Source organism: Medicago sativa, chromosome 5, assembly GCF_051527215.1.
Source record: "Medicago sativa cultivar Bolivia chromosome 5, Bolivia_mono, whole genome shotgun sequence".
Classification (NCBI taxonomy): domain Eukaryota; kingdom Viridiplantae; phylum Streptophyta; class Magnoliopsida; order Fabales; family Fabaceae; genus Medicago; species Medicago sativa.
The window spans coordinates 29297075-29369163 of record NC_140753.1 but is presented as its reverse complement, the minus strand read 5'-3'; the positions used below and the strand labels follow the sequence as shown (position 1 = coordinate 29369163).

Sequence of the window (72089 nt, the reverse complement as noted above, 5' to 3'; positions counted from 1 at the left end):
CTAGGATCTCATGAGAAAAGAGGATGCAAGTTGCCTTTGCTAATTCCCTAACTAATATCCTCTCCAAAGGTAAGGAGTTTTCTTGGAACAATGGTAGGTTGGGAAATAGATTGACTGCTCAAAATTTAGGAATAAGCACAAAACAAAATTCTGTTATAGAAGCATTTCTTACTCCATGCATTGTGAAACTTTTAATCTCACAGGTTTCAGTCAAGTAAACTTGCCTTTTGTCTATCAATGGTGGATTGTACCTCCTAGTTTCATACATTATTGGTATACTAGGGAGTTTTGTTGTATCCCTAACTTTAAGTTTATTTCTTAATTGGGTTTGGCATAGTCCCCCAATTTATATGATTTTCGTTTACTTTAATAAAATTGTTTCTTTCATCTAAAAAACTCACTATTTTTTATCTGTTTTATACGAGATTTGAACTCTAGAAACCCTTAAAATTATCAGATTAAGTTATTCTCAATGAGCTACACTTCATAGAAACTTGTAACAAACAATTCTATCAATGACCTAATAATAGTAGTTAATTTATATTAAAAGCATGCAAAGCACGTAATATTTGTGGATAGCTTTAGGCCTAACCTCTGTTATTTCACAATTCCTTGTAATAGTGTTGAAAGCTCCCTTTGAAGAAGACCCACCTTCAACAATAAATAAAACAAAGTCTAGGTATTAGTAGAATAATAAATCATAACAAGTTGAGAAATAAAAAAAATTCAACACATAATGCATTATAACTAGACTTTTCAACAATATAAGCAGTAGCACTTTGTCAAAAAATAATAATTAAAATTGATTATCACAAAAAAAAAAAAATTAATTGATAAGTGTTTCTTTTCATGAATTTATGTTTTTCACAAGGTATATGTTTGTGGGTACAACAAACACAGTGTTGGAAGATAGGGGTGTACAAAACCCGGTTCTGTCTTACGACCCGTTCCGACCCGATGTAATGGGTCGGGTATGACTCAGGCAAAAGAAAACACAAACAAAAAATATGGGACATGACATGGACAAAACAAAAACAGGGACTAGGTTCGGGTTATCTATTCGTCTCAATTTAATTTGAGGAAAAAAGTTTTTTTTAAAATTAGTTTAAATACTCTCTGAGTCGGTGGTCTCTCACAAACTACTCTTTCACTTCCACAAAACTCACTTTCTATTTCGAACCTCAACCTAGAGTTCACTTCAGACGCCATTCCTCCTCACCTTCTCTGATTCACTCTCATGTTGTCACTTCTTCAACTTAGCCTTACATCGTCACAAACCTTTGTTTTTGAGTGACGATTGTACTCTTTAATTTATGCCCCGTTTACTTCAAACGCAATCCCTCCTCACCCTCTCTGATTCACTCTCATGTTGTCACTTCTCCAATTCAGCCTCACATCATCACAAACCCTTGTTTTTGTGTGACGACTGTACTCTTTAATTTATGCCCTGTTTATTTTGGTCATATAAAATAAAAATTGTATTATGAATCTCTATCAATATTTGTCCAAGGCCTAAGAAATGAGGTTGAACAAATCATTGCTTATATATTATTGTGGGTTTGCTAAGTTTGCATTTCATAAAATCTTATTCAAAGGGTCAGCTTAAGCATAAGATCAAACAAACCATTCATTTATACACAATCTGTATTTTCCTCAAATTTATATTGTGGGTCTTAGTCATGTTTTTTACACTCTGATAGATACATCATCTTACTTTGAGATGGCTATGCTTATCCATAAATCAATGTACATTTTAGTTTGCATCTTAAAAAAAATAAAAATTTGTTCATTATAAAATATAAGTATTTTTAATTATTTCAAAAAAAAAAATTTTTTTAATGGTCTCAAAGGAATATTTCCCAAGATTCTAATTTGATTAATTAAGCAAGAAAATTGTCTCCAAAACACTAACTGAATTTTCTTTATTGTGATTACTAATTTATTTGTCTCACTTTTGATCTAGGTCTCTATCACACACGCTATTCCTTTTTTTAAAAAATTATCATATAATTTTTTTTCTTTCGATAAAAACTTCAATAATATGATGTTCTCGTACAATAAATCAATATCAAAGGAAAGAAATTAATTTTTTTTCTTGCACAAATATTCACAGTTTAGTCGAACACAAGAATCAAATCAATATATATGAAACTTGTAAACAAAATAATAAATCAAGAGAATGTAATTCATAAAATATATCAAAATTGAATAAAATTGTACAAATCGAGAATAAATATCATCTATTAAGGGATAAAAAATTATTACCTCCAAAATCATAACATTGTGAATAATCATTGTCGCCCATTGCGAATTAGAGCTCTTCTAACCCTAAACAAATTCCACCCAAGAACCACAAAAATCAAATTTGATTACCTTGATTGTTAGAATATCCAAAACATAGACAAATAGAAAATTTATAAAAATGAATCACGAGAAACATGCATAAATATTATAAAATTGGATTTCTTTTGCTTGTTTCACAAAACATCTTGAAGTAATTAAAAAATCAATTTTTTTTGTGGTGGCCGGGATTTGAACACCGAACCTTGCATATATTATGCATTGTCCCTACCAACTGAGTTAAGATCACGAGGACAATTAAAAAATCAATTAATAAAAAGCTATCAACCCACTACCCAATGAATTTAAGTATACTTCGTTTATGCGAATTCGATTTGATTAGGCATCAGAATGTGTTCGATTAATCATGGCAGTGGACAAGCGTCACAAATAACACGATTAATGCCATAACATAGTTCAAGTAATACTAGCTATGACCCATGACATGTATCAATTTTTATTTGAACTAAATTAAACAAGCAATAAATCAATTCAAATCATCTCAATGGCAAAACCTGAAATAAATTGAATAAGCATCAATAGAATCGATTTTATGCACACAAATAAAGATACACAAACTTGATAAAGAAAGAAATAGATATGTAATCGAAGTATTGTTAAAATCCAAACCTCAAGAATCGATAAACAACCTACACTTACACCTATGGATCGATCTAGTGTATTAAGCTTCCATTACAATAGGTTTGCACAAAATATGTATTATGAAAACGGCGGAATGAAAGATGGATTTTGGATCCAACAATTATCCTTATTTATACGGATAAACAGGAAACCTAATATCGTTTAGGTCTAGATAGATTGAGCATGAGTTGGGCTTTAGATATCAGCCCACAATACTATTGGCCAAAATTTGTAATCAACTTTAGGTCTTTAGAGGTGTGCATTTTTTTACAAGTATGACTTCCAAAATGGGCTTTGGGTCAAACATGAAACTTGTAGCTCTATTCCTTTCATTTCCAATGCTTATTTGAACCCCTCAATCAGATAAATGCATCAAAATTTATGGTTTACATGGTGAATAGGGGTCAGAACATATTAAATATGCTAAAAATATTATATTAAGCATAAAAAACTTGAAAAAGGAAAGAATGCAAGGCTATAAAAATGAGCAATAATGCACAGATCAAATTCTATTAAGGACGATGTCTATGGTTTGGCTTTGAAAATCACTAAGTAGTTTCATATGGTTGTATTGGCCAATAGGTATGTGCCACAACATCAAACATAGGCTAAGTTAATTTAACTACACACTAAAAGAATGGGTTCATTGACATCACACTTAAGGGTTAAGTGTTGGTGTTTCCAAAAACATTGAGTATTTATGGGTGGAATAACTGAGTGCAAGTAAACACATTCTAAGTTATAGTATAGAAAGATATCAATTCCACAGGGACTACGGCGCTATAGCTTCCTCTAGCTTTCTGAAAAATAACTTACTTGCAAGAAAATAAAATAAATCATATTTGTCAAAACAATAAAAAAAAGATAACATGTTGGGAAAACAGTTAAAAAGACTTAGAAGTTCTCAAATATGGAAATGTGGTTTAAACAATGAATTAGTTATGACGGAGCTTCACTACGATCTATGGAGCTATAAATTTCTATGGATTCATACCTACCTGGTGGCCTTTGAGGTATGTTGACTTAGCCATCATGTTAAGCATGGGAATACACACCTCCACCGGGGTACAATAACAGTACTTAACATGCAACATTAGTAGGTTAGGTCACCAGTAGCTCTCCAACAATCGAAGAGGTTGAGCCTGGCATGTGACAAGAGTCATAGTTAGATCTCAACGCTTCTCATGGCTCCTCCAAGATCTAATTGACATTCAAGAAGTCTCTCTTGTTCCCGCCACCTTAACTGATATTAAACGAAAGAGATGTTGAATATCTCTATATTACGAGACATATTTTGGATAAAATAAGTGTTGTGAAAATGTTACATGTCTTTTTCATTGGATTATACTACACATATATTAGTGCAATCGAAGTACGTATTATTGTAAACCAAAAGTTTGCGAAATTAAGTTTTTTGTTGGCGATTGGTTGGATCATCTTGAATATATTATGATGCGAAGAAAAAAATAGTTAATGTTATTTTTATGGATATGTTTTGAATAGGCGGAAGTTTCTTCAAATCTAATAACTTTTTTGAATTACTAATTTCCAAATAAAGTTGATAATTTGAGGAAATGAGTCTCTAATTTCATGATACTCGTGAATCAATACAAGCATAATGATAATGTGAACCAAGTAGATATTTTATAACTTCAATTGATGCATCAATTATGGTCACATGTATGTTTATTGTTAAATCACAACCAGAAATTTGTGAGATTATTTGACTAACATCTCATTTTCTTCATTTGATAAGTATTTAGCGTATACAAAAATTGATATTGAAATCGGGTTAGATATGTTCATCTTTAAAAATGGGCTTGAAGATTCATTCATTAGACGTCTAATGATAACTGTACGATTAATACTTATAATATAAGATTTTTCAATTTTGTACTTGGGAATATAAAATTTGCATTGTGAGACATTGATTCGCATACATGCATGCCATCCCTTAATTTACAATTTGATTTTTGGTTTATAGGCTAAAATTTCTCATATATGCATTTTTTGGATGTGTTGTGTATGATTCAATTGCTCCAATAATTCAATTGCTCCAATACAATGCAATTAGAGTAGTTGTAAAAGAATATTGGGAAAATATATTTGATATGAATCTCCTTTTTTTTTTGTTACTTACGAATCTCCATCTATTATAAAGTATATTTAGTCAATAATTGGAAGCTTGTTTACAGCCAAGTAGGATGATTGTCAATTGATGAATTAATTTTCATTATTATGGGGAGAAAATAAGCAGTTGAATATTTGAACTAGAAGTTCAAATGAATCAATGAAAATAAATTATTATCATCTCATCTTGATCCTTGTATAAATTAATGTGAACTAGAAGTTCAAAATATCATTTCATCTACAAAAAGACGCATTTGATGTGAAATTAAACTAGCTTTGCAAAGCGAATGGTTTTTGGACCAGTAGCCCATGCATATGAAGATGCAAAGAAATAAAATGATAATCATAGAATATTTATATAAAGTTTGACTTATTGTTCAAGAGAATTGGTGAAAATTTACTATTAATTTTGAAGAGACGTATTCACCTTAAGTGAATTAGAGTACATTATCATACTTAATTAACGCTATCACCGCATTAAAGATCCAATATTTCTTTGAAGGAAGCCTTTCATGACTAACTTGTTCTTTTTATATAAAATGCACCGAAGGTTTTAACTTTATCAAAGCATACAATTCAGATTTTTGAATATATTATTTAATCAAATAAAATTTTAGAAACATGATGTATAATATTCTTAAAGAATATTTTCAAAAATAGAGATTTACAAATGATATCATTTTTCCACTTGAAAATAAATCTGAGAATTCCTGAAGAGATTTTTGATAGCTAATTTTTTAAAGATAAGAAATTGATATGAAGCTGTAGGGAGGATAAATATTTATTTGAGATTATAAGTTGAGTATTTGAAGAATATCACTATTGTTTATCATAAAGTTTATATGTCAAGTTGCTAAAATCATATTTGTCGTACGCTCCAACGGTTGTAAGGCGACTAGATGTAAACAAAGACGGTTAAGAACTAATTGCTCCTGAAGTACCGAGTTTTAATTCAATTAAAGAAGAATAATGCACCTTGATAATTATTTATGTTATCATATATCATCTGTTATTTTAAATATGCATGTTATTTGTTTGATTTTCAACATTAATGTGTTTGATTGAGGGATATGATTTAACACAGAAGAAACTTGTGGTTTGTCTTTCGGAAGAGTGATGCAACAATCATTTGCATTTCTCACTAGAAAGGATATGATCTTCAGAAGAATGATGATGCAAGCAATCAATAAATTTGTTCGCGTGATAATCTTGCAAAAAATTTCACAAAGCCACTCCCAAGCATAATTTTTAAACAACTGATTCAAAAGATTGGTCTTCATCGTCTGAGATATGATTGTTTGATTGACGGGGAGATATAAATATATCTTGCACTCTTTTTCCCTTCACCATGGTTTTGTCTCACTGGGTTTTTCTGGTAAGGTTTTTAACGAGCCAGATATATCAGATATTGTACACTTTTTCTTTCACTAGGATTTTTTTCCTTGTTGGGTTTTTTTATCTTAGTAAGGTTTTAATGAGGCATATCCTTCATCCAAGGGGGAGTGTTATGAATAATGTTGATATGATGTGGATGTCCAGGGTTCATAAGCTTTCTATACTCCTTAATTAACTCCTATGAGTAAATGTCTTTACACATTATCATTGACATTTAGTCCTATTACTCTTCATACACTTGTAACTGATAACATTTGTGTTCTATAAATAGGACATATATGCAATGTAAAGAAAACACTTGTGAAATAATACAATATACTATCATGTTCTCTCTTTCTCTCTATTCTTTTATACTTTACAATATCTTGTATACTTTTGATCAATTTCATAACAAATAGTTTAATATATTTGTTTTTTTTTTTTTGCTAAGCAAAGAAGTAGGGAAGAAATCAAGAGGCAACAGAAACATCCCAACTAGGTTGGCACCCAATTGAAACCTCCATTGTCTACCACCTACTCTATATATATTATTAAAAAAAAGGAGAAAATAATATGTACAAGAGGGGGGACTAGGCAGGGAACCTTAGAAAAAAAATGCATGCAACCATGAAACTAAGGAAACCGATAGCTCGGCAAACCTATATGGTCACAAAAAAAAACAGCAGACAAAGAAGAAGGTGTTAAATCTAACCAAAGAATACCCACAACCGCATGCCCATATTCAGCTAATTTATTCGCACAACAGTTTCCCTCCCGATAAATATGGGAGAAAATTGCTTGGAGACCCAGATGAAAACAGTTATGCCAACGGTCTCAAAGATGGAAAGGAACAATATCAACATTCTTAAAAGCCTGTACCGCAGAAGTCGAATCGTTTTCTATCCCAATATGGTGCCAAGAATGAGAAGCCTCATATTCCAAAGCAAGAATAATACATGTCGGCTCCACCTCAAAAGCAGTCAAATCACCAAGATTACTTGCAAAACCGCCAAGGTAAGTCCCTCGATGATCCTTGAAAATACTTCAACAAGAAGCCAAACTACTTGTTAGGGAACCGTCTGTATTAACTTTAATCCAACCAACAGTGGGGGGTTTCCAAGTGACCACTATAATTTCCTTGAACCGCCTATAACCTGTGGAAACATTAAAATTATCCAAGAGTTTTATCTTCCTTACCATGCAAGCAATAACAACGAGACATGTTGCCACTAAGCGCCACCATAGAAAGAATAGTGGTTTGTGCCACATGCAAAGTCACCCTGTTCGTGCTGAAGCGAAGGATGTTTCTAGCATTTCAAATAGTGTGGACTGTATGGATTATAGCCGCAACAAAAACAACCCGCACTTGCGAACTACACGTAGCCGGGATGCAATCCAAAACCGCGAATGTGCTATTCAAGTCTATAGAACAATGCAACCGAGTCTCTAACCAACGCCACAGATGCTTGGCAAAATCACAAGTCAATAATAAGTGGGAGGACGTCTCATATGTAGTGTAACGAAGAACATAAATATACACCAAAGTACAACCCCGATGTTGCAAATTCTCATTAGTCGGAAGATTACGGTGCATAAGGCGCCAAAATAAGCTAGTCCAAAAGGGGCGTCACCGGAAGTATAATGTTGTGAACACTAGCTGCCACCCACGGGTCCATCATAAAACTATCCGGCAAGTGCAACTTTCCATCAATAATATAATCATACAAGGTGTTAGTCAAGTGTTGGGATGGCGAAATATTAAAAATTGAAGCTATAGGGGTGCCAAGCCAGTTATCGAACCAGGAAAAAAATGCATGTACCATTTCCGATCAGCCAAAAAGAAATTATCAAGGACAGGGTTCTTATGTTCCTTGACCCCGTGCCAAACCGAAGATTGAAAGTGAGGACGCTTTGGCCCTGTAACGACCCGATTTTAGGATTTTATTTATTTAAATGTTTTATTAATTATTTAATTGTTTGGTGTGTTATATTTGTTGGTTAATTGGATTTTAGAGATATTTATGGTATTTTAGGGATATCCATCAAAGGATGGTAAGTTTGTATGACTAGTTATGTTTGTCATGTATATTACTATTTTACAAACTTGTACGTAAATCTTAGATACCATGTTTTCTTGTCTTGTGTTTTATCTATGTTTTTAGATTCGGATGAAGAGGAGTTCATGGCTGAAGATGGACTGTTTATTTCAACTCTTTGTGCAGCAGGCGATGTAGACGCCTTTATTGTATCACGAGTATGGTCTTGTTTTTATAGCTAGTGCGTCTTTTGCGGTCTTATCTTTTGAGTCTTTTGATTTATGATGTATTATTGGTTTCACGAGTGCCACACGTTATCTGGTTGATCTGTGAACACCTTTGTATTTACGAGAAAAATAGATAAATAATAAAAGATTGGTTATGTTTATGCGTACTTGATATGTATGTATTTAAGTTTAAACTCCTCTGTAATTTTCAACAGAGAGAGATTATTTATATAAACGAGTTAGGATGGTTATTAAGGTTTCACCAAGACATCGGGGCGTCTCATTCCATGCAACTACATTTTGTAGAACTTGCAATTTTTCTTTATTGTTGATTGGTCTTGTCATACACACACTTAGACAAAGTTCTTGGTACCATGAGCCTTTTTGAAGCCTACCTTGATTTTGTTCTTGAATTTAATCCCTTTGAAAAGTCAATTTGACTCGGTATGTGTAGATCCTTTTGTTCGGTGACAAACTATATACTAAGCCTAGAGACCTTAAGTTTTTAACTCGAATATTTGTTTGGAGTTAGGTTGTAGGATGTTGCTAAAAATAAGTTTGGTTGCTTTTGAAATTTGCAACCAACTAAGTTTGGGGTAAGGGTACTATTGAACTATAGTACTATAAGTTTGAAATTCATGAATATGCGCAAAAAGGTGTAAGAAAAAAAATGAAAGAAAAAAAGAAGAGACAAGACAATTGAAAAATATCATTGTCTCAAAAGTTACAAGAGTTATCTAGTACTTGTTTGTTGTTAACCCATTGGTGAATGGGGGGAATGTTCTCATTATCCAGAAATTGTAGGAACGCTTAACTCCAAAAAAATTGTAACCTATTTTTCCAAATATTATCTCACCTACACCTAAGCCCCATTATAACGCTAAAGACCTTTACAGTGAGTGATGACATGGAATTTGATTGATGTCTAGCAACTTTTGAAGTGTATGGTAATATGTAGATTTGCATGTCGACGTTGTGAAACCCTTATCAAATTGTTGTGTGGGATTGTGAATTGTGGATGCAAAGTCATGCTGGCCCATCAAATGGCTAGCAAGGAGATGAACTTTTGGGTTCTATCGCTTGGTTAGATAATTGTTATCATACTGTCATTTATTAAATTTGCAAGTAAATTCCTTGAGGACAAGGAATGATTCAAGTTTGGAGATGTGATGACATCATGTCATTACATAACTTTTAGAGTACTTTTCATCATTTATATTGAGCCTATAGCAATTTGAGACAGTCTGGAGGTTCAAAAAGCAGAAAAACTGAAGATTTTTGAGAAGTATTGCATCGTGACACGATTTGGGCATCGTGTCACGATTTCATGACTAGAAGTTAAGAGTGTATTTGCCTATTAAATCGTGTCACGATGGCATAATCGTAACACGATTATGAAACTGAATTTTAAGAATCCTAGGCTTTTAATGTGGAGTCATGTCACGATTACTGAGAATCGTGTCACGATTTTAGGTGCATTTGTTGCCTATTTTCACTGAATTGTTTTCATAAACAAGGGTTTTGAATTTTGGAGATATGAAGCGCAATTTTGAGAGCAGAAGACTGAAAAGGTGGCCATCCCATCCAACTCATAGAGATTAGGTCTTAGATGAATCTGATGCAATCCTATTGACACTATATAATTTGAATTGGTAAGATCAAATGACTACCAATCCTAGCTTACAACTTAGACCTACTTGAATTGTTCAAATAAACAGGGTTAGTCTAGGAATAAATAATCGTTTATTTGTGATATTGGGTTAACGCTCTTAAAACCTTCGAAGAATATTAGACCACTTAAGGAATTAGGGGTTGTAGGCCAATAAGAGGGATCTAACTCAAGGGATTGATTATAACTAATTTAGTTAACCATCGTAAAACTAGATAAGTATGCATAGGAAATAGGTGTAGTTTATCAAACGAAATTAATCAGAGGATTTGAAAGACCTGATCTTATCTCTCCTTATATTTTCAAAACAACTTTTATCCGCTTATTTACTTTTTATGCAATCAAATTGACTGCCTAGGGAAACCCCTAATTTTACATATCCGAGATAATAACAATATTGCTAAACTGAGATTAACACAGTCCTCGTAAATACGAACTTAGATTTATTACTTCGATAAAATTAGTACACTTGTTAAATAGCTATCACCTTTTATCGCAAGTTCCCGGTTTCTACAACATTTTAGATGCAAATATCTTATGACGTGTTCAAAAAACTCTTAGAAGTATGATAAACACGTATTTAATTAGTGTATTATCTAACTGTTTATCCAAGTGCACCCTTGATGTCATTTTGCTTTCTAGTGGTTTGCTCTTGATACCAAATTTTTCATCTTTGCAGTTCAATGCATTCTTAAATACCATATTCTTATCACAAGTAACAGTTGGTTTGATAGTAGCAGTGTTGCTTGACCACACTCTTTAGGTAGAAAGGTCAAGGAATGATAGAGGAATGCCATGTCTTCCCACATAGATGACTAACACATGCTTCTCTTATTCACCACTAACCAAATTCCATATTGATATGTAAAGTTTGGTCCACCTAGATTAATAGATACAAATTACAATAACTGCTACTTACTAATGAGTTTTGTTTTTGGCTGTATATGCCAGTGAAATCATTTGAAAATAGTTGCAAACTTTCCAAATTAGCAATATTATTCATTGTTTTTGCAATGCTACCATTAAATTTGTCTGTGTAAACTAATAGAAAGGTTTGTTTGGTCAAATTTCCAAAGGTTGAAGGAATAGGTCCAGAAAGATGATTTTGTGAAAGACTAAGCCTTTCTAAATTGATCAAGGATGTTGGTTTATTATTGCATGAAATTTCACTTCAAGTTAAAGGCATTGTTTATGAATGACTTCCTCTCTTACAAAATCAAGTAGCAGAAACATAGGAATTAAAAGACTATACTATAAATTTTCATTAAGAATATGGTAGGTAACTCATGCATTAAACTGTTAATGATGAAGGGTGCCCAGTATACAATTTAATTGCAGTGGAGGAATTTCATTTTATTGATAGCTTGATAAATCTGTAACAATCATATATCTTTCTCATTTTATTGTGTTTTTGCAACAATGATGAAATATATATTTATTATGTGTATGGATTGATTCTGTTAAAACGAATCTGTAATTCAAGATCTTGATTAACGTGGTTGTGACATGTTGGATTGCAAGGGTAAGGACAATCTATCTGATGGAAAGGCCTTCTGTCATAAAACCAGTCTGCTACAGCTTTTGCAACGGTCTGCAAGATGTTATGCAATGCAAACAAGTCAGTTATTCGGCTATATTAGATTCATTATTGCGACCACAGAGTTGTTGGATCGGGATACAATAGTATGCCAACCTGAATCCAACGACTCTGAAGCATTCAAAAAGGACATTGATTGAAAACTCGTGATATGCTATATTTTATGGATGAAAGGGAAGGGGGGTTAAAATAGTCAGGCTCTTACTGTTTTGGCCAACAATGGAGAGCCATTAAACAACCATAATTCCTGTAATTCAGTTTGGCAGTGGAGATAGCAAGAGTCTATGAACGTTCCTACGGATGAAGAGTTTCCTATAGGAGACAAAGCCCTTAGGAATTCTTTCCTAAATCCTGAAAATCATGGATTGGTTAGCTTACAAGAAAGAATTAATGCTAGGTAAAAAAAATATGAAGAACAATAAGCTCTTTTTCTCATGGTAATATTTTAATGTTAAGGGTAAGTAACAAACTTAACAATATTTCCTTTGATCATGAGACAAAAATTAACAATTCTAGTCAAAATAAAATATTAAGAAACAAAATATTCACCTTGCACTTGATTTAGTTGAGCAGGAGTGCATTTAGTTATATCTAGCTTGCAATTTTTCCAATCAGCGGCATCTGGCGCCAAAATGTTCTTAATCTGAATCAAAGAAATATCTTGAGGATCAAGGAAAAGCTTTGTTGAATATCTCATGCTATTAAGAGCTAATATCAAAAACATCAAATGTCATGTTCATTTTGGAATGAGTTAGCAACAAACATTTACCACTTATACAATTATTTTGGTGTGAGCAAAATAAGTTTCATAGTGAATCAAGAAATACCATTTGATTGTTTACATATTTTTTTTATCAAAGTCACATTTCCAATTCTTCTAAACTCAATGTCTGTTACTTATTAGTTCACCAATACTGGAATGAGTGATACGGCGATCCAAACTTGCCTGCATGACTGTCCAAATAAAGGATTCGTATTTGGTGCAGTCACACAAATCTTGGTCGTCAGATCAACTTCAGACGGTTAGGATTTTAAGTTTGGTATTTTATGTAGTTCAATTTCCTCTATCTTAGCATAGGTTTTGATTGATTTCTTTGTTAGGAGAGTTTTAAACTTATATTGCGTCCCTCTACTCAATGATGCATTATCACCATGCATATTTTACATGATTGCTTAAAATCTTTGTTAAATACAAGTTTTTTAACCTACTGAGTTGAAAATCATAGTGAAAATCATAGGGTCATAGTGTGTTTTTAAACTATTCTAAAACCATTTTTTCACTTGTGAATCGATTCAAATGTCATATTAAAGGACAATTTCAATCGATTCAGTGTAAACATAAAGCTGGTTTGGGAAACATTTGAAACGATTCAAATCATGTACAAGACACTTTGAATCGATTCAAACTTCATCAGGATGTTTTTAAATCGATTCAGATTTCATCCTAAATCAAATCATTCTTCAAACGAACCCATAATGCATTTTTAGTCATCTGAATCAATTCACACATTCTGATCTCAATCGATTCACACAATCTTTTTTTCACTAGAATCAGCTTTCAATTGTTCTAAAACCCTCCACCTATAAATGTAAATTTCTCTCGTTATTTCCAACAAAAAAATCATTCATTACAAGTTTCACTACTCTCTCTTTCCCTCAAAATTTTTGGGTAAACACTTTCATCAATGTTTTGTAAGATTGTGTCATAGTTTAGGGGAATACTCTTAGGTTGTGTAATGGTTTGATTTTCTCAAGGAATTTAAGGTGGTCAATCAAGATTCCAAAGTATAGAAGAAGGGTTTATTTTCCCCTCTAACATCTTGGGGTATTTTTCTTGCAATACAACACTGAAAGAATTCCATGAAGCTCATGCAAATTTGTTGAAGATAGTTCAAGGATTGTATAAGGTTGAAGAATTTAGGGCTTGAAGCTTTGGATTCAAGGTATTCAAATCGGTTTATGTTTAAGGTAATCTTGTTAGAGAAGATATAGGTCTTTGCATCTTTGGTTGCGAAGGTTGGGAATAATTGGAAGAATAATTACTTGGAAGAAAAACCTTCTGGTACTTTGTGCATTCAACAATCATAGTGGAAAACCGTGAATTTATTCGCCAATAGTAGACATACCTTATATATAGCGAGAACGATTGGGGGAACTACTGTAACTCGTGTTTTCTTTTCCTATTCTTGCAAAATTAATTAGACCTCTGTTGATTATGAACATGTTTAAATGCAATAATCTTGATGTGATTGAATTTATTAAAACCTGATTTTTCATCAATTAAACATTGTTTACAAGTAGTAATCAATCACATAATAATATTGCAATTAACTTGTTTGTGAATTAATCATAGATCAAATTCTTCTCTATTCTTGTTTGCGATTTAGCCATTTAGTTTGCTACATTTGATTGTATTGTATGAAATTAATTCAATAATAGTGTAATTTAGATTTTTTAAGTTAAATTCATGCTCAAACTGTACCTAATCCAAATCCCCAAATAAACTTATTTATGTTGAGCAACAAAATAATCTAACCTGATATGAGTCGATTGGCGAATTAACAACGAAGATTGGTGTAGTGATTTGTGATACAAAATTTTGAGGGAAAAAGCACTGCAAGATAGTAACAATTTAGAAGTATTAGTAAAAACACCAAAGAAGCAATTACAAAGGTAAGAAAATAGAACTATATTTCACAAACTAACCAGCTCTGGTTTGAGTCTTGAAGTGCATGATCTAGGCAAATTCTTTACAGAACCCTAATAGGAGGGGAAAAAAAATCAGATTAAAAATAAAGCTTCAGAAAGTATCATTCAAATGAAAATTTAGAATGAAATATGCTAGTTTTATTTAATGTGACAAATGATCAAAGTTAAGAAGGGTACATGTAAGGTAACAATTTGATTGAAGTATTCTTCAAAGCTCGGTTCACCAGATATATCTTTTCTGTTAAGAGTAACATAATGTAACATAATGAAACATATGAAATGATTTAAGGAACTTCAAAACTTAAGATAAATGTTAACTAAGAAGAATATTTTAGGTATTGCTTTAACACGTTACCACCAGGGTCTAACGCAGGTGGTTAGTGTGGACTGTGTGCATGTTGTAAACCTCTCAGAAAATTTGATTCGTATTCATAGAAAAGAGGTGATGCTTACGCATTGATAAAGTAACCAGCATCTGAAATGCATTTCACTTTAGCTCCTTTCGGTAAAAGGGCTCGAAAGCGATCACAATGCAGTAATGAGGTCAATCCTCCAGCTGAACATCCTGAGAGAATAGCCTGTAGTTGCAAGTTCTTACGAGTGAATACGAAAAAAATAAAGAGGATGAAAAAGATTGGCAAGTCATCAATTGTGTCATACATTTTGAGCATTTTTCATTCCTTTTGCTAGTAATTCCTCCATGACAGCTTCAAAAATTCTTGCTCCTCTAAAATGCAACTTAGTTACCTGATTCACACATCATATTATTAAAATTTAAAACTTTATACTAAATGTTAATATTTTCTTAGAAATTTAGATTTTGAAAAATTTTAGGGTTTAGGGTTTAGATTTCTTAAAACTTACTGGATTGACTGCTTCCACATCACCAGTAAAAGATGAACCATCACAATATCTAATCTTGATTCTGTTCCAATTGTAAAAATCTACAATTCACAACATTCTTAGAACAAATTTGGGATTTCATGAGTAAAAACAAGATCCATTGTCTAGTACAAAATACCTGGATTAAACTGTTTCTTGTCATTTAAAATTCCTGAAAATGCAAGTGTTTTATCCATTTGCTTAGATGAACCTAAACGAGTTGTCATACGAGCAAGGCAATTAGTCACATTGTGGCACCATCCCCCTCCCTAACATAAACAAAAATTGAAATTTATGTTCATCATCAGTAAAATAAAATCTTCCATGTTTTGACAAAAGAAAAGATAGTAAAACACTATTATTGATTGCAATTTTTGTAGAAAAGAACAAACCTCCATATGAACTAACCAACTGTTAATTCCTGTTCCATATCCCTTATCAAAATTGTAAGCTGGTGGACTACCATCCAAACAAACTGCAAATATTTAAAATTTCAATTTATTAACAGTTGTCGTAAACGTCAATAAAAATATATATATATATATATATATTACAAATGATATATTTTTTTAACGCTTACTAGACATGATATGAATAGCACAATTACTAAGAGTATGTTTGCCATGAGATAACTGATTTCTTTTAATTTCAAAATTGTTATGTTTGATTGAGGTAAAAAAAATCTTTTAAACTTAGTTTGAATATTTTTTCGAAATTTCAAAAGTTGAGGAAACAATTGCGAAGTATGAAAAAATATATACCTATTTGTAACTTCTAAGTCATTGGGATCAATTTAGTTTTTTTTTTTTTTAAGATTTGAAGAGTTGATTTACAAATTTTGAAAAAAATTATAGGGACCTTTATTTTATATTTTAAAATATAGGATCTGGTTTGCGAAATTGGAAAATATAGAGACCAAATTGCGAAATTTGAACAAATTATAAAGACCAATTTAAGATTTAAATGATATAAAAATAAAAAATAAATTTCAAATTATTAGTTTTTAGATAGTATTTGAAATTTTCTAAATTCAAATTTCACAAAACACTTCATTATGAAATTTATCCATTTTAAAAATTCTTCAAATTTATCATCTAAACAATATTTTACAATAAAAAATTTAAATTACCCTCTAATATCATATTCTCTCATTCAAACCAACTATATATAAAAGGACAGGTAGAAGAAGGAAAAAAAACTCCTAACCGGCTCCTTTTGCTACAGCATTTTTGACAATAGTGGTTGGTACAAAATCAGCTTCTGCATTCAGCAATACCAATGCTAATACAATCACCAGAAGGTTTAACTTTAACCATTGGCCTAATTTTGTGCTCTCCATTCTACACAAATCTAACAAATATGAAACAATAAGACTATGATATCCATATGTTATCTGGCTTTCAAAAATCTTTTCTAACTCAAGAAATAAGTCAAGTGGATACCCTTAATAGAGAGGAAAAGAAGTATCCAATTTGAAATCATGCATTAGTTAATGAAACCAATCTTTTTTTTGTTCAAATGTGATTAGGAATATTTCAACTTTATAGCATGATCTTAGGATCCATAAAAAAAATAAATGCATGTTATCTGGCTTTCAAAAATCTTTTGTAACTCAAAGAATAAGTCAACCCATGCATTAATGAAAACTCTTTAATTTTTTTCCAATGCCCTTATTAATACAAGGAAGAATTGTTTCTTTTATCTTCAAATGTGATCTGGAGTATTTCAACTTTATAGCATGATCTTATAAGCAGTAATTGCTTCATACACGAATTACCGTTGGCTCAAAAAAAAAAAAAAAACTTCAATGGTTTAGGCCAATCAAATTCAAACTAACCCAAATGCCTCATCGGTTTTGACATTCCACCATGAAAAATCTAATAAAAAAACTTGTATTTTCTCAAATACGAATATCTGCTATCATAATCATAATGCAATACAAAAAGACCCAATAAAAGTAAGAAAATCCCCTTAAAAAAAAATGAGTAAGAAAGACAACCTTCACGGCAGGAGCAGGAGCCACAGACTTTGATTCTAGTAGAGGGGCTAACTCTAAAGATTAGAGTTCATCCGATAAATATTGATGCATCAAATTTTATATACTAATTAAATTTTCTAAAACATTAATTACATTAGAATCGATAGTCAAAATTTGATCATATTTCCTAAAATGTACTTATTCTAGTTTTATTTTATTTTGTAAGAAGCAATGCATTTTTCTTTTGTAAAAAGGACAATATAATTATATCTTTCTAAAACTTTAAGAGCAATGTTATATCTCTAGAAAAAAAACATCAAGAATTCTTCAAGAATAAAAAGCAACCAATCACAATGCACTATTTGCCACAATTCAAGGAGGTGTAACTGAAAAATAGGAAGTGGGCAAATAAATCATGCAATTAAAACTTGCCACATGTTTCTTGAAAAATTCTTGATGCTATTTTTCTAGATAAATAGCATTTTCCAAACTTTAATTACACTAGTCAAAAATTCATATTTCCAGTCAACGAAAAAAGCACAACTTTATTCATGCATATATGGTACTTTTTTTTTTAAGAATTTATTCATGCATATCATTTTTTTTAGGAAGTTATTTCGGTATATGATGTAAGGTCTTGTTTTGACTTTATGAATGAATTTTTGTAATAGAAAATATAAGAAGAAATACATTCAAATAATTAAAAAAGCACAACTTTATTAATTCGTCTCGACACTAAAAAACTTTGGACCGGCAACACACACAGTTCGCAGTTCTCTTCAATCATTTTTAATTGACGTTTTTTTTTTAGGAAGTTATTTCGGTATATGATGTAAGGTCTTGTTTTGACTTTATGAATGAATTTTTGTAATAGAAAATATAAGAAGAAATACATTCAAATAATTAAAAAAGCACAACTTTATTAATTCGTCTCGACACTAAAAAACTTTGGACCGGCAACACACACAGTTCGCAGTTCTCTTCAATCATTTTTAATTGACGTTTTTTTTTTAGGAAGTTATTTCGGTATATGATGTAAGGTCTTGTTTTGACTTTATGAATGAATTTTTGTAATAGAAAATATAAGAAGAAATACATTCAAATAATTAAAAAAGCACAACTTTATTAATTCGTCTCGACACTAAAAAACTTTGGACCGGCAACACACACAGTTCGCAGTTCTCTTCAATCATTTTTAATTGACGTTGCTATTAGATTAATTTGCGCTGTTGTTTTTTTCTTCCAATTTTCTCAAAAATTATTCCAATGATCTTTCAATTCATGTGTTAATGTAGATGTGGATTGTGTTTACCTCTTTGGTTCTCATGCTTACTTCGTCGTTGTCCTTGAATATCTCGCCAATAAGCCTATTTTTTGCTCATCTCTCTTATTCATATACAGCTCCTTTGCCTTCCCTATCAAATTTCCAATTCACTGTCAGGTGAAACATTCTTCTCTTTCGAATGTTCACTTTTTTTTTTTTTTTTTGCATTGAAGCTATATTGCAAAATTTGAACGAATTCTTTCATATTTTCTTTTGGCTTTTATCAATAGGCTATTATCACTACCAAATTAAAGGAAAATATTTAAGGAAAAAACTCAAATAATATAATCCCGATTATCACATAACATATCGATTTAAGTTATATGCCAACAAAATATGTAGGGCACAATTTAGCAACGTTTAAACCGTGCAAAATGTGTAGAAGGGGGCAGGTTTCGGATTTTATCATTCTAACTCTATTTGGATCATAAAATCCAAAGGACAATTTTGAAAGAAAAAAAAATAGCGTGCACAAGAACTTCATAAGATGGGAAAAGTAATAGTCGTAGTTTAGTTGTGTCAAACTTTTGGACCCTGCGTTGTAGCCCAATTTGCACATGATATGACCCTATTAAACACTCGAAAAAATATTACTTAACCGGATCAGTTTACGGTGATTAGTTTACAATGAAGTGAGCTGCACCTCTATTTATAGAGGTTCACTATTTTAGGTTCATTAGGCGAAGGAAGGATTGCCTACCGAATCAAGTATTTTTCCTTTGAGGGAAAAGCCAACTGTCTTCAGATATTTTTTTCGAACCGTCTTATTTCGGTAGGCAAGCCAAAACTCGCCTAGCAAACCACCTTTAGAATTTTCTTTTGGAACTTTTTATTTGGGCTCGCTTTCACTTCGCTCAGCTCCCCTAGAGAATCGGGAATGTCACTGGATGTCTTTGTGGAGCTCTAGAGCTTGCTTTTGGCGCGTGTGTTTGTCTTGCTTTGTTCCGTATTGGTGTAGTCATTTCCAAAACCTACAAAAAAAAAGTGCGGGAAATAGACGTATTAGCTTCTTAGCATAATTTTGTGATATAAACGATATTTATATATAATTGGGTGATTTTTGTGTTGAATTTCTTGTAAAACAAGTCGATAAGTGTTATGGAAAATAACAGTAATTTGACACTTATTAAATCTCCCCAACTTAAAATTTTGTTTGTCCTCAAACAAAAGTCCTCAAAAAGATATTTTCACCTTTCACAATTCGATTGAATGCGAGAATGAATTCACAAGGTTTCTAGTGAATCAATCATTTTTTAAAAGAGATGATTGCTAATAATGCATGACTCAATAGTGAATGGCACGGTCAAGTCTTATGTTTACCACTAATCTAGAATCAGACCATGAATGTGAACTATATCCAAAGCACATACTTCATTTCATATCCAAATCAATAACATAGTTAATATTGAATCACACATAACACACTTATTTATAAGTAAATAATGAAATTTAAGAACATATGTGAAATTGAACTCACATCTGAAAATTATGATAACATCCTGATCAAGTTAGGCATTCATTTAAGCATGTTAGTTTGAAAGCATTAAAAGATATATCATTAAGGTCTTTTGAGAGTTATAATGGGGCATGGTTACAAAAGAATTGTCATTTGTATGGGTCATTTATACAAAGTGGCCAATGTATATAGGAGCATTCACACATTTGATATTTACAAGAAACATGTTATTTACAATCAATCTCCTCTTTTACAAACCCTTGGTGATATAAACATTTGTTATAAACTATTCTTGACAACTTATTTTCTTTTTTATTTTCTTTTTCATTTCATTCTTCTATTTGTTTTCAAGTTAATATTTTAAAATTCACCACATTATTTCTTCTTTTTTTAAAATCACCACATTACTTGACCTTCAAGTAAGCCTCATTTTTCTCCCCAACTTGAATAATATCATATAATTTGTATGAGTGATTGATGTACGGATTAAGCAAGTGTACCAAATCGTTTATCAAGTAATAAAGTGATAAGTAGAGTATCGTATCCACAGGGATTGTCGTTTCGTCCAAACAACTCGAGTTACTTATTTTTAAGTTGACGATATAATAAAAGATAACAGTTAGAGAGTTGCAATTTTTATCTGTTTGCAACAGAGCAAGTTTACCTATTTTTGGTTGCAGAAAAGTAAGCAACGGTTAGGATTCTTCGAATCCCCCTATTTATATTGTTGAATATTAAATAACAGTCATGTCGCGTTTATTTAACTTAGGTATGCTATACAAGTGTCCTCGTGAGGTTAGCTCAGTTGGTAGGGACAATGCATAATATATGCAAGGTTCGGGGTTCAAACCCCGGCCACCACCAAAAAAAAGGTATACTATACAAGTGATGAGGCTGTTGGGATGTTACTAACCTAATAGGTTGGAAGTTCCACATGTTGATCACACAGTGATCCTTACGTGTGGGGTCTATACATCTCAGTTAACTAGGTCTATCCCTCCAATGTTTGGTTGCACCTGCTAGTCACACGGTGATCCTTACGTGTGGGGTCTTACCACCTCAAAGGTAATTGAAAAAATAGAATTTATGTTGGCTTTCCACCATTTCCCAAGGTAATGAAGGCCAAGGTTTCTTATGTCCATCCATTTATGCATCTTAGGACACTTATAGCACACACACTCTCTCTCTCTCTCACACAGTAGTTCTACAAACGGGCATCCCTATCAGCGTCTACCCTACCAAGGGTTTAAGAGAATAGTTCTATTAGGTTGCGGCTTATTTCCTTCAAGAAGACACTTGTTTCCTTAATTACTAACTAGTCACCTCCTAGGTTCAAGAGATTTTACTCAATATTAGTAATGTCACCTCCGAAGTACTTACTACTAAGGTCAACTCGCTCTCGGTATCTTTCGCTTGTTATAACTAATTACTTACTAAACAGATAGATATTAGTAGTAAGATATAAATATCAAGATATAAGCATCATGATAGTAATATAAATATTAGGCCATGTCACAACCTAAGTATCTAATCTAGGGTTGTGCCTACTACAGAAATAAACTAATCTAAAAAGAATTAGTTACACATGGTAACTAAAAACAAATTACAATAGATAAAATCATACGCTATAAAATCAAGGAGAAGATGGAAACTCTCCTGAAGCTCCAAATATGTCTTCCTCTTGAACTGCCATAGTTCTGAACGAGCAATTCTGAATGAGGAAGGCTAGTATTTATAGTGAGAGTTTCTACCTGGGTTTGGGCTAAAAGTGTGGGATTTGCCCACAAAAAAGCAGGAAAAGACGCTTGTGCCCCGCACTTTTCAGATGCACCGGGTGCGTGGCTAGCATGCTTAGCGCATCTGAGTGTGCCAAAATCCATGCCCTGGGCGCATGGCTAGTGAAAACCATGCCCTAGGCGCATTTTTCATGTGCTAGGAGCATGACACCTCTTCCTGGGCCCAAATTCTCCGATTTTTCGTCGTTTTAGGTCTCCGTCTTCAAATAACTTGCCTCTAAACTTGGGAACATAATTCCTCCCTTTTGTAAGTCTCTTGAGGCCTCTTGAATCTTCATTCTTGGTCTTTTTAAGTTTTCACAAATCTTCGAATGTTCTTGATTTGCATGTTTTCTTCGTGAATTACTTCAAAAACCCCCTAAAATTGTTTTGTTTCGGGAAAACTAGAATTACAAACTCAAATATAGAAAACATTACAAAGTCCCGAAATCATAGGCAATTGTTCTAATACACCTCATTTTTGCTGCTAAAACTTAATGAAAATAACTTAAAAACATGCGAAGAATAACGTAAGATGACCTGTCATCAGCGATCCTCTATCCAAAGACAAAGCACATAATTGAAATAAACAATGAAGGTTTAGGGTTCTATGTTCAAGAAGAAAAAATCAGAATTTGCTTAGAGACCAGTTCTGAATTGGATTTAGAAAACAAGGCATGTTTGCTAGGCGAGTTAGGCTTGCCCAGCGAATATGGCAGTCACATAACCATAAGACTAAGACATATATATCACACAACAAACAACTACTTAATTATACAGAGTTAACAAGTTGCTCAAAGTTATTACATCACCACTTGAAGTTGAACACATTACCACACACATAAGTTATAACTTGTGGCGGAGCCCTTCATGGGCTGGGGTGGGCCACGGCCCATCCAGAAAAATTAAAAAATCAACGATTATAGGTCTATTTTGTGAGATTTTATATAATTTTGTGTCGGTTTTAGGTTTCGGTTGATCCAAATTCCCGCAAAGTGGTGTAGTGGTCCACCCGAAAAATTTAAATAATTCAATTATAGGTCTATTTTGTGAGATTTTATACAATTATCGGTTTTAGGTTTCGGTTGATCCAAATTCCTGCAAAGTGGTTTAGTAGCCCACCCGAAAAAATTTAAATAATTCAATTATAGGTCTATTTTGCGAGATTTAAACAATTTTTCAACGGTTAATTTTAGTGGCCCACCCAAACTTTTTTTTCTGGCTCCGCCACCGGTTATAAGGACACAGATTAAAAACACATATAAGTTAAACACAGCACCACAAGTTATTTAAAGCATATAGTTATTAAAGACTAAATTTGAAGGAGAATAAGTGACTCAAGGCATATTTAAATTTGTCAAATGTCATACACTAAGTATGACGATTTTTATTTTTTTTCAAGTTAAATATGACGATGTTTTTTTTTTAAGGAAAGTATGACAATGTTAGAGAGTGCTCTTACACATATATAGTTCTACAACACGTAAGTTCTAAACCAGAAAAGACTCTAACTTCTTTGAGCTTAATATCGTAACAAGCACAATAACTCAGGTAAATAAGCTTGATATCTTAAAATTATAAGTAACAATTGGATATACATGATCATTTGTTTAGTCGATAAACAATATTTTCTTCTAGTGATTGGAAGCTTTTGTAGGCTAATGTGTCTATCACGAAATCGTATAAAAGTGTAAATATAATAAATAAATAAAAAGGGTAAATTGAGTCCAAATTAAAAATATATTCAAAATAAATATGTCACAATTTAAATTGCAAAATAAAAAAATCAAATGTAATAGAATCGATCGTATAAAAGTGTAAATATAATAAATAAATAAAAAGGGTAAATTGAGTCCAAATTAAAAATATATTCAAAATAAATATGTCACAATTTAAATTGCAAAATAAAAAAATCAAATGTAATAGAATCGAAATACTGAATGTTGATGTAAACATAGCTGATTTTGTAAAATTTCAAATTACACGGCAAACACATTGACGAACTAAACAAAAACGATAAAGACTATCTAGTCTGATTGTGTCATGTCGATCACTCCCTATTTTCAACCTCGATCTCTTCCTCACTTGTCATCTCATCAACTACCTGACCAATAATATGCAAGGAGACATAAGAGAAACGCAATGAATGTGAGTCATTACACTCAAAAATATTAAATGAGTGGACTACAATACCTCAAATGCACATAACAATATCATCATCAACTTAATAATCATAACACAAACAATTAATAATGCATGGAACCATGTCTATACAGGTAAAAAAAATTATCTATTATCCCACAAACATAAATTAAAAAAAATTATCTATTATCACACAAACATAAATTTATAGTCAAGTGATAATCGATTATCTATTTCACATAATCAATTATATTTTGGCCTAATTGATTATTCTACAATCTATAGTAGAATTTACTTTTGATATTTCTTAATTTTATGCACACTAATTGATTAGCCTATTTTCCCTAATCCTAATCGATTAACATCCGGGGTCAGACTTTCGGGTGTACAAGGAGCTCAATGGAACCGGGCATCCCCAAGGTATGGGCCTCAAAAAAAAATTATAGCCCAGTAGTACTACTAAGTACTACCCCATTAAAAAAAAATCATTGTTCTCTTTTTTTCTGATACCACGCGTTCCATCACCATCACTCCATCGGACTTTCCTTTTCTTCTTCCCTGATTTGATTTTCTTTTCCTCTTCTATTGTCTTGTTTTAGGCCTATTAGAATTGAGTCATCTTGCTTTTGGTGTTAGGTGGGTGTTTTTCTGGGAGGGTGGTTTGAGGTTCCTCATGTATACAGTAGTGATTTTCACATTTTGGTGTATCGCATATATACGATACCTTGTATTTATCTTTTAAATTTCTTAAATAGAACATTGTTCTTTTAAATAAAAAAAAAGTTTTTGTTTTATTACGGACCTCATTTCACTTACAGAACCGAGCCTCTGGATTCGTATGAGCGGCCCTGTTAACATCCTAACAAGAGCAACATGAATTCACCATAAATACAACAGTCAACACTTATCATCGACAATATCCACAAAATGAGAAATTCTTAGGTGAACTCTCTCACCTAACACGTCATTCTTACACCCAACCAATTAAAACTCAACACCTAATTAAAATAATTAAAAAAATAATTTAAAATTAATTAGGGGTGGTGGTGCTGATCAGTTAAAGAAAGTGGAGAGAGGGGAGAGGGAAAACGTCACAAATAATAAGGAAAAAAATATGATTTTAAATTATCTTTTTAAATATTTTAATAAGGTGTTGGGTTTTAATTGGTTGATTGTAAGAATGATATGTTAGGTGAGAGTTCATCTAAGAATTTCTCCCACAAAATATCGTCACTGCATGTTTTGATGCCTAAGCATTCAAACATCTATCAAATAGCACATATAACTCAATAAATAATGAAAACAAGAGGTGTTACACCAAACCAACTAGGATTTTTTATTACTTACCTCCAGATTTAGTTCTTCCGCTAAATCATCCTTTCTTTTTTTCTTGTCAATTGTATTTGTTGAACTGGTTCTACAATTGTACAAATCAACACCGCCAAATCAGCACAAGTGGGTTCAAAAAAAAAAAAACTTACACTAAAACAGAAAATACTATAATTAAAAGAACTAAAATCATATTTAAACATACTCATTTGTCAACAAAAATATATATTTACACATAATTTTTTTGAAAGGAGTCTACATATATTTACACATACTTATAAAAGGCCGGATGATATCCAAAATCAACCTAAAAATTATTAATTTACGCTCTACTACTAATTCGATTTTTTTAGGGTTAGATAAATTTTTGCCTCATATAAATATCTCAAATTTTGTTTTTGTCCTTCTAAACATTTTTAGCAAGGCTGGTCACCCAAATATTTTCTATCGCGTCTTTTAGACCTTGTTTTTAAATTAACTCATGTATGTCCTACGCATTTTTTAATAAGTTTTTACATAGCTACTTAGAATATTATAGCAATCTCTCATATAGAACTTTGGAATTTTTTTAGCAAAACATAAATTATTAAGCGCTAATACTTAAAAATTTTATATAATGTACTAAATATGACTACAAATTATTCAAAATTTTGAAGAACACACATGAGTTTACTTTAAAATAGAGACAAAAATTGACGACGAAAAATATTTGAGGGACTAAAACTTGATGAAAATTTTTAGAAAGACAAAAAGCAAAATTTGAAAATTTAATAGTGACCAAAAATTTCTAACACATTTTTTTAATAATGTGTATTTTATTTTACCTTGCACTAGATGCTTGTTCAACTTCATGTATGTCTTCTAGTTTTGCCATCATATACAAAGCCTCAATTCTTTCAATATATTCTGACCTGTTATCAGCTCGATATAAAACCTGCATACAAATAATTGTCAATGAATAATTTAGATAAACCTATGTATGTAGTATAGTCAATATTTCAATTGGTTTTTTTTCGAGCTTTTCAATTGGTTTTATAAGCTATAGTCATTGAAATTCTTCAACAAAATTTATGTAATCTACTAATTACAACATTCTAGTTCTAGACTAAAGTTCATATTACAGCTAATTTGAAGGGAATGTCTAACCATTTATACTAACCGCTATTGGTAACTAATATCATTATGACAAAAAGTTGATTAATATCACCACACCAAAAAAAAATTAACTAATATCATAAAAATGTATGAAGTGATCGTTTTGAATAACTTGTTGGTATAATAAACAATTATAATTTACATGCGTTAGCGCAATCAAAATAGCATAAAGACGGACACGTGAGTATTTATAAAAGAACAAACATTCTTTGCAGGACTATAGGCAAGAACCGTTCCCAAACATTTATAATGAGATAGAGTGAGTTAGTTGCATAAATTAAAGAAAACATACTTGGAGCTTATTCTTTTCAGGACAATAGGAAATAATTGTTCCCAAACATTTAACTCCATCATATTCACTGCATATAATGAGACCCATGAATTCTTGAGGATCAATATCTTCTGGAGTGTCATTGCCTTCTTTGTCCCTGTGCTTTGGATTAGCATTTCTCAAAATGCTCAAAACTTCATCTGGCTTCAAAAGCTTTTGTGTATTATCTTCGTATTCAATCTAAATATTCAAATAAATATAATTATTAATGCAGAACAATGAGAATGTTGCAAAGTCATCATCTTACAAAAGTTTTACGAAAAACCCAATAATTTAGTTTTTAACTATCATTCTCTTTTTTTTCTCAAAAAAAACTATCATTCTCTTTTCAATTTAGTTTATAAACATTGTAAATATAATAAGTAGTTTCTAAAGTATATAAAATTGGTCAATTTAGTTCCTAAAGCATTTGAAAACCTATCAATTTAGTCTCAAATATCTAAATAACTATAATTAAATTGGCGTATTTTACTTTTCTTTTTTAAAATAATAATAATAACTGTTTTAACTATGTAAAATATTCCTTGCACCAAATTGAAAAAGATGTATTAATAAGACAAAAGTGCAATCATATATTCTTATCTGAGTAACATTATACACTTTAGAAAAACTTATAATAAAAACATAGAAGTATTCTTTCAAAAAAAAAAAACATAGAAGTATTATAAATAAATATATAAGTGATATTAACCAAATTTGAATAATATAATTTCAAACAAGAAAAATGTACATAAAGCAGTGCATACATGACAACTAATCAATCACAAAAGACGGTGAACTCATACTTTTAACAGATTCATTCTTGAAAGAAAGTGTGTAACAATTCCATGAATTCTATCTCCATCATGTTCCTTATAAATACTTTGGCCTATTAATTTTTTAGCGGCCACTATTTGTTGTTGAGTTAAATTTGCTCCTCTTGTTTTCTGTGAAAAGAAATATCCAAAATTTAAGATCAGATTCTTTATATATTCATTGTAATTTGAATACATTAAACAAACGCTAAAGTAAAATTGAGATCATAGCATTTAGTTGATATAAATGAGAACATAGCACATACATGTTTGCATCTTTTAGGCTTATCTCTGGCAGAAGAAGCACCACCTTCATCAACATGGAAACCAAGTTCAAAAATTAGTAGAATGTTAAATACTACAACCTCCATCTCTAAATATAAGATCCTTTTAAAGAAAAACATGTGAATTAAGAAAGTTGAATACCCTGCAAAATATAGAGCAGAAGGATTTGTACTAGAGGAACACACCCAAAATAGTGAAAACCAAAACAAGAATAAAAACACCAGAACAAACACAAAAACCAAACACACAACATCCACGAAAACCACAACAAAAACAACACCGCAACACAAAAGCAACCACAAACACTCATCAAGCCCTCAAACCACCTCCCCGATGAGAGACAACCCTACCTTGGATTATCAGAGCGAGGAACAACACCAAAAAGGTGGCCGGATACCAGAATTCAAACCTCACAACCCACCAATGACATAACATCGACACCATAAGACTCTAAAGATTCCAACACATGACGGGAAGAGCCTCCCAAACTTAGAAGGAGCAGGGGTTACTAGGGTTTTTACCAAGGAACCACTACCCATGAGGAAAGTATCTCCCTAACCACTAAAATCTCGGCAGAAATAGATCCCCCCAAACAAAGATAAGATCATTGTGGGAACTCCAGATAGTCCACAAAAAAATACATCAAACATGGGTCAAACCTATCATGACCCTCTTACTAACACCTAGCCCTGAGAAATATAAGAAAAATGATAAACCTTCTGATGAGGAACACACAAAAAACCTAACAACCAAAAAATATTACAAGTCACATATTCGGAGATCTCATACAACAGAAACAAGTGGGATGTTGATTCCATATGATCATCACAAAACAACAACAAGTACCCACATACGTTACCACCTTACACCTAATAAGATTATCCCTATTAAGATCCCAGTTCTGAAGAAGTTGCCAAGAGAAAACAACTACCATCGGCGGAGCCCAAGACTTTCAAACCTTAGCCAACACCCTTATGAAGTCCACACGCTTAGCTTAAAACCGCATAAGAATACTTAGCTGAGAACTTCCTTTTTGGATCAAACTTCAACCACCAAGCATTCGCCCTCTCCGGAGGCCCGATTTGGGTCAACGCATAAAGGAGTTATTACTGAATATCCAACTCCCAAACAAAAATTTGTCTCCTCAAGGAAAAATTCCACCTCCATAAATTACCCTCCCATTGACCTATCTCGCTAACCACCTGCAGTTGTTGCTTAAACACCTAAAACAACCCCCCTAAAACCTAGTCTTTAACATTGTACCATCCACCCACAGATCATACCAAAAGAATGTCTACAAAACATTACAACCACTTTTTTCCTTCCATGTAGGGAACCACTCTATAGCTGCACCTCTTAAACCACCCATCACAAACACCTCTTTCCACTAATGCGAAACCCCCCAGAGTCCCCCTGGATGACCCCCATGATGAGAACATGAGGATAAAAATCTATATCTCACCTTGAGGATATCTCTCCAAATAGTGGGCTCGTCATTCAACAACATCCACCTTCATTTGCCAATGAGATCAAGTTTCACCAGCCGAAGATCTCGCACCCTCAGGCCTCCATCATAATAGGCTTACACAATTTTTCCTACTACTATGTTGTTATTATTTTGTAATTTTGTCTTTAGTTACCATGAGGAACTAAATCAAAATTGGATATGATTCTAAGATGAACCTCTATTTGTTTGTTAAATCTTTTAAATTCAAGTCTTTTATTTAGTAATTTTATGCGATCTATATAATTTTCATATGCAAAACTCTTAATTCCTGTGTGATCCCTAGGGAATGTGACATAGCTAGGAAATACACCCGAACTTAGGAACAAGAGGCTTCAAAAGATATTGCTGGTCATATTTTCTCGAACGTTGCATATTGAATTTTATTCTCAACTAGGGTAAGAGGGATGCATGTATGTAGAACTACCAGGGTAAGAAGGAATATGTGATGAAATTATAAGATTCATAGATGAAGTTAGAGCCTTTAGATGAAAATTTAGATATCCCGATTCTTTTGTGTTTCAATTACCTCTAAGAGAGTAAGGCCCCAATCTAATACTTGCATGTTGGCCTATTGGACCATGTAGTATTGACAACTATGCAACCTTTAGAGTTATGTATAACCTTAGAGTGATCAACATGTGAAACTCAACAGCTGGTGGGAGATACTTCCCCAGAAACTCATCATTGAAATAGAACCCTTGTATCATAACTGAATGTTGACTTGCCTTTAATCCAACAAGGAAATATAGGGGATTCGAAGAATCCAGAACTCCACTAAAGTTCTGCAATCAAACCATGTAACTAACTCACTACTGCTTAGCGCAATCAAATCAAACTTTCACCCCCCCCCCCCCCCCCCAATTTACTGTATTTATTTATTTTATTTGTTTTTTATTTTATGTTTTAATAAGTAATGGGAGTTGTCGAGCTGAAATGACAATCCATGTGGAGACGATCTTACTTACTACTTTATTATATGTGAACGATTTGGTACACTTGTCAAAAGTTTCCATTAATTCACAAAAATTGACGCCCTGCTTAAAAAGGTAAGTTTTTTCAAGTGAACACCATGGGTGTAACGCATGAGGCTGACGAGGGTGGGGAGTGATCGATGGTGCACGACATGACAATGAGCATCTTCTGGTAGATTCAAGGCAAACAAAATCCACATCAAAATGAGAAAGATCTTAAAGATGTGCAGGTTTGTGACTACATGGTTGAAGGAATGATTATGAGAATTGTTTGGTTAAACATATATCAACAAGATGCATCTTCTTTTCGGTAGTTCATTCCATAAGAACTCCACATTTAAGCGTACTTGACTTAGAGCAACTTTGGGATGGGTGACCTTCTGGAAAGTTTATCAAAAAACATGCAAGAGAGGATAAAACACCCTAAAAAGACTCGTGTTGATTTGTAGGGTCAGTTGGCAACACTTAAAGTCATATGAGATGTTACAATGGGTACAGATAGGGTATTGAGAAATTTTCCAAAGACAAAAATTTCGTGTTGTGGAAATTAAAGATGCATGTAATTTTGAATCAACAAAAATGTGTAGAAGCTTTGAAAGGTGAAACGTTGATGTTGGAAAACCTTAACACAATCATAGAAGACCAAGATGATTGATAATTCAAGGAGTTACTATATAATGTGCATGGAGATAAGATGTTGAGGGAAGTCACTAAGGAAAAGATTGTGGTCTAAATGTAAACAAAATTGGAGTCGTTGTATATGACCAAGTTGTGGGTCAAAGAGTTTTGGGTGTCCACCAATTTTTTTCTAATTGAATATTATTTTTTATATATACTTTTGTCTTGCATATATGTCTTTTTCACCTATTTAGATGTTTCCTTACTACAAAACTATCATTCTTCCCACATTATATAAGTCCTACTCCTAAGTCACGTGTTTCCTTTAATGCTTCACTCGTGAACATAGCCTATCTTTATTATTTGTATTTTCATATCTTTTAGTGTGTGATTTGCTTAGGCGATTTTAAGCAGAAAGAAATATGAGAGGGACAGAGAGGGAGATAGAAGATGTTGGCTGATTTGATTTCCCAATGAAATCATGAATAGAGATTGAAAAATATGGAATTCATGTAAAAAAAAAATTATACATGATAACGAAGAAAGTAGTAAGAAGAAGAGAGATAAAAAAAAAGTAAGAAGAAGCGATGATATATTTCTTTTTTCTTCAATAATATCTCTTTCATCTCTTTTTGTATTGAACCAAACTAAGAGGGAGAAAAACACATTTCCCCTCTTATATTTCTTTTATCTTTCCTTTGTACCAACTCATGAATTAATATGTTTTATTTTTTTCATCTTTCTCTCTTTTCACCTTTTTTTCCAACGATCAAACAAACCCTGCCACTTTAATTGATATCTTTCTCACACACACATTTTTGTTCTTGTTCATTTTTCTTAGAATTATTTGGTTTGTTACTGTTTGGGTTTTATGGAAAGCGAGGAACAACTGTATTTTCCAAAATGCGGTCTTTTCTACAGATGGTTTGCTCGAGAAAGTGAAACTCAATTCTTTTTTATGGCTGAAAGCAAATCAAGCAACATTTAATTATAGTTATCATGATTGGTGGAGGCATCCAATCCCTTGTATAGGTGCTCATTTGTAGTTATTTTTTCTGTTTCGACAGGTGCCTATGTTTTGTTAGCACCTAATTTGTATATATACTTTTGGTGGGTTTCCCTTTGCACACCTTGTGCGGGGTGATCCACTGTTGTTTATAATATATCATTTTAGTTTGTTAAAGAAAAAATTCAAAATGAAATTTTATTTTTATATTAACTAAATATTTTAAAAATGCGATGAACACACACAAGAGTCAATTTTCTATTTGGGTTCTAAATCAATTTTCCTTCTTGGCCTTATTATCCTTTCGAAAGGAAATTTAGAGAAACTATTAAAAAAATAATTTTAACATATTTAATAATCGGTCGCACACAAGAATCATATAAACAAATAAAAATTGTAAAAATAAAATACCCACAAGTTACATCCAAGGAGATTAAATAAATCGAAAATTTTGTATATCAAAAACTCAAGATTGATATACCTCCAATATTGTTAAGGGATTGAGTGTCATAATCATCACCCATTTTCATATGATGCTCTTCAAATCATCACCTAAACATAATCCATCAAAGAATTACAAAACAAAATACTTAGCTAATTGATCAAAAAGTCAATACAATAGGAAATTTTAAACATGAATGAGAAGACATTATATTAAAAATTAATCTAGAAGCAACTGATCACCGCACCCTTGAGAATTGAGAAATCATACTTACTGTGAGAAGCAAAATATGTCAAGAAAAATGTTATAACTTTATAAGTAGTATTGTGTATGAGGTATCATTTATTTTAATATGATATGTTTCTCTCAAGAATGTTCTCTATAAAGTATTTTATATTTATGCATCACTATGACTAATAATGAATTGCTAAATGTACAATCAGATTATTTGCTTGATAATAAAGCCAATAGATCCATGTATTTTTCTGATTGTTTAGCATCCCTACCACCCTCTTTTTAAATTCCAAACCCTAATCTTTTTCCCCTTAAAAAGTACCTCTAGACTTGGCTATTGAAAACACAAGTTTCCCCACAAAACAAAACAAAAACAAAAACAAAAACAAAAAAAAATATATATATTTGGACGACAACTTATTTTATTCTATTAAAAATTCACTTTCAATGGAGGATAGTATTGAGCAAGATGGTGCGAGCAACAACTAAGCAGCAATTGTTTGAACTTTAATGGAATGGTTTTTGTACAACATATGTGTTAAAACCCTAAAATTTTGTTATTTTCTTTTTAGCCCTTTGAGTTAGTTGTAAAAAAAAAAATTATTATGTTTAGAAATCCATATAGGATAGTTATAAATATGTTAGAATTTGTTTTTACAGATAGAAATTGATATTATTTTTTAATCAATAAATCGATTTATGTGAATAATCAACTAATATCATAAAATTGATTAATGTCATGTTGTATTAGAATATCTTGTTTTGATTACAAAAATCAATTATGCTTGTACAAAATCAATTTTTGCGGTATCTAATTCAAAAAGATAAAACAGCTCTACTTTTTAAGAGATCATATCTGAATCCAACAAAAACACTATCTTGTGAAGACTAAAACTCTAAGCTATTTAAACAATACTTCAAAAAAAATTCATCTAAACCTTTAGCATCTCTTAATTGTTTAACATCACCAAAGTCTAGTAAATACTAAAAAAATCCCTGGAAAATCCAATCCAACATGTTTTTGATTTCGTTTAATGTCGTGGATCAAGCAAATTTAGGAGTACAATGCAAGCATTGTTTCTAATCAATTATAATCATTATTTGTTTGGTTCTTTCAAAAAAAAAAATCATTATTTGTTTGGTAATTTCGTTAAATCTGTTTATGTTTTAATAAAAAAAAAAACTAAAACATCAACTTTGTTTGTATTTATTAATTTCCACTATCTCTCCTTAAACTTAGACAACAAATGAAATTAGACTCATATCTCCTAATCTTTCATGTTTATGCCTTAACACCAGGTTCATTCACCTCTTAACCCTCAAGAGAAGTATGATGATTCTTGAATTTATGAGGAGGATGAATGAATAGCGTGCGTTTATCAATACTTTCAAAATCTCTATCGTTCATCCGACTCCATTAGGCCTCTCTACATGACCATAAATAGCAACTCAAACATCCTTCATCGTGATAGAATTTTCGATGAGTATGATAACCTATAATGAAGTTCGGGGAGATTTTTTTTTAGCATGGAAAACTTCAAATCTTCAGGGTCGGACATGCTTCATCATATATTCTTAAGAGAAGCTAAGATACTTTGGGTTATGTGATTATAAGTTAATCCAAGTATTTCACTAATCCTAAAAAAATCAATGGCAATGAACACCTTCTGCTTGAACTGTCAAATTGTTACTACCCTGTATAAGAATCCAAACCCCTCCTGAGTGGCCTTGAGCTTTTTCAATACTAATTTTGCCATAGCCTCGTTTATTTCCAAATTTCTTGATTCATGCAAAAGGAATAAGAATCTGGATAATGAGAAGAAAAGTATGATGCGGGTTCTTCAACAATTCTATTAAGTTTCTTCTGCTCCAAGATAGAACATTGATATCCTTAAAAATTGTCATAAAAAACTACTATATGTACAAAACTACTATATGTACAAGTAGCCAATTAAAGATACTAGTTAAAGGAACATAATCTCATTTGTGTCATGCATATTCTGATTTATTAAAAAGAGGTATTAACAAAAAAAAAATTGTAAAAAAAAACATTTATTTATAGAAGTACATACTAACAAGGGTATTGCTAGGTATAACGAAACATCATCCTACGAAAGTTTCACGAGATTTTTACTCAATACCAATCTTAAATTATACACCACCACTCCCCTTGTTTTGCGGCGAGGAAATTTTAATTAGGTAGTAATAACTTTTCGGGATCAATTAGGAATGATTCTTCTCGAGATAAATAGCAGCACTCGTACTGACAAATTATCTATAAAAAAAGAGTAATGATATTTTGACATCCATTTGATGACAATTTTGTTGACAACCTTGTTTTTCTCACTTCTTATTGGTCAAAAACAATGGAGAGAGAAAAAGGAAGAGAGAGAATAACAACATCATGTGAGTATGAGAGAGAGAAAGTTGTCCAAAAGTTGTCAAAAAGTGGTTGTCAAAATATCATTACTCTAAAAAAAACATAAATGACTTTTCCTAAAAAAAAAAAAAACATAAAAGACTAATTAAAAAATAAAAATATAAAACTGCCCTGCAGTGACATGTGGCATAATCTAATTCGTTAAATGAATCTTATGGCTACAATATTATGTTGAATGGCACCGTGACTTTGGCGCGACAGTCACTGAGGTGCAATCACACACCAAACCCGGCACCCGTCGCCATCGTCAAATCCGACGCCGCCGTTCTGCTCATCGCCTTCTTCTGCCTCGTCATCCGCTTTGCACCGTCTTGGTCGCCAAATCGTCGTGTTCAAGCTCCGTTCGAAAACCAAAGTCCTCTCTCCGGTTCGTTCTCTCTCTTTCTCTGAAAAACCCTTTCTCCCTCTCATTTTTCAATTGCTGAATTCCAAACCCTAGCTTCTCCATTTTTAAACTCTCTTCAACCTAAACCCTCTTTTGATTTTTTCATGAACAATTTCTTGTTTAATTTTTAAATAACTTTGGTTTATCTTAATCATACATGATTATCCACTTTTAACTCGGAGCATAACAATATCGGCATTGTCAGTTGAGCCATGCTTTACGGACTTTTGCATCTTTGTTCTAGGTTTATTTCATAGAAAAATTATATATGCAATTATTACGCAATGATAATTATTATTCCATCCTATTTTACCATTATCAAGTTCGCATCAAAGCCATGATATGATAGTATAGTATTACGATGTTTGTTATCATGTACGCATCAAAAACAGGATAAGATAAGACTTTATTAGGCCTTTATCATATCAGTCAGACACTCTAAAAGTAGGGTTTTTGTTTTTTTCTTTTCTCAGGGACCGACTTAGGTGATTTAGGTTTGAAGTTTTTTCTTCGCTCATAACCGCACACCGAAGGTTAAGAACTCTGCTGTTCTGCACTACCTAGTTAAGGTGTGTTCAAACTTCTCTAACTCCTCGTTAACCATCATTTTGATTAGTTTGATCGTTCAGTGATTTGACACTGTTTTGTTCAAACTTTTCTAGATCTTTGGACCACACATTTCTGAATCGAATTGATTAATCTATATTAGCTGCTCTGCTTCTGTGCCATATAGTAATAATGATGTATTGATTTCATTTGCTAAAGTGGGAAATAATGCAAGGTAGGTGATATGGTAGAGATGGTGGAAATACTGAGTTATATTACTCCCAAACTAACCGACATGGTGGTGGTGAAGTTGGTAATATGGTTCTCTTCAAAGGGAAAAACCTGAATTTGAATTTTAGAGTTGCCTATTCGGAAGGCAACCTGCTAGGAACCCCATAATTCCCTTTTTTCTAAAATGCTATCACAACCCAACTCCATGATAAAATATTAGATGCAACTACAAAGTAGATGATTGGTTCCGTGGCAAGCCCAACGGACATAAGTTTGCGGGGATACAGTAGAGCGCCCACTGGAGAGCTAAGACGCTAATTACGGTGGATTAGAAAGAAAAAATATTAGCACAAACTAGAATCAAAATATCTTGACCTTGTGCTTAGATACTGAATCTGATTAGATTTAGGGTACACATAGTCATCCCATCCAACAGACCTCTTTTTCTTTAGATTGTGATATGCAAGGTATGAAATGTTAATATAGTTTTTGGAGGCTTTATTATAGTAACAAATTAGCTTGAAATAATATGGGCTAACCTTTCTTTGCTAGAAACTACCTGGTTTTATTGATGTTTGACGTATAAACAAGAAATGCGCGTTGAATTAATTAGATATTACAAAGGAAAATAATACCACAAAACTACATTATGTGTATATATATTGAATATTGAATGAATTCCAGCTATGCTCTGTGTTACATTACATGTCTTTTTGCATGAATTGGAAGATAAAGTGGTAGAAGCAAGTGGATATATTTGAATGTACATAACATTCGTTTGATATTCTAGGCATCTTACATTACATGATGATAAAATGAATTTCATTTATTATGAGCTATTGCTTTTAAAATTTGTGACCTGTATGTTAAATTTAGTGTTCTGATTTGGCTTTTGATCTCGAGTATTGTTTATTCTAATTTGTAAACAACAGAATCGGCACATGTCTGTTTACTGATTATTTTTGTTCGATTCTTTGATATCTTATAGATTGTTCCCCCAACAAGATATAGACATAATGGCAGACTTGTGTACTGCCTGTGTAACATGTTTACAAGATGTAGTTTGAGTTTTATAAATCTTTTTTGTTGATTAGTTGTGAAGAAGAAATAACTGTTTAATCAATTTAGAAAGATAAGTAATACTGGTTCCATTTGATAGCTCTTGGAGGAATAGATTTTGTACAAGTCATGAAGAAATGTAAAATGGTTAAAATTATAGAATTAGTATCTAGGGGTGGGGAAGGGATACCCAGTTTCTTATTGATCGGGATTGGGACAGAGTCGGGATAGTGTCAGGGAGTTGAGGGGAGGAAAAGGGATGACTAAACACCCCCCCGGGTGGAATTAATTACCAGCTTTTAGTGTTGTTTCCTTACCGGAAACCAATACACTCTTCTGCTCACTTTGTATTTTGCATTTTATAAATTTTCTATTACTGTATGGATATTGAAGGTGAGCCCGGAGGATTGTGTTGTGATCGAGTTGGGGTTTAGGGTAGGGGTGGGGTCTAGTGCTTGTAGGAGATACAAAGATTTCTGGTTTCATGGCACACGCTGTAACATTCTGTTTGTCTTGTTATGGGGCCTCCCAAAGTGACAATAGTCCTTTGGCTATATATTTTAAGTTTTTGGTTATTAGAGATTTGAAAGAGGAGTTTAAGAGAGATAAAATGTTTGTGCTTCCTGGTCATCTTGGTTCTGTATTCATTACTCACTTGATTTCTTATGGTGATTCTGTCTGTATGTATTATTTAATGTGTAGTCGGTGCAAAATAGAGTTATGCGTTGTTCATATTTAATTCAGTGCGTCATCACTAACATAATTGGAGTATTATAATTTATAAGGAATGGTTATATGTTAACTGCTATTGTGGCAGTTTATTGTCTTCCATATTGTATTCAGTTAATCCTTGTTATGTTATGGATATGGTTCTCTAGCTAGTCTGTAGCCTTTACCTGTTTAGTTTACATTCATCTAGAATCGTGTACTGCTGTAACTAACAGAAACAGAATCAGTTAGTTACAGTTTTTCAGTTAGGAATTACTTGATAGTGTCTACACATATGATGAGATTCTACTTTTTGCCGACCCCACTTAGTGGGATAAGGCTTGGTTGTTGTTGTATATTTCAGACCACTCAATCGCAATTTCTGTTTCAGAATGTTTTTCTTGCTTTACCATGTTAATATGGTATCAAGAGGTTGATTTGGTTGCAAATTACCTTGGAATATTTACCCTTAATTGTGCTAATTACATCACCTATAAACAAAGGCAGTGCTGGTAGAAACTAGAAATTAGCTTGATAATCAGTAGTTTTTGAGCTCAAACTATAAAATTTATGATGTTATTTCCACTTCATTAATCTTCAAGGTCTAATCTATATGTGATACCACTGTTAAAGGCTTTTTTTGTGATTTGCATTTTAAGTATATTTAAAGCATCAATCATAACTCATAGATCCATTTCTGCATACATACATATTTTATGTGTTCACTTTGAATCGGTGAGAACTTAAACCTATAAACTCACACACACCACAAAACATTGCATCAACCAAGCCATGGTTGTTGAATCAGCTGCAGCAGCACCTACCAGGTCTCATTCCCGATACATGGTTCATAAAATAGCCAAATGACCATAAGCTGCAATAAATATCCTTTTAATGATCATGTGCCAGTTGGGGAATATATGTTGTCCACTACTGGGAATATAGACATGAACTTACCACATATGTATACGTATACTAATCATTCCTAATTGGCTTGTACTTTTGCTAGGACTCTTAACATATGGACAATTTACGCCAGCAAAAAATTCAAAAGTATGAAGAATTTGTTGATAAACGCTTGAAACCTGATCTTCTTCATGTTACGGCTCAGAGGTATAGTTTTTACTTTGTATATTTTATTCTTGGTTGTTGTTTATAAGGTGAAATGCCGTAAATGAATGTTGTTCTTCCTCTATTGTAAGTCTTTCTAGTTCTAGTAAAAAATGCATGACGTCTTGAGTACATAAACTTATTTCCGAGGTCTTGAATAATGAACTTGCAAAATGGACTTCATAAAGCTGTTTCTACATTGAATGGTTGCTTTGTTTATTTCAAGGGTTTCAGAGTCACGTTTACTTATTTTTCTCATTTCTTCATTGCAGGGACAAGGTCTTTGAACAACAGAAAATTTTGTATCCTTTTTCACTTTTATGCATACTATTAGGATCAATTAGTATCAAAATCATGACATGCTTTTTAACACAGTAAAATTTTGTATCATCCATTTCCCTTAAAATCCACAGTAGCACATGTAAATTATACTTGTAGGCTGAGTTTGGAGACTGGCATAAATTGAGTTAGTACATATTCAATGATGCATTTAGTGACGTAGTACTGTTCTGTCTGAATACACTTGACATTCACTCAGTGCTGATTTGCGAAGAAATATTGAAAACCTAGAGAAGAATAGCGTTACCAGTCTGAGAACTATGGTCAATCTTGGCTCTGAGGTGTACGTGCAAGCAGAAGTGTAAGTCATCAAACATTTCAGCTTTCATCCTACTTCACGTGCTTTTTAGCTGCCTGATTTGAGAATTAGTAGCATTAATTCTTTCTTTTAATTTCACCTTTTCTTGATTTTTTTATGAATTTTGTAAGACACGTTTGTATTTTATCACCAATCCACGGGATCAACTTATTTTCTTTCATTTATGACATATGTTCTTTATAAAATCAGTCATCACCATATTATAAACAATAAGACTTGTTCTATGTTGCCCAACTTGTGTCTAGACACCTCTCTCCGCCGATCCAGGGTGCAACCAATGTTTGGAAATTTAACCCGAGAACCTTTGGCAAACTACCTAATTACTCATCAGCACAGGCAGTGCTTTTTATTTGTGCCCGCACAATTAAATCTCTTTTTTGTCTTCAGTCCATGGCAATGCACATTTTTTCATATTTTATGTATTTGATTGAAACTTTACAGGCCCAATACACAACACATATTTGTGGATATAGGCATGGGATTCCATGTGGAGTTTACCTGGTCTGAAGCTTTAAACTTCATAGAGAAAAGGGAAGAAAAGATCACAAGGTATAATTTTTTGGTTTTACATATATAGCCTTATTGAAGCTGTAAAAATTAATCTAGCACAAGGGAGTGTTTGGGATTTCTTAGATGTGAAATATTGCTTACTGACTCCAGTCTGTTAAAATACATCATAAATACAGTGAACTAGCTAAAAAACTAATTAACTCCAGTCTAACTTCCATAACAGAAAAATACAGTAATTCTCATACACCTCTGACAAACTCAAGGTGGGTGAGAAGCTAAAGCAAGCTCAAAACACACTGAGCTTGTCCATAAAAGTTGAAATTTGGGTGGAGAAAAAGCGTTGGTGAGCATATCAGCCCACTGTTTCTAAGCAGGAACATTAACTACAGAGAGCTGCTTGTTAAGCACTTTTTCTTGAACAAAGAAATTCAGTTCCATATGCTTAGCCGGGCATGCAAAACCAGATTATGAACTAAGATAATGACACTGATTGTCACAAAACACTGGGACTAGAGAAGGGAACTGGAATGCTTGTATCCAATGAATGTCTGTAGTACATGAGCTAGACTTCTATAGTCTACCTCCGTGCTAGCACGTGCCACAACTTATTGTTTACGGGACCCTTAGATTGGGCCCAATGTAATGGCAGCTCATGATATGGATCTGGTCTATGTTGTCAATAGAGGCCCGTAACGCCACGATAGCAGCATAGTAAAGGGTGTCTGTTCCCACATGTGGCGGAGTGTCGCAGAATGGAGTAGCGACCAGCGTCTTTTAAGGAGATAGCGGATAGGTTCACCTTTGGAGCGGTGCTACGCAGGCGTGAAAAAGAGAATTGGAGTAAAAGCCCAAAATAGCCTTAAAGTTAGACCTATTATAGCCTACTTACGGGTTTTCGTCCCAAAGGAAACCCGAAATCATCAAATATAACTCGCGGTGCGACAATCCAGTGTCCCTAAGGTCCCATACTGTAAAAAATATGAGAATATTTAGTCATAGAAGAAGTGAAGACGCACAGTCACTAACCAGAAGAAGTGAAGACAGTGACACTGTATTTGTGCGCTGCGGCTGGGTTACATTTATGGTTACCTATCAAATAATCTAATGGGCTTGTTTTTTGGTTTGAGAGATACTTTTACCCCCCAACTGTTCTTTTACTCACCCATCCGGATTTACCAATCTGGACGGGAAAAAAAACCCTTATTTATCACGACCGGATTGGTTAATCCAGAAAAAATCGTTTTTCCCCGTCCAGATGGGTAAATCTATGAAGCCTGGATACTTCAAAAGTGGAGACAACAGTGTCTTATCTTGCACATGCAGAAGTGAATGGCTTGACTATATTTGTATTTTTCTTCCTATTTATCTGTCTTCCCTTCCATAATATGATTTGGAATTGTTTAGGATGAAAGCTGTTAATTGATAATGGGCCCGTTTGGATTGACTTATTTTTGAGCTTATGAAAAATAGCTTGTGCAAATAAATAAGTTTTTATGTTAATTTATAAGCTTTCACTAACGAAAATTGTATCTTCATTACCTGTTTTTTCATAAACTACATTGACAAGCTTATAAATAATTCAAAAAAGCTCATTTATTTGCATAAGATGTTTTTCATAAGCTCAAAATAAGCCTTATCCAAACGGGACCAATGTGCAGCAGAGGTTAGTTAAATCATAGGTGAGTTATATCATCTCACGAGTTCGAAAATAAGTAGATAGTTTTGAGAGCTTGGCTAAAAATTACAAAAATGTGGGTTTAGGAATTTTGGGCAATGATTTTGAAATGGAACAAGTAATTAAATCATTGAGCTCACTGATTGACAATTCATATGATCAACATGACAACATATAAAAAAACATATATTAATTTATTAGTGCTTAAATGTAGCTTTGGCCCCTATTTTCAAATCCACGGTTTTGGTCCCCACATTTTAAAAATGTCCAATATTTTCTCAAACTATGCATTTGGGGTTGGTTTTCTATAATGGGACAAGTGAGATACTTATGTACCAAATAAATTGATGACATTAAAATGGGTCATTAAGTGAAAATCCACCTAGATAGTGTCATGTCATCAACTGAGTTGCCACAGAAGCATCCCATTTGTCTTATTATCATAATTTTTCCCCAAAATGCGAAGTTTGCGAAAAAATCTCACAATTTAGTAATTGGGAGACCAAAATAGGGGATTTATTTAGAAATATGAAGACCAACATTGTGGGTCATTAAAATTAGGGGGACTAATAGTGCATTTAAATCATATAGGCTTTAAGCCATATGTTTATATTACAACATTGATACCTATTTCAACTATGTGGGGTTGTTATATGCTTCAATTGATGCTATGTAGTCTCGTCATGTTTTTTTATATGGTTTAAAGACACCATTTACCTCCAACTTTCTCTTACATGTTTGGTTGTGCCTATAGTTTATCTTGCATTCCCTCTAAGACCAACCATTGGACTGTCCATCCAGTCTACTGTCCTTACTTACCAGTACTTTAACAAGTCTTTTCTATACAATGCCCAAACCACTTAAGATATTGTTATATTATCTTTTCTGTGGGATTGCTCAAGTTTTATTTCTAATTGCCTTGTCTATCGTAACATTGTCATATCTCCAATGCAAAGTTTACTCCTGCCAGAAGTCGCGATGAAAATTGGAGCATTCCTGAGGTGTATATGTATTATACCTATAACATTCCTCCATTTTATCCATTCTATTTTGATTTTATGATTGGCATCTTCCTCCATATTTCTGTCACTTTGTATGGTGAACCTGATGTAGTTAAAACAATAACATGAGAAATGTGGTATCATATGTTCTCCAATTTTCACTTCTACGTTAGATTTTATTTATCTATTTTTTAACTCACATTTACATATTTCTATGTTAGATTTTATTTAACAATAGCAGAAATTGTGTTTGCACAACATATGCCATAAATATCTAACTTCTCATTTGTCTCTTCTGTTAACTTTTCAATTTAAACTAAATTTTCTGCGAACGGCATGCACTTTGGTAAAATTTATATACATGTCTTTTAAGTAAATATTTTTTATGTAAATTAGTATATTTCATTTTAGATAAATTCATTTAAATATATTTTGATATTATAAAATCAGCTGTTATAGTGGTGCTATAGCGCTATTGCATAGCGGAATTTGAACAAATTGCTATTGTTCCGTAATACTCTTATGTAGTACAAAATATTGTGAAATAGTGGCTATAGCGGCCCTATAGCACGGTTGTATGGAGGAATTTGAACAAACTGTATTTTCTGTGATCCGAAATGGACAAAATTGTATAAAATATCAAATCTTTTTCTTGTGAGTAAAAATAGTTTTGAATAATATTTTATTTAAGTAACAAGCCGTGTAATAAGCACTTGGTTATTAGGAATGATTTGTGGCACAATTTTTTTTTGTTTACAGTTTGTTTCCAATGGGACTTTTTGTGAGGATTAAAATTGAATTAATTTTGTAAGTTTCCCTGTTCTTACCTCATTTACTTAGAGCCACATAGGGCCTCTGTTCTCTGCATTTCTGCAAAGACCAATAAGCACCTGTACCCACTTTCTTTTCGATTAGAGTGGCTGATCTTTCCAGATACTGTGGAGGTGTCTGCAACTTTGCTGCTCTTTTTTCTAGGAGGTTTCTCATCTGTTTTGTTCACTTCTTTTGTTTCGATACAGGGACGTTCTCCTACTTCTTGCTTTTGTTCTCTGTTGTTTTCACCCCTCTTTCTCTACTCTAGTTTGGGATTATGGTTAGTCATGTACTTGCAATATCAACCACTCCACTAATCTGCTTTAGCGGTTTTAGTGTCAGGCTGCGCTGCTATCCAGGATTAACAACATGGCTGTCAGTAACTCTTATGCCTATGCTATCTTGGGACAAATTTATCTTTGGCCTTCAATTATCATCTAATAAAATGATTGATTAATTTAGTTTTCACAATTTTCATTTTATTGTTGCAAATATGGTTGCGTAGTCTCGTATTTAAGTCGAGTACTTAAGAACCACTTGTGTATTGCAGGCAGATAGAGGAGTACACTAAACTAATTGCTTCAATCAAAGCCCAAATTAAACTGGTACTTTCGCTCTGTTTTCTTCATTTAATTGACTCCCTGATATCTACTGCTCGTAACTGTACTCCTTTCGAGTAAGGATTGCTGCTTGTTAAATTAGATACTACTAGTTGATAGAGCCATCAATATGGGCCAAGCCTACCCCACTGGATCCTAGCTGACATGGATCAGGAAAGAAGTACCCTTGAAGCATTAGGGGGTTACTTTTCATTCCCACATTTCTAAAACTACATGTTTTCAGAAGTCCAATTTCAGACAACATAGTTTGTCTGAAATTGTACTTCTAGACGGCATTAGTCTTATGGATATTAGAATGCAAACTATGTTATCAAATAGATAGCCTGAATAAGATGTTTTTATGAATATCTAAGAAACCGTTTTCAAATCAAGTAATACAAGTGCAATGAGCAAAATATGATCAGAAACAGCAATTTGATTTTCGATTTAATTTTTTTCTTGCACGCTGGTTTTAGTAATTTGTCCAATTTCACAAGTTGTACAATCTCATTTGCATCTAAAACTCGGTCATTATTAAACTCGATTAATATGCTGCCACTGTCTTTTCTTTAATGAGAGAATCCATTCCCAAACCCACATCACTTTATGAGCTTTTCATCTTTACCAATGTGGCATTTTCAAACCCACTTAGTCTACCCTCAGCCACAGTGATGATTCTACTGCTAAAAATATTGAGGAAAATGTTGATATAATTCTGGAACAAACCCAGAATTGAGTTTTTCCCTTGAGAGATTTGAAGAAAACTGTAATCTATTTCTATCCAAATAATAATAAGTTTTTACAATTGTCTAAATGCAGGTTTGTGAAGGGATTAGAGAATTACTTGATCTTCCAGCTGAGAAACCCTTACCAGAACGGAGATTTTGATATTTACTGAGTACTCACCGAATTACTTATGTTAGAATTTGTCACAACAATTACGAAGAAGAAATGCAATCATGTGAAAAAACTTGGATTGATATTTAACCTTTATGAAATATTGCATCTCTTCTTTTAGTCATAGTTGTCTTTCTAATTAATTTTTGTGCAGGGTTGTAAAGTATTTTGATGACCAACCGTTAACAGAAACATTAACAAAACACCCAAGTCCTTATGTGATTTTCTATAGTTGAGTTTTCAATTGAAATTTCTGCTAATCTGTTTATAAAACAAAGATGGCAATGATTCATTATAAAACAAAGATGGCAATGATTTTTTTATCAACAAATACCAGGTTTGAGAAGTAGGTTTTCTGCCTCTTTTCATAATAATTAATGCAATGAAATTATAATTATTAGACTATAAATAATATAAACGAATGAATACATGTACATAAAAAATTAGTGATTTTTGTTCATCGGAATGGATTCAGGGGTGCGGGACGGGGGAGTGGATTCTCTCCGTTGAGAAAAACCAAGTGAGGAGTATAATGGAGATATTCCATTCCTTGGGCCTATGACTTTGAATATCAGTGATATCATCTTTGGTCAATGATCGGCTGAGTTCATGTGGAAACTTGTGTTGGGGGTTAGGTAACTCGCTTGTTTGAGTTAATGGATTAAAAGAGTTAAAAAGTTAAAAGTTTAAATTTTGAATCCTAACAAGGTAGAAAATGGTAACATAACTAACATTTGTCATTAAAAAAAAGTATACTGATATGTGTTGTTATACCAAACCTTTTATACATTGTTTTATGATTAATTTTAGGAAGGAAATAACTTTTTGTGATAATGTTATTATTATATAAAGGTTAACTCTAAAATATATATTATTGCAGTCTTATTCAATTTGAAGAATTAATTTTTACAATTACATGTAAAGAATATTCGATGTATTCACATAAATGAGTTGTTTTGGCATGCAATGTGTTTTTGATGTGATGCTCTCAATTTTAAATGTATTGATGAAAAGCAATAAGAATAAAAGATACCATTTCATCAAAAAGATACCAAGTAGCAAGAAGTGAATCTAATATACAGTAGAAATGTAGAATCAAATCCAAAGTTACCACAAGATTCCACCAAGAAGTCCCAACCCAAACTAGCTGCTAGTAGCTACTCCCCATCACATGATTGTTGTAACGTAAATTATGGACGAGCTTTGGTACATTCATTGAATTATCCGATCATTTTACTTCAACACAAAATTACAAAAGTGAAACTACTAGGAGATTAGTCACTTTAATCCCTGACTAGGAAAGGAGTCGTCACTTTAGTCCCTGAATATAGATAAATTGCAAAATAGTCTTTGAATGTAGACTCTGTTAGTCAATTTAGTCTCTGAATGCAGACTCTTTAGTCAATTTAGTCCCTAAATGTAGACTCCGTTAATCACTTTAGTCCCCAAAACTGTCAACAGAGTCTACATTCAAGGAATGTTTTGCAATTTCTCTGCATTTAAAAACTAAAATTACTAATTCTTTTCCATTCAAGGACCAGAGTGACTAATTCCTCTGAAAATATCACTACTAGAAACGTGGCATCCAAATTCCTAGTAACTGGTTCAACATAAAAGCTATAATTAGCAGTTGTAATTTAATTTCAAAGGAAAAGTAATTGTAGGATGGGATGGGATGGAATTGATGGGACATGTTGTACATACTCCATCCGTCCCAATTTATTTAATCCCTGGCTCATTTCACACAGATTAAGAAAAATTTATAAATAAAGGGGAAAGAGGAATATATTATATTGAAAATGATAAAAGTAGTATTATTTAATGTTATATTGTATTGGGAATTATGAAAGTTGTATTGAAAATTGAAATGATTCAATTATTTTAGGACATTTTTTTTTAAAAAATGGATCAGATATTCCGGAACGGAGGGAGTATAATGCAAACTCATACAATAATAAACACACATACAGCAAATAAAGCAACGTCATGTCTTAGCTTGTCTCATTGGTTCAGTATTCAGTTGATGCCATCATGATTGGTGATTGATCAAAAGGCTGTTGCTTCTTTTAAGACTATGTGCAATGGTGCTGTTGAACCTGACATTAAACAAGAAAAACCACTCCAATGCATGTTGAAGCTGTGTTGAATGAGCCGCTGGAAGAGAGAGAGGATTAACAGATTCAACACCAATTAATCTGCCACAGAATGCCACGTGGCGGCTTGCAATTGGAAAGAACAGGCGCGTGCAGCACACGCGCCGACAGCAGCGTGTGAGCTGCAGACCAGAAGAGAGAGGGATTGCTTTTTGGATAAGCCTGCAGACGTGTCACGCTCTGATTGGTCACGCAGATTTTATGATTTTAATTTTGTAAATCAATTATTTCGGTGAAAAATAATTATTAAAAAAAAAAAAAAAATACCAAAATTCATGATTTTTTTTCCTCTATAAATAGAGACTTGGTTCATTTGATTTGGACACAGAAAAAAAAACCAAGTTTTTCACTATCTTCATCTCATTATTATCTTTCTATTAGCAAACTAAGTGAAGTTTTAATCTTCTTTTTTGTGAAATGGATCCCAATAATAACCCTTTCAACAGCCAAAATTATTCTAATTTCCCATTTAACTACGAAAATCCCAACAATCATCCAAATCCAAATCTATTTTTCAACCAACGTCCTCAAAACATACCTCAAAACGTACCTCAAAACGTACCTAATTTTGGTTTTACACCAAATTTCAACCAGTCATCCTCTGTTCCAAACTTTCATGGATATTATGGATCGATGATGAGATATCCATCTCAAACACCCCCGTTTCATGGTTATATGCCAATGGAGAATGAAAATTTTCCCAGTGGTAGTGCATCTCAATATCCTGAATTTTCAACACAAATAACTCCTGGTGGCATGACAGTTGCTGATGAAGGCACCGAAGATTCAACTCCTAAGAGCAAGAAAAGTAAGGAACCAGCATGGAACACTCAACAAAATTTGGTGCTAATTAGTGCATGGATTAAATATGGAACAAGCAGTGTTGTTGGGAGAAACCAGAGAGGAGAAACATATTGGGGTAAAATTGCTGAGTATTGTAATGAGTATTGCTCATTTGATTCTCCCCGTGATCTAGTTGCATGTCGAAACCGTTTTAATTACATGAACAAAGTAATAAATAAATGGGTTGGTGCTTATGATGCCGCTAAGCGTTTGCAAGGAAGCGGTTGGTCGGAAGATGATGTGGAGGCAAAAGCCCAGGAATTATATGCATGTGGGAAGAATGTTCAGTTTACTTTAAAGGAAGAATGGCGCGCTCTCCGTGATCAACCACGTTATGTTAGTCAAGTAGGAGGAAGTGTTGGCTCAGGAAGTAGTGGATCTAAGAGATCTCACGAGGACTCTGTAGGATCTAGTGCTCGTCCAATGGGTAGGGAGGCAGCTAAAAAAAAAGGAAAAAAGCAAGGCAAGGACGCTGCCTTGGAGGAGGAGAAAAATGAGTGGGTTAAATTCAAAGAAATGAAGGTGCAAGAGATTGAACACTTGAAAGAGTACACTGCAGAAATGAAAGAGTACACTGCAGTGCAACAAGAGAAAAATAGATTGAAGAAAATGAAATTGTACATAAAGTTAAGTTCCCAAGAGCATCTCAATGACAGGAAAAAAGAAATGTTGGAAAACTTGGAGCGTGAGCTGTATGGAAATTAATTTCACTGTAATATTTGTTTGTATTCGGTCAAAATTGTCAGTGTTGTCTAGTCCCCAATGTTTACTTTAAATAATTGTCAGTGTTATCTAGTCCCCAATGTTTACTTTAAATAATTGTCAGTGTTGTCTAGGAAAATAGGAGGTATTATTGCATATGAAATTGTTTTCTTAACAACACGGGTGAAATCAACTTTCATGCTAGAATCTTTCCTTTTTCAGACCTCTCATTTCATGAAATTGTTTTCTTTTTTAGACCTCTCATATTCATTTCATGCATGCAGCCAAAAGAGAGCAGCTTTGATGTTGAATTTCCTGTATGCATTTTGAAAAGAGAGAGTTAGCTTTAAATATTTACAAAAGGACACCATGCATGCAGCCAAAAGAGAACAACTTTCATGTTGAATTTCCTGTGTGCATTTTGAAAAGAGAGAGTTAGCTTTGAATAATTAAAAGAAGACAGCATGCATGCAGCCATGAATTGTTGGGTTGGCGAGCATAAAAAAAAATTTAAAGCTAGAGCACTTGCCATGTGTCTATGCATGCATCCATTCTAATTGTTTACACTGTTCTCCATTTGAGCTATATAAACTTGACACTACCCTCCCAAGCTCCCAACGTAAAAACTCACTTCAATATTCACTTCAAAAACTCCACACTTTCTCATCACTTTCTCATTTTAATTGTTAATTTCAACATGGACGTAGCTAAATTTCTTTGGATGGGAATGACTCACAGATCATGTCACGTCTCTAACAAATCAAATGTATTTATTATTTATTTATTTGCACAATAACAATTTATGTTTATTACGTTTTATCTATTAGTTTTAATATACTAACTAATATTATTTTGTAGGAAGAAAGAAAAAATTATGTGAGACCCCGTTGTCACAAAATATTAAAGCCACATGCACGCATAAGACCATATGTAGAGCAAGCCGGTCTTTTGATGCCAACGGAAATAACAAGTTTTCAAACTGATTCCCGTTTAATCTGTGCATTACTTGAACGGTGGCGACCTGAGACGCACACATTTATTCTTCCAACAGGTGAATGTACAATAACATTGGAGGACATTCACATGTTATTGGGTTTAAAAGTCGATGGTTTGCCGGTCACATCTGACAGACACATTTCATGGACTGATTTTGAAAATTTGTTAGGAAGAAATATTGATCAAAGTTCAAGGGAGCGCAATACTGTGAAATTAACATGGTTAAGAGATTACATAGAACAACTGGCAGGTGATGAAAGTCCCGAAACACTTGTATACCATTTTAGAGCCTATTGTCTATATTTAATTGGCTCAGTATTATTTCCTGATAAGACGGGCAACTTAGTACACATAAAATGGTTGGCAATGTTAGAGAAGGAACCCATTGAGATTGGAACTTATAGTTGGGGTTCGGCATGTTTATCGTGTCTATACAGAGGAATGTGTGACGCTGCATATAAAGGGGTGCATGATATAATGGGATGCACAATATTAATACAAGCATGGGGAAGGACATCGAAGTGAACCCGATAAGTTATTTGCAAAACAACAGGAGAGCTGTAGGAAGGACATCGAACGTGCTTTTGGAGTGCTTCAAGCTCGATTTAAAATCATCCGTGAACCAGCTCGCTTGTGGGACATAGCTGATTTGGGTATCATCATGAGGTCATGCATCATATTACATAATATGATTGTTGAGGATGAACGAGATACATATGCTCAACGTTGGACTGATTTTGAGCAATCTGAGGGAAGTGGATCTAGTACACCGCAACCATACTCAACCGAGGTGTTACCCACTTTTGCAAATCATGTGCGTGCTAGATCCGAGTTGCGTGATCCAAATGTTCATCACGAATTGCAAGCAGATCTAGTGAAGCACATATGGACAAAGTTTGGAATGTTTCGTGATTGAAGATGATTTGTATCGTACTAAATAAATTGCTTGTGTGTTGTGTGCTTTTTTTTTTCTTGCATTTTAAGTTATTTGTGTGTTGCGTGCTTAGTTTGTTGTATTGCATTTTAAGTTAAGAAAATAAAAATAAATTATTTAAATAAATTTTGTTTTTACAAAAAAAAATGTTAAGTGTTTCTTTATTTTAATTTAATTATAATCGATAATTGTAATTTTATGTAATTATAAAAACAAAAATATAAAATTAAATAAGAATAAGAAATAAAAGGTGGTGGGGTAGAGTGTTGAATGAAAAAAAACCATTGGAGTGGTTAAAGTTGAATGAGTGTTGAATTAAGAGAGAGAAGATGATGTGGAGTGTTGGGAATTGAAAAAGTGGGTGTTGAAGGGTGTTTAATGTTGGTGACCATTGTAAATGGTCTAAGTGTTGTTGTGCTGTTTTGATGTGATGAATTTCATCATCAGGTTATAAAACAAGTCGTATAAAAACAAAATCAACTTCATACATGACATGACATTTATTAATTTTATAATGAATGTTGTATAAATATTATTTCATCTAATTAATTTGTATCATTTTTTTTTTAGGAATAATTAATTTGTATCATAAAAGTGCATGTCAAAGATTTCAAAAATATAAATTTTGCATTGAAAAAAAAACCAATTTCTAATGCTTCTTTCATGCAGTTTGTATCACTTCTAAAAACAATACTTTCTCCGATCTCGAATATAAAAAAAGATTTATTTTAATGTTTATTGAATAAATAATACATTTAATTTATATTATATATCACATACATTAGTTATTGAATGAACCTTAAAAAAATCTTTTCGTACATTTGAGACTGAAGAGAGTGCATTATTCCTTTAAAAAAACAATACACTATTTTTAAGATATTATTATATTAGCACATGTTATGATTTTCATTTTTTGCCAAGTTAAGATCTCAATTATTATTAGCAATATTACAATCAGAATACATTTAAGAAGTACTCCCTCCGTCCCATAATACTTGACACAGTTGACCTTATTACATATGTCAATGCATAATTTTGAGATTAAATATCTTGAATAATTAGAAAAAATTATGAAAATTTGATATTTTGAAAATACTCATCGAAACAAATCTAACATCTTATATGATATTATTTATCTTTGTATATTAGTAGAAAAATATGGTCAAAGTAAGTTACGTCAAAATTACATATTTTCAAATAGGTCATCTATTACGGGACGGAGGGAGTAATAATATTTGAAATACTTGTCTATTAGTCCCTCCGTCACATATCACTTGACCTATTTAGAATATTTGCAATATTCATGTACCATGCTTTGACTCTATTTTTCTACTAATATATAAAAACAAAATATAGCATATAAGATGTTAGATTCGTCTCGATTAATATTTTCAAAATATCAATTTTCGTAATTTTTTCTACTAGATTATTAAAGAAATTTAAGTTTAAAATTGCGCATTGGCATACGTTACAGAGTCAACTAGGTCAAGTAATATAGGACGGAGGGAGTATTAAAAGTGGACACTTCTTTCAACAAGTATTCAAATATTAATTTTAGTAATAGACTTTCTTCTTTTGCTAATCAAACTCTCGTTAGTTCTCATGATCTTAACTCTCTTAATAAGGACAATGCATAATATATGTAAGATCTGGGGATCGAACCTCAGACACCACAAAAAAAAACATTTTTATCATATTTAAGATTTATAGTTTTTTATTATAAAAATGATTTATGTTAAGATACATTCTTTATAATTCAACTCACTTTTACATGAATATATTTTAACAAAAATCTATTTTCCAAAACTAATTCTATGAAAATTGAAAAGCAATCCTCCTCACAGCCCAACCAAATACATGTTTAGTAGAGATATCTTATACTATAAGAAAAACTGAGAGAGCTTTATGGAAAATTAAAATTACAAGAAAAATATTGTACAACTATTTTTTTACAACTTTTATGATAATTTTTCCTTTAATATTAACATTATATTTTCACTATCTCTTTCTATTGTTTTAATTTTTGTGTAAACATTTCATTTTCTTTATAAATCTACTATTATTCCATAAATTGTTATTCAAATGATTGTTCAAATAACACATCTCTCTTTAAATCTAAGTACTATGTGGCAATGGTACAAAGAGGACCGAAAGCGTGTGTGTTGTACTACTTGGTTACTGTATAGGTAGTAATCGAATAGATAGCATAGCTGGTTCCTAGTAAGGCCAAAGCACTGTCAGTGACAGAAACTAACCATATTCATTTATTTATCAACTCTTTCTGTCCCTTCCCTAGCTATGGACGTGTACTACTGAAAAAGCATCTGACCAATATCTAAAAGTATGAGAGAGATACAATACAAACATTGGTATGAGTGTTGCCAACTTCAATTAAATATGAAAATGAAATATTATACCACTATTTTATCATAATTTTTTAAACACATTTTATATTTTGATGATGTTGTTACCCTCTTTATGGTATTATTTTTGTTTTGGAGTCAATATTTGTATACTTATTTCGATCATTATCATAAACGAAAAACTACTATTTAAATTTATGTATTTGTTCTATATTATTCATAAGATACTTTGATTAATCAATAAATTTAGAAAGTGTTGTTTGATTTATAATAATGATTTGAGGAAATATCTTTATATATCTTTAATTGTCCTAATGGTTATTCCAAAAGTAATTGTGGAAATAACATCGTTTTTTTTTTTTAGAAAATTCAAATAACATAGTTTTAAAATGAAAGGATTCACTGGTTAAAATTTCCCTTTATATATCTCTAGTTTAAAGGGAGAAAGGGACACTTCCGCCCGGTCTTTATTTCCTTTCAAATTCCTTTTATTTTTCTTAGTTTAACTTTCATATCACATGAGAGTCATGTGTAATCTTAAATGATTGATTTGTTAAGAGAGAGAGAGAGAGAAGAAATTACTAGAGAATTTGAAATAAAAAGGGGGTTAAACGAATTTAAAAGTGAAGATCTCTATAATTGAAAAAAGTAATGATATTTTGACATCCATTTGATGACAACTTTGTTGACAACCTTGTTTTTCTTACTTCTTATTGGTCAAAAACAATGGAGAGAGAAAAAGGAAGAGAGAGAATAACAAAATCATGTGAGTATGAGAGAGAAAGTTGTCCAAAAGTTGTCAAAAAGTGGTTGTCAAAATATCATTTCTCAATTGAAAAACATGAGGAGTCAGATATTTGTTATATATAGCAAAATAATTATAAATGAATAATGTGTTTGCATGTGACTCATTTAAAAACTATTCAAAAATTATAATTGAGTCAATATTTAATAAAAGAGATTAATACGATTGAATTTCATATAGTTTAATCATTAAGAAAACAAAAAATGTTAACTATTTATTATTTTTTCTTTAGGTTGTAGGAGGAAATATTTTGGAGTAAATAGTCAATTACCCCCTTAAAATTGTAAGTTTCGTCAATTATCACCCTGACGTTAACAAAACTTCAATTACCCCCTGAAATTGCACAACGTTAATCAATTACCCCCTCCATCAAATTCTTCTGTTAGTCAACATCACGTTTTTCAAATGCCACCCGAACTTGAAAATTTATTTATTTTTTTCTTATACTTGACTCAAGATATTAAAGGCAAACAATTAACATAGTGGGAGTTTTCTTGTTAGGTTTTGGGAGTTTTCTTGTGTCTCATTGTTGTTGTTTATGGATAGCTAAACAATTTATGTATGCTTATCTTCTTGTTTCATTGTTGCACATCTTGTGCTTGGATGTGGTTTTAATAGTATAAGTATATTTTGTCTTTGCAACAAAGAAGAAGTAGTAGGTAGGTATATTTTGCCTTTGCAACAACTATTTAGTTTCGAACATAATCTTAAGGGACAACCAAATAGTCCATATAACATAGATGAAGAACCAAGTATCAAGTGGTGATTCTAAAAGATTTTCATTAAAGTTAATTGTTAATTGTTTGCCTTTAATATCTTTTGAGTCAAGTATAAGAAAAAAAAATATATAAATGTTCAAGTTTGGGGGGCATTTTGCACATAAGTGCAAAACTTCAGGGGTGGATTTGCAAAACGTGATGTTGACTAACAGAAGAATTTGACAGAAGGGGTAAATTGATTAACGTTGTGTAATTTCGTGGGGGTAATTGAAGTTTTGTTAACGTCAGGGTGTAATTGACGAAACTTACAATTTCAGGGGGGTAATTGCCTATTTACTCAAATATTTAGAGAGGTTTGAATTTGTTGTTTACTTCGATAAAGTAATTTATTCGATGTGGACTCTTTTTCAATTATGTTGATGTATTGATTGTGAGTAAGAAATTTTAAATTATACAAAAAGTAAATGTTCAACATGTAAATAAATTACATGGTTTATATAAAGGATATACTAACGGGTGTTTACAAGACACTATTAAAGACTTTAAATAGTAAGTGTTATATGAAAATATGTCTATTTAATGCATTAGAATTTGCAGTGTTTGATTTTTAAAATTTTTAGATTATTAAATAGTGCTCCAGAACCATTCCTCAAGGAAACCCTAATATCTTCTTGTTCTAAATAAAGATGCACTTTCAACTCAAACAAGTAGCCTTCATAATCCTACATTGTATATTACCTAGATTATCTACAAAAACATTGTCACATAGGTAGTGACTTCAACTATATGATCTAAATCAATGGTATGAGATTGTTTAAAATTGACACGAAATCCCAATCATACATTGTGTAAAGTAAGTAAGTGGTCACTCTAATATGAAAATACTCTACTCACTTATGAAATTGGTCATTCTTTTATATCAGCGGAGCTAACCTCTGTTCGACATCAACATTTTTTAACAACAGTTAACTGTTACTGACATTTTTAAGATTCGTTCAATCAATTTTTAAGTTGGTTCAACAGTTATTAAAAATGTCAGCGGACATCTAACAACCGTTGAAAAATGTCAAGCGGTTGTTAATTGCTGCGGCCTTTGATACAAGAGAAAAAGCAATTGATTTCATGAGTTTGAAGAGTAGTTTTCCTCAATAATACTATTGTGGTGGCAGGAGTGGCATATGCCGTGCACTGTGATTCAGTAACTGAGCTACCTATCTTCTGTACCATTCTGAATGGGGCCCAACAACAGTTTTTTACACAATTGATTTTATGTATACCCATAAACATGGTTGGTTGTCTTTTTGCTTTGAAATTTGGATTCATTTTAATAACTCTGTCACTTACTTACACTTTATTAATGCTTGCATTGCATTGCATGGCAAAAAGATAGTCTGGAGTACTTTTTATTTACACTTGCAGTAATGCTTACTTGTATGAGTGTATAAAGCATATATCTATAGCATCTATTTGACTAAACATCTTTTATTTAATACTTGTACTTAGGTCAATCTGTCTTTACAGTTATGTAGTAGTAAATAGTTGCTTCACGTTTGGTTAGTTTCACAAGTTACTGCTGCTGCATGCATAACTACTTGAATCTCAAGATTCTCTATCATACAAGTAACTTATAAAAAGAATGCATATATTTATATTTATATATACTTTGTGTGATTCATTTATAGTTTTTCCATATAGTATTCTATGCTGATCCAATTGTTTTTGGCCTAATTTTGTTGTTTAGTGTGGACTATGGAAGCTATTTTTTATCTGCATAATCAGTTATTCCTTTATACTCCCTCCGTCTCTAAATAATAGTCGTTTAAGGTTGATGCACGATTATTAAGGAAATGATTAAATGTGTTGATTTTGATGGTAAAATTAATATCATTTACTAAAACACCCTTATTAATTGTAGTTAGTGGAATAGTTAAGTTGGATGAAGTTCAATAAATAAGGGTATTATAATGGAAAAAAATAATAAATGCTGCATTGGTATTCTAAAGTGACAATTATTTTGAGAAAAAGAAAAATGGGTAAAGAGACAATTATTGTGAGACGGAGGGAGTATAGTATATGGTTCTACAATAGCAAAGATTAATTATTGAATTAATTTTATAAAATTGATTTTTGTTAAAAATAAGATTGAACATACTACACTTTCTTCAAAATGAATTTGAATGTATAAAGATGTATATGAAAGCATCCTAGTCAAGTAAATGTTTGGATGAGCCATTTTAGAAGTGATTTTCCTAAAATTGATTAATGTAAATTTATCAATCAAGCACAAATTACATTTTATATACTCTAATCAAACTGAGGTTTGGAGGAAATTTTTTTGGACAAATAAAAACACAGATGCATGTTTGGTCCTTCAAAACACATTTTTCACTAAAATTATATTTAACAAGATACAAAATCAATTTTAAAACAACCAACATGAAACCAAACATACCACAAGTTAACAATTGAAGGGCCTTTGAAACTGAACTAAATTATACTAATAATATCTTTATGAATGTCAAAAACAAAACTAGTAGAGAAATAGAGTTAGAAATCCTTTCTAACTAACCAACATCTTTGGCCTTTAAATATTACATCTTTATGAATTGTTCAGTTAAGTAGAATGCAAAGACTACATATATGTTTTTCTTATCTTGCACAATACTATACTTCCCATGTGTTTCATTTTCTTGTTTGTCACAGAAATCAAAAGCTTGATCATGTAATTAAACAATCCAAAAATCAAATTACATTTGCCTAATAGATACCTATGAAGCACCAACACAAATACAAACACCAAACACTGGTAATAATTTGAAAAAATAGAACTGATAGTATGTAATCACAAGTCTCAGTGTCAGACACCAACGCATATCAAATGTGATCTTAATCTTAATCTAAAGTGTTGGTGCTACATAGATTAGCTATCACTAGCAGTAAAACATAAGCTTCTTGATGTTTTCACTAAGTTTAGGTAGAGGTGGTGTCTTCGGCGTAGCAGCTCTTGATAATGTAGAAGCACTTCTGAACAAACCTAAGGACTCTGATCTCTCAAGGTAGAGTCTACCTCTATATGCAGCTAAATGTGCATAATATGCAGGAGGAACTAATGAAATTGGCTTAGTACACCTAACAAAAGTAAAACACAAATTGTAAACAAGCTTTTGCAGTTCATCTGAGGTAAACTTATTTTCATCCCACAAGACATGGTAATGAGTTGGCCTACTTGTTCCCTTCACACCCCAATGACTACATAGATAGAAATCAAATTCCTTTGGATGAGTAATCACAGAATCAACCACAGTCCCTGGTGGAATATTTTCATATTGAAAGTGAAAATTGTTGTGCGTCGAAGATTGATCGGTGTCAGCAGGAAACAACCTCGTGTGATGCCTTTTTTGCACAACTACAAAAGTAATAAAAGGTTTATAACCATGAAACCTTGATGAACATGCTTGTTTTATTGATTGTAGTTCCTCTTGCAGAACTTTGTAAAACTGAGTTTCGCTAACACCGTCTCGGAAGAAAATTATTCGGTTTGGGAGTTTTTCCACTTCTTGATAAAAATCTTCAAGCAATTCTCCAACCATTGCACCTAGATCTGCAATAATTTCTTGCCTGTGTGTTTGAGACCTTATTCTTGAAATATATTTGTTTGCTGTTGGCCAGTTCATGCTACCAACAACAGCTGCGACAGATGGACTTGAATCGTCGAGAGGATGGGGATGCGTGACGTCAGCTCCCATGAACATCACCGGCTCGTCAATATTGAAAAGACGCGGTAATTGAGAAGGAAGCGAGTTGTACAAAGCAACAGTGCATCCACCAACTTTGGCATTGATCTTGAGAGCCAAATTAGCCAAAAACTGTGAACTTAATTTGATGAGATTCGGATACAAGCAGCACTGGCTTACAACACCGACACTTGTCTCGGCAATTCGTTTCAAATCTGCATACCCTTTGTGTTTTTTCTCCATTATACAAATAAGAAGCTGTAGATTGTTTGAGGCAATACTCTGGATTCTTTTGAGCTTAGATTCCAAAATTGTGACATTGTTAAGAACTTGGATTGATTCAAACTGCGGACTAATAATTGTGTTCTTGTTGAGAAAAATACCTAATTGTTCACATCTTTGAGTTAACTGGTTTATGAATCTTGGGATATGAGACTTTTGCTCAGGTGTGCCTCCAAAACTTATTAGTGCCCACCTTTCAATTGTAGTTCCTTCAAAGACATGGCCATCTAGAAAGTTCCACTGGCGATCGTGACGTGAAGGAGTCAGGTTTCTGACATGACCTCCATCTCCAAGCTTTAGTTTTGGAGGGTAAAGAATTCTCCCAGTCAACTTTGTCATTTCTCTTGAGACTTGGAGTTTGAATTCATTTTCCTGGTCACCACTGTCAAAAGGATTACTTTTAAAGCATTAGAAAGTAGAAAGAAACTAATTCAAAAACAATGTAATAATCACTTAAACACTGTTAACGCCACGTAGTCCATTTAACCGACAACATAATCACTTAATAAACGGTTTCATAGTTTGTGGATGGATGTTGGTTAAGATAGTCAAGTGTTCTGGTTTATTCCACAAGGGACAAAAAGTTGGGATTTTCTTCTGAAGGGCTAATCTGAACTTTGTGCTTTTTGTGAGGAATCAGAATGAGATTTCACTCAAATACATAAATGATCATAGAATAGAAGTACTAAGAAAGTACTAAGAACCATACAAAGCATTCTATAAACAAGAAATATGAAAGTAGTACATTGCAGTTATACCTGGTAGGACCAACATTTCCTCTCATGATGCCTTCGATGATGGCTTTTCGTTCTCCCGGTCTTTGACAGCCCATCTTGAGTATTTTTGCCGTCTGATCATCCGACAGTTTCCCAAGGAACTTCTGTCCTTCACAGATCACACAAAGCTCCATAGGGAGATAACAAGGTTTACTCCTACTAATTTGCAAGCATGGCCACTTTCTGAATTGAATGTCATAGTTATAGTGATCCTTAAAGTAACTCATAAGCCTCAGATTCTTTCCATCTCTATCAGGAAACCAAAGATTTTCAGTTGCCTCCTCAGTTAAGCCATAGACACGGTATCTCTGAACAGTTTCTCTATGGCAAACAAAGACTCTGATGTTCTTCAACGTTTTCTCTACTTCCTTCCTTTCTTCACAAGTTAGCTGAGTTGTCTGCCTTTGAGAAAGGTCTCTAAGAAACTCGAGACGTTTCTGCAAATACGGAATAACTCCAATACTCTCATGGAAAGCAGTTACTGAGAAGTCCACATTGAGAGCAAGTCCTTGTTGTGTTGGTCTAAGACTCTGAAAGAAGCCTCTCAATCCAACAGCTCCTCCACCGATATCTTTGCTTCTCCCCATTGAACTCGAATAGAATGACCTTCCAACAGGTATACATTTCTCAGTCGGACTTTCCCTCAAGACTACATCCAAAGCATGTAGATAATCCTGCGGAAGTGGAATCCCTTCGTCACCTTCTTTGCTCAAGTATTTAGTCAACCCCTTCCCATCAATCTTCGAAACTAGTTTGATATTTATCCGAAAAAGTTTATGCTGTTCACGTTTCTCATAAGGTGACGTCGATTTGCTAGTTGGAATTGGGAGGCTTATGTAGAACTCAAGCTTATCATTTTGGAATTCAATTGGACTATAAAGATTTTTCCTCCCATCATATGCCGGCAAAGCGCCCGATAAAATCTCGGCATTGTTATTTACCAATTTATGCTTGATTTCTCTAGCAACATCCTTAGAGGGATGAGGAGTAATTTCAACATTGTAATGATATATTTTTTGTGATGAATCAAACTTCACCAAAAAATGGTTGGCAAGGAGAGAGATCACAGGACCTTCTTGTCCACCACAATCTGGTCTCCTTGCAACAATTACTTCATGTGGCTTCCTTGTTGAAATAAGCTTCTTCCCATCAACTTCTTTAAAGGATGGTCTAGTTTGCTTCTGAATTTCCTTTGGTGCTAAATCATTATCATAAATAAGATGGTTCATCATTTTTGCATAAATTAATTGTTAAGCTCAAATAACTAAGTATCATTTTCATGTCACAGTTAGATTTATCTTATGTGAAGAATGTTATTAGGATAATTTCTAAAAGTGCTTAAAGCAAAAAGTAAATTATTGTTGCTTCTTATTAAAGCAAGTTTGAGAATAAATCAATTTTGACTTGATGTGAGACCAAACAAGTGATCATTTCACTTTAAATTAAATCTACTTTTAACAAAAAAACATCACTAAGCAAAAACATAACACTCAAGTTACAAAAAAATGTAATACAGTGAAACAGTGACCTTAAAGTATTCCCCCCAACAAGAACTTACATTTTCACATTAAAAACAGCAAAACAAATGTTAAAAAAAAAAATGCACAATATATAAACAAATCGTAAATTATTACAACCCTAAATGCAATGTTTAAAAAGTATATAAAAAGAGTAAGAAACAATAAAAAATTTATTTTTTTCACACTCTCCAATAAGTCAAAGTAAATTTAAAATTTTTTCTTAAAAAACCAAACAAACAAGGCTTAAAGAACAAATTTTTAGCATCTATATTAAAAAAAACAAGGAATGCAAGCAAAAGGGTAAGTTTGAAATGAAAAGAACAGTGAAGAATGGACTTAACCAAAAAAAAAAAAAGAACAGTGAAGAATGGTGCTTACTTACCAGGATCAAGTGAAAGTTGAGAAAGATTGTATTCAGATGAAGGAGAAGTATTGAGTTTGCATGGAAGTTTGTGCAAATGGGTTTTGAGATTTTGAGGGAAAGATGGAATCAAAGGTAGTTGTTGAAGTGAAGGTAAAGGAAGAAGAGCAGGGTAATATCTTTGAAACTTGTTTTGGTAGTTGTTGTAGAAACCAAGTTGAGTTTGGTATTGTTGAAGATGATTCTGATACTGATACTGTTGTTGTTGCTGTTGAGGGTGATGATAGTAATGATGATGATGTTGATGAGAGTTTGTTCCATTTTTGTTTGTGAGATTTTGGTTAGTGTTTTTGTTGGTTGAGTTTTCTTGTTGTTCCATGATTTTGATTTTGGAATAAGAAAATGGGAAGTGAGAAAGAGAGAATATTGTTGTTGGTTTGGTTTTTCTGATGTTATAGTTTGAAGATGTGACAAAGAACAGAAACTACTACAGTTACTGTTTTTAGAGAGAGAGAGAGAGAGAGAGAGATGAATATGAAGAACAAAACAAGAGACAGAAAGGGTGGTGGGAACAGAGAAGAGGTGTGACTTGAGAGTGAGATATAATAAAGGAACTTTGTTGTTTTGGGCTTTTGTTCCTGGCGGTTTTTTTATGCACTATTCTTTGAGATAAAGTGGTTGCAATATAAGAAAAAGAAAATTGGATAATACTTCATCCGTCCCGGAATAACTGATTCATTTTCTAAAAAAAAGTGTCCCAAAATAATTGATCCATTTCAATTTTCAATATAACTTTCATCATTCCCAATACAATATAACACTAAATAATACTACTTTTATCATTCCCAATACAATATATTCCACTTTCCCCTTTATTTAGAGCATCTCCAATGGGGGTCCTTACTTAACAAGGACCACTCCCCATTAAGGACCCTCCATTGGAGGGAGAAAAAATGAGTCCCCGTTAAGAAACGGGCAACTATATAAGGACCCTCTCTCTCCTGGGTAACTAACGGGTCTCACGTTTAAAAAAGTAATAAAATGTGTACTACTTGGTTCCACTTGTATAAAGGAGTAATAAAATGTGTACTGCTTGGTCCCACTTGTAAAAAAGAGTAATAGATAAATTATTTTTGTTTAATGATATAAAGATAGTAGGACATATTTAAGTGCTTTTCATTGGAGTCCTTATTAGTGTATTACCATTGGAGTCATTGAGTCCTTAATAGGTACTTTTATTAAAAAATTATAAATAAGTTATGTGTCACGTGGGGTCCATTTAAGGAGTCCTTGTTAAAGAACTACCATTGTGGATGCTCTTATACATTTTTCTTAATATGTGTGAAAAACAAAATTGTGTCAATTAAATTGGGATGGAGGTAGTAGTAAAAAAAAAAAAAAGTTGGACGGTTTCGAAACTCCGATGGTTGAAACCGAACATAGTTCGACGCAGTTTTACATTGTAATTTATTTTAGTTGTTGATTTGAGATTAGACGATATTCATTTTAATTTTAATATAAATAAACGATCTTGACCGTTGGTCCAAATTAAATAATTGAGAGTAGGAACTACGTGTCAAATGGTATTCATGCAATGACGGAGTCAGGAATTTTATAGAGCCTCCGCAAAAAATTTATCACAAATTCAAATGTGATATAATATATAAATAATCAAAAATCGAAATAAATTATTTGAGAAGGTTAAAGACAAGGGAAGGCAAAAACGAAAAGAAATGTCAATATATAAAATTCAAGTAGTTTTATGCTTAATTACTCCTCTCTATGTTTGATTGATCATCTCCTTGTTAGTTCTTCTGTTTGATTACTCCTCCCTATTGGTTGGTTACTTCTCTCTCTATCGATTTTTATGTTTCGTCATTTCTTCCTAGTAGTTCTTATGTTTGTTATGTTTCGTCATTTCTTCCTATTGGTTCTTATGTTTGGTTTGGTTTTATTTAGTTATTTTGTTTTAATGATTTCTCTCTTTCGCTGTCTCCTCTCCATGATGGTTACTCACTTTGATGGCTCCTCTTCTTTTGTTATGATGCTAGTTGTCTTGATTTATTTTCAAGGTTAATTTGTAACAAGTAAGCTTTAATTTTAGGGCTAGTGTTAGAATATTAGATGTTTTGAATTTATATCATTGAAGTATGTTATTTGTTTTCTATTTGAAAAACTACTAATGCTTCATGTTAGTGCATTTTGAGTATAATGAGAGATGTTAGATAATATGTAAGTATTCAAAAGGTTTGCTCATTATAATGAAACTTTAGTCGTCTTCATTGTTTTGCTCTTCATCTAATTATCTAGTGCTTCTATATTATAATGAAACTCTAGTCGTCTTTCATATGATTCTCTATACAGTTAACAGTACAAACATCAAGACCTATACATAAGGTATGTAAAATCATAGGCATGACTTCTATTTTAGCAATAAGTGACTTATTTTAGGAGCTAAACTACTATTTTAATATGAATTTTGTTGGAAAATACTTATCGATTAAGGAGACCAATTATCTACCTTGATGATTTTGGTGCAAGGCCACCACCAATCAGAGGACAATCATAAACCCATCCACCTGTGACAGCACCAACAAATATAAGACCAATATCAGGACCGATGAGAGCACTACTACCACCACTCCACCTACAAACAAGTCCAGCACCTTGACTACCAAAAAAGACAAGTTAAGGTATTTGAGAATTCTTATGACATTGATCTCAATTAGGTTGAGACTTATCATTTATTCATGTGAAGTCTAATTATATTATTGTCTTGTTTTAACTATGGTTTATTTTATCTGTCAAAAAAAAAAAAACTATGATTTATTTTGGTTTAATTATTATTGTCTTCTTGGTATTGGCTTGAGACCTGGAAGTTTTCTCCTCCTTAAGATTTCAGGTTTCATTATCTCCAGTGTCAATTTAAATGGTAGGTAGTAATATTTTTGTAGACTAACTTGTATTGTCTCATAGTTGTGAATTTTTTTGTGATTTACTCTTGAGTGAAATGTACCCTTGAGTTGCATTAATGAGAGGGTAAAATGGCATTCACCAAAGAGGTTGTCTTTTTTGTAGTTTCCAATCTGTCTTTGACATTAATACCATCATATAAATGGTCCTTCAAACACTGTCAAACACTTTTCCTTTATCTTTGAAAAAGCAATAAGAAGTCAAATTAGGAGAAAAAGACCAAAGAAACCCCCCCCCTCCATTCTGTTTATTTATGCTTATATGGGGATTTGGGTTTCATCAATCAATTTGGGTTAACATTTTGTCTCTCTTTAGCAGTATTTTCAGTTCACCATGCTCTAAAACATTACCATCTCATTGTTATGTCACTATTGTTGTCCATTGTGTGCAGGCTTTAATCAATTCTCACACATTGAATTTTCAGCATGTCATGAATTATTATGTACATCAAGAAATTGATCTTCTTGCGTCATCAATACTATGATTCTTCCAAATCTCTATTCCCCTTACAATAAATAATATTGTGATAGTACTATATTTTAGATAGAATGGGACCACTTTTACAAGCCTATGTTTTTTCCATGAGAGATAAGAAAATGGCAACAGAAACGGAATCCAAACACATAACAATTGACTATTGCAATGGCAGACTTTGAGAATGTTCAACCACTAGCACACATGCAGCAGATAAATAATCACAGAAGAAACTATACTCTCTAAGCATGGTATATGGTTTTTTATTAGCAAGTACTACCTCCGTCCCAATTTAATTGACACAATTTTGTTTTTCACACATATTAAGAAAAATGTATAAATAAAGGGGAAAGTGGAATATATTGTATTGGGAATGATAAAAGTAGTATTATTTAGCGTTATATTGTATTGGGAATGATGAAAGTTGTATTGAAAATTGAAATGGGTCAATTATTTTGGGACACTTTTTTTTTAGAAAATTGGTCAGTTATTCCGAGACGGAGGGAGTAATTGTTTGTACATATACTTTTCTATATTTTTTATTCAACTTTTTCATAAATATTTGATTTAGTATTTGACTTTTTTAAAGTGAGCAATTTAATTATTTCATTGTTAGAACATCAAAGAGTAATAGAAATTAAAGTATACGAAAGTAGAAGATAATAAACAAAATCAATCTTTGTTAACGCAGTTCAACCAACAATACTTAACTTTGCGCTATAGAGCAGTTATAGCTCTCTATTATTTCTATGATGATTAGAGTTTTGGCGTTATAAACAATATAAATAATACTAAAATTCATATTAAAACAATACCCCTGGACTGAACCAATACATAAAGGCAAGGCTATATATGAGCCATACTCAACATTCATAATAATAATAATAAAGTAAGCAATTTAATTTGGAGATAAAGAAAGTATATTCAATATTGATAATGAAATCATTGACTAATACTATGTCTACATCAATATAATATATTATGAATGTATTGAAATATCAATACTTTAAGTTGAGATTACTAACTCTATCATCTAAATAAATTGTCCACTTTAGATAAACTAAACCGATAGTCACTTCAGGTAGCACTTTGGAAAGCAAATTTAGGCTCAATCAATTTAACTCCTAGTCTAATCCTGAGAGGTGTAGCTACATATTTTCTTAATGGCTACTTATTAGAACAGAGGAAAAAAGGTGGAAAAAACAAAGAAACTATTTTATGCTTATCACTTGTTCCTATAGTTTTCCTTTACATTAATTCTATCTTTATCTCATCTTTAATTCTTACTTTTGGTTTACATTATTAGTGTGTGGCGGGGTGGGAAAGGATGATTCATGCATTTGGGAAGGTGTGTTTCTTGAGACAACCATAAGTTGAATGTGATGATGAAACAAATGTGGAGCCTTAAAATATGCTTACTTTGAATGTTATACCACATAGTAACTCCACTAATCATCCTTGGTTTTAATGTTGTTTGGATGATGTGGGCTCTTGTAAGAAAACTATGAAGTTTGTTTCAATCTAATTTACTTGTTATACTTATGACTACATTCAACTCGATGAACTAATTTATTTGCGCAAGAAACTACTCAATTTATATGTATATTTGTACTTTTGGTCTCTAACATTTAGACAAATTTAGATTTTAGTCTTTTTGAAAAAAAAATAGATTGTCTTTATAATTGAAGAATCTTATTATTTTAGTTTTCCATTTATCCATTCAACATAGATGATGCGATATGCCACGTCATATTTTGGCGTTATGTAGTATTGAGTTGTCACATCATTTTTTTACAAGAATAAACTTATTGCATTTCATTTAAAATAATATTAGAGATACACAATGGAATTTTAATATGCATATGAAAACTAGCATGACAAAGAGTTGTCCTAGCAAAACTATGAACAACTTCATTGACTTGTCTCCAAATTATTTTTTTTTTTGATGTATGGGAAAGCAAAAAAAACAAAAACAACAAAAAAAAAACAAGTTAAACTCGGAGGAAAGTTGTCCCCATGGAGTCAGCAATAAGAGTAGTCGAAAGAGGAGTTGGACACTGTCTCCAAGCGATCGAGTCTCCTTCTAATCTTGCTCCGTATTTCGCTAACCAATCCGCACAACTATTACCTTCCCTCAAGGAATGATGGAAAGTCAATAGCCAAGGATAATCAATAAAGCTCTTAATGAGGTCAATAACTGGTGCATAGGGATGAGTTATCGGAACTCCTTCCTTAATCAAAGTCAAAGCCGCCTGACAATCTGATTCACATTCAACATGACGAAAGCCATTATTCCATGCCATCTGAAGGCCGTGAAAGATAGCTTGTAGCTCTGCATTCATATTGGTAGTAATACCACAACTGCCAGAGAAACTGAATAACCAATTACCATTAGTGTCTCTAATTAAACCTCCGAATCCAGAGCGACCCGGATTACCAAGAGAGCTACCATCCACATTTAATTTAACAGCTGCACCTACTGGAGGTTTCCAAGCTACCAAACGTGGTTCCTTATGTGTGTTGGCAGAACCAAAGCACCTAACTGTTGCTTCATGTTGCGTGTAAATGAGATTCAAAACTTTCCAATCTGCCCAAAAGGTGTCAGAAAAAAGTTCTTCATTGGGAGTTCTCCAAATGAACCAACAAGATATCAAGAAGAGTTGTCCGTCCTTCTCATAAGCAAAGTGTTTAATCCATTCATAACAATCAAACATCTGAAAGTTATGTTTATTAGGAAATTGCAACAAAAACCATATTCTAAATGCTTTCGGACAGTCCCTCAGAGTATGCATAATTGTCTCCTCAACCGCCCCACATCTTGGACAAGAGGCATCATTAGTCATATGATTGTTGAATCTAGTGGAGTTATTTGGTAATCTGCCATGCATAATCAACCAAACAAAAAACCTTATATTTTCAGCAACCTGTAACTTCCAAATCCATAGCCAACTAGTGTCATGTGATAGCCTATTATCATCCATATCCAAAAGCCACCTATAAGCACTTTTGGTGGAGTAAGTGCCTACAATATCAGCTTCCCAAATAAGAAGGTCTGCATAAGTATTATTTAAAATAATACTTTGCATTTCAAGTTTAATGTCTGCAGGAATTTGAGTAGCTAAAATATTGAAATTCCAAATGCCAGATTGAACCACATCACAAATTTGGAGATTAGTATCAATTATATGAACAAAAGGAAGTCTATCACACAACCTACCATTATGAAGCCACCTCTCATACCACAATGATATGTTACCGCAACCGACTCTAGTAATAAAACCGCCATAAAGAATTGCAGCAGCTTTCATTATAGATCTCCATGTGAAGGAAGCTCCAATATAATCACGACCATCAAAAATATGAGAATTTTGAAGATATTTGACAGATAGTAATTGAACCCACAACTTATCAGGGTGATGAAGAAGCTCCCATACATGTTTGCCTAGCATAGAAGTATTGATGTAGCGGGCCCTTCGTATCCCGAGACCGCCTTGATTCCTAGGTTGAGAAATATTATTCCACTTGACCCAATGACAACCTTTTCCCCCCCAAATAAATTGATTGATGCAAGAGTCGATCTTATCACAAATTCCCTCGGGCACCCATAGATTTTGCATTGTGTAAATAGGCATTGAACTCAATACGGACCTAGCAAGAGTCGCTCTACCTGATCTGCTCAACATCTTACCTTTCCAACCTGCTAATCTGGAATTAATACGATCCAAAAGAAAGGAGAAATCATAATTCTTAACTCTACCAGAAAGAAGAGGGAATCCAAGATACTTTCCAATATTAGTGGTCTGACGAAACTCAAGAATACTTTCTAGATGCACCACTTTAGTTCTAGACAAATTCCTAGAAGCCAAGAATTTAGACTTTTGAGCATTAATCCTCATCCCTGAAGCTAAACAGAAGGACTGAACCACATCTTTGATTATCCTTGCTTGAGAGGAGGTGGCTTTAGCAAAAAGTAAACAATCATCTGCAAAAAATAAATGAGACACTGCAGGCCCGTTGTTGTTAATCTTTATAGGCTGCCATTGATTTATTTCAACTTTCTCCTGAATGAGTAATGCCAATTTTTCCATGCAAAGAAGAAATAAATATGGGGACAAAGGATCTCCTTGTCGAAGACCTCTAGATGGATGGAAATCTTCAAGCTTTTCATTATTCCATTTTAAAGCCAGGGTGGACGATTTAATGCCACTCATGATTAAGTTTATAATTCGGGATGGGAATCCAAACTCAGTTAAAGTTAGTTTCAAAAAATCCCAATTCACACTATCATAAGCCTTTTCAAAATCAATTTTAATCATCAGACAACCAGCCTTACCTTTCTTCTTGTGCATGTAGTGAACAATTTCTTGAGCTATGAGGGCGTTATCTGATGTGCCTCTGTTGGGAATAAAGCTGCTTTGAAGCGGGCCAATAAGATCATCCAGATAAGGCCTTATACGTCGAACAAGAATATTTGAAATCAGTTTCAAAAGCACATTGCACAAACTGATAGGACGAAAATCTTTCAAGATAATAGGCACATCAACTTTTGGAATTGGAACAATAAGAGTCTCAGTTAGCACAGGATCAATAAAACCAGTAGAAAAAGTAGTAGAGACTAATGTCGAAACATCCTTAGCAACTATATTCCAATAATGCCTAAAAAAACACCGGTTGGAAGCCATCTGGACCTGGGGCTTTATAAGGATCCATGGGGAAGAGGGCATCCTTGACATCTCTCATAGAAACTGGACTCAAAAGAAGGGTGGAGAGCTCTTGAGTAATTTCAGGGATGTTATTCAACGCCAAACTAGTGGGATCACAACGGCTATTAACTTGAAATAGTCTTTTAAAGAAAGTAGAGGCCTCCCTCTTCAAGACATTATCATCTGAGCACCAAATATCATTGATGTTAGTCACCATGTTCCTCCTCCTTCTTATGATGGTCTGAGTATGGTAGAATTTGGTATTTTTATTACCAAATTTAATCCAATTTTCTCTAGATTTTTGATACCAAAGTAATTCCTCTTCCTCTAGAACAATAGAGTATTGTCTCTGAAGATCCATCTCTAAATTAATAAGATCAGACCTTGGACAAGCATCGAGCTCGACATGTACTCCTTTTATACGTGCTTCTAACTGACGTTTGCATCTGAAAATATTTCCAAAAGTATCTCTATTGAAAATGATGGATTGTCTTTTAACTTCATCAAGTTTCAAAACAACATTACCATTAGAATTTGACCAAGTTTGATCAACAAGTTGCTCATAATCTGGATGCGACATCCACGCTGCCTGGAAGTGAAAAAGTTTGTTTTTGGCACTGTTGAGTTTATAGCAACTAATCAGCAAGGGATTATGGTCAGAACCATGTTGCGGTAACACCTCCACTACAGCATGTGGAAACGCAATTTGCCAGTTAACATCCGCAATAACTCTGTCCAACCTTTTTCTAACATGACCTCCAAATTGAACATTCTTTCTCCAAGTATACAATCCTCCAACTGTATGAATATCGAGCAAATTACAATCATTCATCAAATTTGCAAAGAGAGAAGCTCGATTCAAATTAAATTGGCCACCAGAAACCTCTGTTGAAAATAAAACTTCATTGAAATCACCAAGTAAGAGCCAAGGACCTTGGACAAGGCTCCTAAGGCTACGCAAATAGGTCCACAGATTGCACCGATTGGCGAAGATGGGGGAAGCATAAACAGAAGAAACATACCAAGTAGAATTGCCTATTTTAATCTCAAAAGTAATAGCTTGTCTCATACTATCTGATGACAGTCAATTATTCGCTATTTTTAGTGTCATTTTCATCACATTTTGGAGTTCACAAGCAAGATTAAGCAGCAAGAAAAGCAAGAAAAGCATGAAAAGTTGAAGATTTTGAAGAAAGTAATTTTCTGAAGAATATTGGAGTTCATAGTTATTTTGAGCATGATAAAGTGCGAAAAAGAGGAAAAATTGAAGATGCTGGAAAAACGCCAAAAACGTGTCACGATTTGCCAAAACGTGACACGATTTTACCAGACCAGAAAAACATGCTCTCGGCGTTGGGGTAAAACGTGTCACGATTGCAAAAACGTGACACGATTTCTTCAGCTGTTTGTAAAAACGTGTCACGATTTACTTAAAACGTGACACGATTTTAGGCGAATTTATGTGCCTATTTAAGCTGAAGTCTATTCCAAAAACAAGGGTTACGAATTCTGGAGAGAGAAAGTGCGATTTGCAGACCTGGAGACTGAAGAACGGGGCGATTTCCTCCATTCTTTACCAGTTTATGTATGTTTTAATTCTTTCATTGATTATGCTATTTGTAAACTCAATTATGAGTAGCTAAATCTCTTAGAGATTAGGTCTGAGATGATTCTTTGTAACCCTAATTGATACATGATGCTGTGAAACTCTATTTATTGTGAATGATTATTTAGTCTTTATTCAATTCAATTGTTCTTAATGTTTTTTATATCCTGATCAAATATAAACATGATTTTGTGAGAACGAATGACTACTGACCATAGCTTTCGACTAAGACCAAATTGAATTGTTCTAATAAACATGGTTAGTCTAGGAATAGATAATCGTTTGTTAGTGATATTAGGTTAACGTGCTTAAACCTTCAAATATTATTAGACCACCTAAGGGATTAGGGGCTGTAGTGTGAGAAGAGGGTCCTAACTCAAGGGATTGATTAGGACTATTTTGTTAACTATCGTGGGACTAGGAAATCAGTCATATGAATAGGTGCAGTATACCAATTAGGGGAACATAGATGATTCGAAAGACCTGATCTCATCTCTCTATTATTTTCTAACCAAATCTTTATTTTATGTTATTTAATTTTATGCAATCAAATCTACTGC

At 32.8% G+C, this 72089-nt stretch overlaps 4 protein-coding genes across 12 annotated transcripts; 2 read left to right on the top strand and 2 right to left on the bottom strand.

Moving 5' to 3' along the window:
• Positions 1-11660: 11660 nt before the first annotated feature.
• Positions 11661-16945, bottom strand: LOC146921612 (pectin acetylesterase 8-like). The gene is made up of 12 exons (XM_085714970.1): positions 16813-16945; positions 15999-16081; positions 15746-15875; positions 15589-15668; positions 15385-15471; positions 15178-15302; positions 14902-14962; positions 14722-14775; positions 14552-14629; positions 12565-12658; positions 12221-12366; positions 11661-12009 (listed from the first exon to the last, which is right to left on the bottom strand). The coding sequence occupies exons 1-12, from the start codon at positions 16943-16945 to the stop codon at positions 11857-11859; spliced, it is 1224 nt and encodes a 407-aa protein (XP_085571096.1). The 3' UTR covers positions 11661-11856.
• Positions 16946-35587: 18642 nt separating this feature from the next.
• On the top strand, positions 35588-45835 carry LOC146921611 (Prefoldin chaperone subunit family protein). 9 transcript variants are annotated; one of them, XR_015012193.1, is made up of 10 exons: positions 35588-35760; positions 36264-36347; positions 39332-39435; positions 39705-39734; positions 39971-40072; positions 40532-40639; positions 44036-44083; positions 44296-44464; positions 44640-44694; positions 45508-45835. XR_015012193.1 is itself a non-coding variant. In XM_085714966.1 (8 exons), the coding sequence occupies exons 3-8, from the start codon at positions 39344-39346 to the stop codon at positions 45574-45576; spliced, it is 456 nt and encodes a 151-aa protein (XP_085571092.1). In that variant the 5' UTR covers positions 35588-35760; positions 36264-36347; positions 39332-39343; the 3' UTR covers positions 45577-45835. The 9 variants fall into 9 exon arrangements, 3 of the variants coding, with proteins under 3 accessions (XP_085571092.1, XP_085571091.1, XP_085571093.1); XR_015012192.1 differs by having other exon boundaries at positions 36252-36347; XR_015012194.1 differs by lacking the exon at positions 36264-36347.
• A 1825-nt stretch (positions 45836-47660) lies between these two features.
• LOC146921610 (uncharacterized) lies at positions 47661-49601 on the top strand. Its single transcript, XM_085714964.1, has one exon. It carries the CDS (start codon positions 48156-48158, stop codon positions 49284-49286), a length of 1131 nt encoding a protein of 376 aa, XP_085571090.1. The 5' UTR covers positions 47661-48155; the 3' UTR covers positions 49287-49601.
• An 8184-nt stretch (positions 49602-57785) lies between these two features.
• Positions 57786-62346, bottom strand: AGO7 (Argonaute family protein). Its single transcript, XM_085714963.1, has 3 exons — positions 61795-62346; positions 59875-61090; positions 57786-59498 (listed from the first exon to the last, which is right to left on the bottom strand). Exons 1-3 carry the CDS (start codon positions 62150-62152, stop codon positions 58031-58033), a joined length of 3042 nt encoding a protein of 1013 aa, XP_085571089.1. The 5' UTR covers positions 62153-62346; the 3' UTR covers positions 57786-58030.
• Between the last annotated feature and the right edge of the window lie 9743 nt (positions 62347-72089).

Excerpts from the sequence above, each read along its gene's own strand:
- LOC146921612 (XM_085714970.1), bottom strand. The coding sequence starts at position 16,945 with ATGGAGAGCACAAAATTAGGCCAATGGTTAAAGTTAAACCTTCTGGTG. Across the intron at positions 15,876-15,998 it reads GTTGGTTAGTTCATATGGAG|GGAGGGGGATGGTGCCACAA; the intron begins GTTTGTTCTTTT and ends TGTTTATGTTAG. Across the intron at positions 12,659-14,551 it reads CGCCAATCGACTCATATCAG|ATTAAGAACATTTTGGCGCC; the intron begins GTTAGATTATTT and ends TCTTTGATTCAG.
- LOC146921611 (XM_085714967.1), top strand. The coding sequence starts at position 39,344 with ATGGACAATTTACGCCAGCAAAAAATTCAAAAGTATGAAGAATTTGTT. Across the intron at positions 39,436-39,704 it reads CTTCATGTTACGGCTCAGAG|GGACAAGGTCTTTGAACAAC; the intron begins GTATAGTTTTTA and ends TCTTCATTGCAG. Across the intron at positions 40,073-40,531 it reads GTGTACGTGCAAGCAGAAGT|GCCCAATACACAACACATAT; the intron begins GTAAGTCATCAA and ends GAAACTTTACAG.
- LOC146921610 (XM_085714964.1), top strand. The coding sequence starts at position 48,156 with ATGGATCCCAATAATAACCCTTTCAACAGCCAAAATTATTCTAATTTC.
- AGO7 (XM_085714963.1), bottom strand. The coding sequence starts at position 62,152 with ATGGAACAACAAGAAAACTCAACCAACAAAAACACTAACCAAAATCTC. Across the intron at positions 61,091-61,794 it reads TCAACTTTCACTTGATCCTG|CACCAAAGGAAATTCAGAAG; the intron begins GTAAGTAAGCAC and ends ATAATGATTTAG. Across the intron at positions 59,499-59,874 it reads GGAAATGTTGGTCCTACCAG|TGGTGACCAGGAAAATGAAT; the intron begins GTATAACTGCAA and ends TCCTTTTGACAG.